Source organism: Tyto alba, unplaced genomic scaffold (genome assembly GCF_018691265.1).
Source record: "Tyto alba isolate M040663 unplaced genomic scaffold, T.alba_DEE_v4.0 Super-Scaffold_7, whole genome shotgun sequence".
NCBI classification, from domain to species: Eukaryota; Metazoa; Chordata; class Aves; order Strigiformes; family Tytonidae; genus Tyto; species Tyto alba.
This window is the reverse complement of record NW_024881328.1, coordinates 43195368-43256315: the sequence shown is the minus strand read 5'-3', so window position 1 is coordinate 43256315 and position 60948 is coordinate 43195368. Positions and strand designations below refer to the sequence as shown.

The following is a 60948-nucleotide window of genomic DNA, read 5'->3' as shown; positions in this document are numbered from 1 at the left end:
CCCCTTGTCCTGACGTTTGGGTCTCACCCCATAAATGCATCCTGGGGGGGCTGCTGCCAGGCTGTGCCGCGGGGAGAGGGGCTTTGACGATTTTGCTGAGCCTGGCAGGCAGCGGCACGTCCAGGACCCCCGGGGACGCGGCTGTAACAAATCCCCCCACTACCCCGCCGTAAAAAAAAAAAAAAAAAAAAAAAACGGAGGGCGCAGAAATAAATCCAAGCAGCCATGGGCAGTGGGGAGCGGGAAGGGGAGGCGTTCAATCACTGGAGGGGGGAGGAAGCCAAGGCGGTGGGCAGCGTCCCCCCTCGGGGGTGCTGCTGAACCAGAGCGGTGGGCTGCCCCGCAGCCCAGAGGCCACGGTAGATGGGCGGGACACAGACATCCCCCCCCCCCAACCCTCGCCGTGGAGGCTGCGCGGGGCGAGGGATTTCCCCCTCCCGTCTCGGACACGCAACCACGGGTTACCGGCAAGCGCCAGCCCCCGGAGGTGGCCGAGCTCCTCCTCCTTTTCTTCCTCTTCCTCTGTTTCCCCCTCCCTTTCCTCCTGCCCGCTGCACTGTGGGGCTTGTAGTCCCCCCGCCGCCCCGCACATGGGGCACGACTACATTTCCCGAGGGCCCCCTCCATCCTCCTCCTCCTCCTCCTCCTCCTCCTCCTGGGTTTGCTGCGGCTCCGGCTCCGGCGGCCGCGGGGCTGCGGGGAGCCCCGGGACACCCCACCCCACCCCCGAACCCGGGTGGGTACAGCCCGCCGCCCCCATGCGCGCCGCCCCCCAGGTACGGTCCGGGCTGTGGGGGTACCGGGTGCTGGGGGTCCCCCTCCGCCCCCATGGGGTACCGGCATGTGGGGTGTCCCTGGCTTGCCGGGGTACCCCCCCCGGGATGCTGGGGGTGTGGGGTGTCCCCAGGGTGCGCAGGGGCCCATGTCTTAGGGCGAGCTGGTGCCACCCCCCCTCCCCAGCACCCTCCTCTACCACCTGCACCCCAAACCACCCCGCAGCACCTGAAGGAGCCACCCATCCCTTGGGTGCTGGGTGCTGGGGGGAGGGAGGCAGATAGGAGCCCACACGGTGGGCAAGGGTCTGTTTTGGGGAGCTTCCCGCCCCCTGTTTTGGGGCAGGTGCCCCAGGGACTCGCGCACCCCCACCCCCTGCCCGCTCGCTGGCTCCCCACAAAACGCACCGCGCTTCGGCGGCGTCACTTCTGTGTCACCGACGTGTGGCTGTGGGGAGAGCATCCCCCCCCTGCCCCAGTCCCCCTCCCCGCTTCCCCAGAGCTGTCCCCTCGGGATGGCCGTGGCTCCCCCCCCGGAAAGCTGTGCCTGAGCTCGGCCACCCCTCATCACCCGTGGCCCCGGGGTTGACGGTGTAGCGTGACAGCCATCCCTTGTCAAGGTCACGGCACGATACGCCGGGGATAACCAGGTTCACACGGTGATAACCGCCGGGTTTGTACCAGGGCGCGGGGACAACCGCGCCGAGCCGGGAGCATCCCTCCGGACTGGCTCCCCCTCACCTCGAGCCCCAGCAGCTCCGTGGGTGCTCTGGGGAGGTGGTGCCGGGTCTGGCCCGGATGGCATCGGGGTTGGGGTCCCTGCGTGTGTGGGGACACGCGTGCCAGGAGGGAGGAGCCTGGTGCTCCTGGGTGGCACGGGGGCAGCTGCGCGGAGCTGCCTCCCGCGTTTAGTGCGGGTGGTTTCCTTCGGGCCGGGGGGACGAGCACGTGTATCCATCCTGGGTAGACATGAAGGGAAATGGGTGGGCGTCTGCTGCCCAGACAGGTTTGGAGCAGAGGGTGGAAAACAGCTGGGTGGGTGGGGGGGGTGTGTGCTGCTGGAGGTGACGATCGCTCGCACCCGCAGCCCGGCTCGGGGACGAGCGGGCGATGGGGCATAGTCCAGTCAGTCACAGCTGGAAGAGGCCCCGGGTGGGCATGGCACAGCACGGTGCTGGGGTGGCTCTTTGGTGGGGGTTTAGCCCCTGCTCCTTGCCCTTCCCGGCACAGCGAGGGGGCTGTGGAGCCCCACCCGGCGCCCAAGCTGGAACCAGCTCTGGGTAATAGCTGGCTGGCAGTGGGCGAGCCCCAAATCCCTGCCTTGCTCCCCAGGGACTTACTTAAGAGGCAGGGGCTGTTTGTCCAGCTGCAAGCTCCAGGATGTGTGCGTTTTAAACACTGAAATCCCATGGGATTTCCCCATTAACCGTATGTGTTATCAGGGGGGGGGGGGGCCGGGCTCTTTAGAGGTGAGCCACCCAGCCTCGCTGCACGGGGTGGCAGCGGTGGGGCGACACGGGCTGGGACCATGGACTCCCTTTTTAACGGCCGTGATTAGTCGTTCTGCAACTAGCAGGGTAATCAGGTTTCTAGACCTTGCTCCTGTGGCGTGGATTGGCACACGTGCATTTTTATGGCTCGAAAAGCGCCGTCGGTGACTTGTCGTGGGAGTGGGGAGCACTGGGAGGATGCCCGGGCCAGGCCTTCTCCTTTCCCACCTTCATCCCGTGACTGCTAATCGGGCCTGCCCGGTGCTGCCAGCTTCCCTGTGTCCAAACCTCAGGATTTGAGTATTTAATCCCCTCCAGAACATGAACCTCGTGGCATTTTGTGCTCTCCCTAGGCTGGGCGATGCCGCCCGAGCATCGTGTCCCGCCGGGGGGAGAGCCGAGGGGCAGCTGCTTGCCTGTGGCTCAGCTAAAGTCCTGCTGACCGCCCAGCTAATGTGTAACACAGGGTGGCCTCGTGCCTGGTGTGCACATTAACTGGCTTTCACAACCAGCACTGTCCCCGTGGCCGCTGCCATCTCCCTCCGGAGCATCCCTGGCACAGGGCGTCTGCATCCCTCTGCCTCCGGGTTTGCAGCGGAGGACTTGGCTCAGAGGGAAGCGTCGCTTCAGGGAGGGGTTAAAACCCCACTGACTCTTAAAAGGGAGAAAAAGGAGGTGGTGGGAGCAGAGGACGCTCTGCTGCAGGGCTGGGTGCTTTGTGCATCCAGGCTCATTTACACAGGATTTACAAACGCTGCCCAAAATGGGCCTCCCCCCTCCCTCCAGCTTTTGCACAGCGAGACGCGCGGCTGCTTTTCTCCTTGCAAGAACATCTCCTGGGGAGAAGGTAGTGGTATTTATTTGCCTTGCGATTATGGAGGAATTTGAGCCTGTGCCAAACGCTGCTTTCTCCCCAGAAACTGCAGCGACGTGGCTTTCAATGCGTCGGAGAGTGCCTGCGGCCAGAGAGGGGCTGCCTGGCCCGGCAAAGCCTGTCTAGCTGACAGTCCCCGGGATAACGCCGCCGTCCCGCTGCAGAGCCGGCGGAGCCATGCCTAAGAAGGATGACGACGCCAAAAAGCCAACGTCGGAGACGGTACCGGACCAACGCTGGAAACTACAAGTCTTCTACCTCTGCTTCTACGGCTTCATGACACAGATCCGGCCCGGGGAGAGCTTCATCACCCCGTATCTCCTGGGGGCCGACAAGAACTTCACACGGGCAGAGGTGAGCCGTAGGGCAGCCTGTCCCCACTGGTGTCCCGTTTTCTGGACACCGTCACCACCCTGGGGCTGGTCAGAGCATCCTCCTGTGGTCCTGGGGTGTGGAAGGCTGCAGGCATGCCACGTCCCGGGCAAGGCGCCGTGTAGAGATGGGCGGCGGTGCGTTTTCGGGGGGGAGAAGGTGGTGTGGTGTGGCTCCAACTGGCACTGGGCTGCGAGGTCACCCTGTCCCCAAGTCCTAGGCTCAACTTTCCCAGGCATAAGATCTCGTGCCCAGGCTGGCAACTGATTTTGGGGGATGAATCTTGACCCCTGCCTGCCTGGGCAGCCGGCGGGATGGCAGGGGGGGTGCTGAGCTGGGAGAAGCCTCGTCCCATCCTACCCGTACTGGTGCTGTGGGGCAGAGGGCTGGGCACCGCCAGGCTGCTGGCAGCGATGGGGTTAGACAAGGAGGGGCCACCCGTCGTCGTCCCACGACCAAGGGCCGCTGGCCCTGTTCCCAGCAGGCTGCTGTGTCCGTGGGAACGCCGTGTTCCCGGCACGGGAAGGGGCTGAGGCTCAGCCAGGCCCCCGGCCGAGCGCGCCGCGGGCCACATTCCTCCCCGAGGGTGTCCCGCGATGGGGGTCAGCAGCTGGTGCCCACCCAAACCGCCTTCCTCGGGGCTGGGGACATCCCGCAGGGACGTGGCCTGTGCTCAGCCCCTCCTTGCACGCACGGCAGGTGACCAATGTGATCACGCCAGTGCTGACCTACTCCTACATGGCCGTGCTGGTGCCCATCTTCCTGCTGACGGACTACCTGCGCTACAAGCCGGTGCTGGTGCTGCAGAGCCTGAGCCACATCTCCATCTGGCTGCTGCTGGTGTTGGGCACCTCGGTCCTGGCCATGCAGCTGATGGAGTTCTTCTACGGTGTCACCATGGCCGCCCGCATCGCCTACTCCTCCTACATCTTCTCCCTCGTCGCCCCGTCCCGCTACCAGCGTATGGCCAGCTACTCCCGCTCCGCCGTCCTCCTGGGTGTCTTCACCAGCTCGGTGCTGGGCCAGCTCTGCATCACCTCGGGTGATGTCTCCTTCCTCACCCTCAACTACATCTCGTTGGGCTTCGTCAGCTTCGGCCTCGTCCTCACCCTCTTCCTCGAGCGGCCCCGGCGCAGTCTCTTCTTCAACAGGGCCGAGGGGGCTGGCGACGGGGCTGCGCCCGCCGAGCTGGACAAGATGACCGGGGGGGACGGCGGTGGGGGGACGGGGGGCTGGCGGGAGGCGGCGCTGTGCCGTATGCTGGGGGAGGTGGGAGCGTTGGCCAGGCAGCCCCAGCTCCGGCTCTGGTCCCTGTGGTGGGTCTTCAACTCGGCCGGTTACTACCTGATGCTGTACTACGTGCAGATCCTCTGGAACGAGATCTACCCCGCCACGGACAACCGCCGGGTGTACAACGGAGGGGTGGACGCTGCCTCCACGCTGCTGGGTATGCTTGCCTGGGGTGGGGGTGCAGGGGGACACCCCCATCCCTCTGCACCCCCCGGGAATGGCTGGGGACACTGGGGAGGCAGGGGGACACCCCCATCCCTCTGCATCCCCCGGGAATGGCTGGGGATATTGGGGATGGCTGGGGACACCCCCATCTTGCTGCATCTCTGGGAACGGCTGGGGATATTGGGGATGCAGGGGGACACCCCCATCCTGCTGCATCCCTGGGAATGGCTGGGGATATTGGGGATGCAGGGGGACACCCCCATCCTGCTGCATCCCTGGGAACGGCTGGGGATATTGGGGATGCAGGGGGATACCCCCATCCTGCTGCATCCCCCGGGAATGGCTGGGGATATTGGGGATGGCTGGGGACACCCCCATCTTGCTGCATCCCTGGGAATGGCTGGGGATATTGGGGATGGCTGGGGACACCCCCATCTTGCTGCATCCCCGGGAATGGCTGGGGACACCCCCATCCTGCTGCATCCCTGGGAATGGCTGGGGATATTGGGTATGCAGGGGGACACCCCCATCCTGCTGCATCCCTGGGAATGGCTGGGGACACTGGGGATGCAGGGGGACACCCCCATCCCTCTGCACCCCCCGGGAATGGCTGAGGATACCCTTGTCCTGCTGCATCCGTGGGAATGGCTGGGGACATTGGGGATGCAGGGGGACACCCCCATCTTGCTGCATCCCTGGGAATGGCTGGGGATATTGGGGATGGCTGGGGACACCCCCATCCTGCTGCATCCCCCGGGAACGGCTGGGGACACCCCCATCCTGCTGCATCCCTGGGAATGGCTAGGGACACTGGGGATGCGGGGGGACACCCCCATCCCTCTGCATCCCCCGGGAATGGCTGGGGACGCAGGGGGGACACCCCCATCCTGCTGCATTCCCCGGGAACAGCGGCCCTTACGGCATTGCTGGGGCTGCAGGAGGTGGTCTGGCAGTGGTGATGAGATGAGCATCGCTAGGTTGGGGGACGCAGGGTGGTCCCACGCTGGTGAGGTGTTGACAGCATCCTTCCTCCCCTCCTCCCCAGGGGCTGGTGCCTCCTTCGCCGCCGGCTACGTGAAGATCCGCTGGACGCTGTGGTCGGAGCTGGTGATCGGGGCGGTGACGGCTTTCCAGGCAGGGCTGCTCCTGCTCATGAATACCACCAGCAACATCTGGCTGTGCTACACTGCCTACGTCCTCTTCCGTGGCTCCTACCAGTTCCTGGTGCCCATTGCCATGTGCGTGGTTACCCCTGGGCACCCGCTCCCTCCCCAGCAGCAGGGCTGGTTGGTAGCAGGGGTTCCACCGGTGCCCCTCTCTTTCCCAGTTTCCAGATCGCTACCTCCCTCTCCAAAGAGCTCTGCGCGCTGGTCTTCGGGGTCAACACCTTCTTCGCCACCGTGCTGAAGACCATCATCACCATCATCGTGGCCGACAAGAGGGGCTTGGGCTTGTCTGTGCATCCCCAGGTAGGAACGGGGCGGGGAGGGGGGGGCGCACCTCGGGTGGAGGTCATCCCCTAACGGTGTGGGATGAAGCGGAGGCGGCCAGTGTTGTCCTCTCCCCCGCCTCTCTTGCAGTTTTACGTGTATTTCGGCTACTTCACGCTGCTGGCTGTGATCTACTTGCTGGGGGCCGTCGGCGTGGGCATCCGGCACAGCCGCCGCCAGCAGCCGGTGGAGCTGCCCTTGGCCAAGGAGCCGTGCCAGCTCCCCGCCGAGGGGCCCGCGCAGGACAAGAGCCCGGAGGCAGGTGCTGAGCAGGCCTGAGCGCCGGCACCGTGCCCGCCGTGCCCGCGGCTCGGCTCCAGACGTGAGCGGCAACCATCACTCCATCACATCACCGGGGGCATAACCGTGTTTTATGCCCCACGGCGGGTAGGGTTATGTGTGTCCCCCCCGGCCCCTGCCCCATCCCCGGCCACAAATGCAGCCAGAAAAAGGGCGGGATGCCCACGGCTGCCACCGCCGGGTACCACGCAGGGATACGGATGGGGTCCGGGGTGTCTCCTGGCCGCCAGCTCCCCATCACGGCGCGGAGCCAGGCTACAAGAGGACAACGTTTCTTTATTCAGTGCCTTTAGAAAATGGTTTATGGGACACAACCGACAACAACAACAACAACAAAAAAAAAAACAACAACAACAAAAAAAAAGATCCACAGGCTTTAAATTGCATTAATTACACAAAATACAGTAGACTGTAAGAAATAGAGACTGTGTGACTCGCACAGCTTTTATGGTAATAATTTCCATACAATAATAAAAAGCTAGTTACAGATTTATCTTTTTTTTTTTCTTTCTTTTTTGTTTTTTTAGCACCTTGGATTTGTCCACACCTATTCAAACCAGCTTTGCTGCGCCTTGGCCCTTAAGAGCGCAGCAAAGGTGGCATGGGGGGGGGGGGTGGGGGGGGTGGCAGTGCTTGCCCTCGGTACCACACGTACTCAACACGCACACAAACACACGCCAAGGGCACGCCTGGCCCCGTGTCAGGGCCACCCCATCACCCCAGTCCCCACGCTGGCCTGGGTGTGGGTGCACGGCTGGGGGGTCCTGAGGATGTGCAGGGGGGATGGGGGGTCCAAACCCTCCCCCCCCCCCCCCCCCAGGGCTCGCGAGCTGCTGGCTGGGCGGCGGAGGTGAGGATGATGATGGGGGACTGGGTGGGATGGTCCTTACCTGGGGAGGACGGAGACCATCTTGGGGGTGGGGAGCCCTGGCACCACCACGGGACGGTCCCTTGTTTGGGTGGGATGCTGAGGTTTTGGCTGGGGAAGACCCCATGACCCCAGCAGCAGGGATTTGGGTCCAACCCCAAGCTCCTGGCGAGGACAGAGACACACCCCACCCCCCCCACTCGCCCCTCTGCCCCCCCCGCAGGCTTTCCAGGAGGGCATACCACCCACACGTCAGTGCCAAAATCTCCCTGCCGAGCATCCTCCTGCCCTGTAAAGATCCTCCGAGCTGGTGGGGGGACGCAAGCTGAAGTGGTTAAATATTAGGAGTTAGAAGAGAATTGGGAGCGAGAGGAGGAGGAGGAGGAAGGCAGCCAGCTCAGGCTGCCCTGCCCCGAGTGGGATGTGAGCCCCTGCCGACCCAGGGCAGGGGCGATGGTGATACTCTTTGGCTTCAGGTCTGCAGGAGAAGAAAACCCTGCGGGGCGAGGGCAGGTGCGTAGGAAGGGGGGGGGTGCTGAGGACCACGGGGGTGCCGGGGTGCAGGCTGGCCTGTCCCTCCCCGGGGAGATGTGGGGTGCCCAGGGCTGGGAGGGTGTCACTTTTTGGCGGCAGTCATGAAGCTGTTCTCGATGCAGAGGACGACGAAGGCGTGCTGGCAGCTGCTAGCCACCTGCTCCAGCAGCTTGCCCGAGCCCAGCGAGGAAGCCTGGCCGGTGGCGGCGTGCTCCTCCGTCCGCCACGTCTCACAGTAGCTCTCAGGCAAGCGCCGGCCCTTGGCATCTGAGCCGTGCCAGACACTCTTCTGTGGCCTGGAAAGGAGAAAGGGGGGTGTGGGGGGGAGAGGACCCGCCACGGTCCAGACCCCAAATCCCCTCTTTCCCCATCCCTCGATCCCGCACTCACCACCCCGCATCCCGCAGGACATCCCGACCGTCGAAGGAGAGGATGCGGGCGCCGGCTCGCAGCGGGGCCCCGCTGCCCGTGAAAAGGGCTTCCCAGTTACTGAAGAGCACTTCGTCCTGGTGGGGAGTGGGAAAAAAAAAAAAACAAGAAAAAACAAAAAAAACAAAGGGGAGGGGTGGGGGGGAGCAGTCAGCCTTGCCTGCACCCCAAGAATATCACAGGAGCTCGGAGCAGCCCCCCCGGGGAGGGGATGCTTCACGGTCCATGCAGATGGGCAGGGGGATGCGCTGCAGCCCTCGGCGCTCGCGGGGTGTCGGGAAGGGGGGGAATGGAGACACACACGTACCCGGAGGTTGACGATGGGCACGGCGGCGCGGTCGGCCCTGCGCACGATGCTGTAGAGGTCCTGCAGGCGGGAGGAGAGGAAGGCACGGAAGGTGCCAGCCAGCCCGACCTGCCGGGCTTGCTGGAAGCACTGGAAATCGGCGCCCCGGATGCCGCGCATGCCACCGCTTAGCGGGGCGTTCAGGGCCACCAGGTGAAGCTGCCAAGGAGAGGACAACGGGGCTTGAGGGACATGGCTTTGGCCACCATCGTCACCTCCCCTCGGCCGGCACGTGGTACTCACGGCGGGCTGGAAGTCCTGGTGCACGTGGGCAGCCACGGGGGCCGGATCCGGCCGGCGGTGGATGTAGTAGCTGTTGAGGAGCTCGTGCTGGTGGTGGAGCAAGGGTTGCTCGGGCAGGCGGTGCTGGTTGGCCACCACCTCGTCCCCGCGCCAGGGTCGGGCGGTGGGCGGGGGGCTGTGGTTGCGGAGGGGGTGCAGGGGTCCGCGAGGCTGGAGCGGGGGCTGGGGGCCGGCGTAGTGGACGCTGGGTGGCTTGTCGTACACCTCGTTGTCCTGAGGAGAGAGGGGGAGAGAGGATGAGGGTTGGTGCTGCTCCAGGTGGGGATGGGGATGGAGATGGGATTGGAGATGGTTGGGGATGGTTGAAGATGGGGATGGAGATAGAGGTGGTTGGGGATGGATGGAGGTGGTTGGAGATGGTTGGGGGTGGATGGAGATGGGGATGGAGACGGTTGGGGATGGTTGGAGATAGGGATGGAGATGGGGATGGAGATGTTTGGGGATGTATGGAGGTGTTTGGGGATGGCTGGAGATGGTTGGGGATGGCTGGAGATAGGGCTGGAGATGGGGATGGATGGAGATGGTTGGAGGTGGCTGGAGATGGGGATGGTTGAAGATGGGGATGGAGATGGAGATGGTTGGGGATGGATGGAGGTGGTTGGAGATGGATGGAGATAGGGATGGAGATGGGGATGGAGATGGTTGGGGATGGATGGAGATAGGGATGGAGATGGGGATGGAGATGTTTGGGGATGTATGGAGGTGGTTGGGGATGGCTGGAGATGGTTGGGGATGGCTGGAGATAGGGCTGGAGATGGGGATGGATGGAGATGGTTGGAGGTGGCTGGAGATGGGGATGGAGATGGTTGGGGATGGTTGAAGATGGGGATGGAGATGGAGATGGTTGGGGATGGATGGAGGTGGGGATGGAGATGTTTGGGGATGTATGGAGGTGGTTGGGGATCGTTGGAGATGGATGGGAATGGCTGGAGATAGGGCTGGAGATGGGGATGGATGGAGATGGTTGGAGGTGGTTGGAGATGGGGATGGAGATGGTTGGGGATGGATGGAGGTGGTTGGAGATGGTTGGGGGTGGATGGAGATGGGGATGGAGATGTTTGGGGATGTATGGAGGTGGTTGGGGATCGTTGGAGATGGTTGGGAATGGATGGAGATAGGGATGGAGATGGGGATGGATGGAGATGGTTGGAGGTGGTTGGAGATGGGGATGGAGATGGTTGGGGATGGATGGAGGTGGTTGGAGATGGTTGGGGTGGATGGAGATGGTTGGGGATGGATGGAGATGGGGGATGGAGATGGTTGGGATGGGGATGGTTGGGGGTGGGGTGAGGGTGTATGAGAATGGGCACGGGGGGCAGGGGACTCACCAGAGCTGAACTGGGGATCAGGTTGTGCTCCTCCAGCTGCAACGGCATGGCACATCAGATCCCAGCTGTCCCCCTCTCCTCTTCCTCACGCACGAGTGAGGGGACCCCCGAGCATCGCCAAAAGACATCACCGAAACCCCGGGGCGACGCAGTCTGCACTCCCCTTAGAGCCAGGTGGTGCGACCCAAGACAGGGAGCCCCTCCAGCCCCCTCCCACTCACCAGCACCCGTCGGAAGCCCCCGCGCAGGCGGACGTAGAGCTCTTGCCGGTCGGTGAGGAAGATGAGGCCGCCCTCGGGCAGCTCGTGCACAGCGCTCAGCATCGCCTGGTAGGTCGGCAGGGCACGCAGCTGCGGGCACAGCCCGGTGGGTGGCTCAGGGCTTGGCCGACCAGCCAGCGGGCAACCCCTTGCCCAGAGCCCTGACTCACCCCCAAGGACATCCCGCTGGTGCCTGGTGGTCCGGGGGGTCCCGGTGGTCCAGGGGGTCCAGGAATGCTGATAGCTGGGGGCGGGGAAGAAGGGTGAGACGGGGAGGGCTGCAGCATGAGGCGGGATGCAGGGAGGGATGCAATGGCGGCAGGTACTCACCTTGTCTGTGGGGACCTGGGAAGGAGGGGGGACCAGGGGGGCCGGGGGGGCCAGGGGGGCCCTGCCGCCCCTCGTATCCGATACCAGGGGGGCCCTGAGGTCCAGGAGGCCCTGGAGGCCCAACGATACTGTCCCCCTTGGGACCCTAGGCAGTGCGAGAGAGCGTTCGTGGAGCAAAGCATCTGGGGATGCGCCCCCCCCACCTCTACGCCGTGGGGTACTCACCGGCAGCCCAGGGTAGCCCTGGGGTCCCGGAGGCCCTGGCAGCCCAGAGGCGCTGGGACCGTAGAGTGGGGTGCTGCCCGGCTCACCCTTGTCACCCTTGGGACCTGCATCCCCCTTGTCACCCTGCGGGATGGCACAGATTTAGCGTGAGCGGCTGGGCTGGGGTGCACCCCGGTACCCCAAACAGTGCTGGGTGCCAGCCCTGGCGAGCCATTGCTGGTGGGCAAAGGGCTTACCCGCAGGTTGGCACCGAAGTGACTCGGGTCGTAGGGGAAGTGGCCTGTGGAGAGGGAGAGGAGGGGAGAGGAGAGCCAGGATGGGCACAAGCCACCCCCTGCCCACCTCTGCCTGCGGGGACCAGTCACCCACCTGGGGGTCCCGGGGCTCCAGCATCGCCTTTTTCTCCCTTTTGTCCTGGAAACTGGTGGAAACCTGTGGGAAACAGCAGAGAGGAGCCATCTCAGAGCTGCAGCATCCCAGTCCCAGCTCTAACAGAGGAGGTCTCCCCCCCCCGCCTCCCTCCCTTCTTGCTGGCTGTCCCTGAACTGCTCTGAGGGGGCTGGGGGAGGGACACCCCCTTACCGGGGAAGGCTGGCAGCGCGGGATGGCTGGAGTCGCTGAAGGCCTGTGGGGATGCAAAGGAAGGGGCTGCAGAGACAGCAGCATCCTCGGGGACCCCCCCCTTGATGTGATGCTGATGATGTCCCCGCGTGCCAGCCCTGGCCAGGGTGCCACCAGAGCATCCTTCATCCCCTCTAGCCAGCCAGGGGACACTGGGGGGGACCCGGTCACCAGCCCTCAGCATCCCCATCACGGTAACTGTGTTGTTACTCACATTGCTGCTGTCGTAGACTATGCTGCCAGGTGGCCCAGGGGGCCCTGGGGGCCCTGGGGGTCCTGGGGGACCCTGAAGCGGGGAGAGAAGATGTGTCAGGGTCCTGCAAAGTGGCCAGTTCCCATAGAGGACACACCAGGGCCATGCCGTGCCCCAGAGGGGCAACCAGTCCCCGAGAGAGGGAGGCACCTTTCCCTTTTCCAAAGGGATTGGGGTCTCCAGGGAGGCCCTCAGGGTGTGTCCCCTGCTCCCCTGGGCCAGCAGCAGGGGAGGGGGACACCGCAGCAGTGCTCACCCGCAAGCCCAGCACACTGCTGACATCCACGGGGTCACCCTTCTCGCCCTTCAGCCCGTTCATGCCGGGACGTCCCTGTGGATGAGCAGCACAGATGAGGCTCGTCCCCATCCCCCTGCCAACCCCGGGGTGAGCACCCCGGTGTCACCTCTGATGCCTTGGAGTCACCTCCGACACCCCGGCATTGCCTCCAACACATCGGCATCACCCCGCCCCTTGGGGACACAATAGGGCATTTGGGGTTCAGCGGGTGCAAGATGTGCAAATGGGGTGGGGGGACGCAGTGGAGGAGGCGACGGCCGAGGGGACAAACAAACCGGGAGCAGGTCTTACGGGTCTGCCCGGAAAGCCGATCTCGCCCTTCATCCCTGCTCGTCCCTGGGGACCCTAGAGGGGAGAGAAGAGGAGGATGATTGTGCTCAGAGCGGGGCGGGGGGCAGACCCCATCCCCCTCTGCCCTGGACCAGCCCTCCCCATGGGATATGAGGACGGTGATTGTGACTTACCGAGGGTCCCACTGGTCCCCGCAGCCCCGGTTCCCCCTGTGGACAGCAGAGAGGGAAAGGGCATCACCACCGGGACCACCCGGCACCCGGCGCACGGGGACGTGCCTCCCATCCCTGCAGCGCACCCACCTTTTCTCCTTTCACCTTCGCAGTCACCACGGTCCCGTCGGGGCTGATGATGACACCAGGCTCCCCCTTCTCCCCCTGCAAGAGAGGAGGAGGCGCAAAGGGACATGGAGGGACCAGGCTCCCTCCCAGGGTTGGGCTGGCGTCACCACCGGGACCCGGTGGCCAGGCAGGATGGGGGACCAGGAGCGTGACCACCCCGTGGGGCGGAGGTGGCCCAGAGCAGTTACCTTCAACCCTGGGGAGCCCTGGGGACCAGATGACCCCCGGTCTCCTTTTGGTCCCACGGGGCCCTGCAGGGAGGAGCACAGAGCCCGCGTCAGCCCCCACCCACCAGAGGCAGACCCCCAAACCTCCCCGCCGGCACCACCACCCCGGCACCGCCGTGGCAAAGCGTGGCAGGACCGGCAACCAGAGGTTTCACCAAAGGGTGCCCAGACCTTTCACCGGGGCCACCCCTGCGGTCCCCAGCCCTGCCACTGACTCACCGGGAAGCCGGCGTGACCCGGTCTGCCCTGCAGAGAGAAGCAGAGATGGTTGTAAGAGCAAAACCCCCTCTTTCCGAAAAAAAAATGGGTGCCCTCCCGGCACTGCTGAGGGGTGGGTGCTGCTAGCGGGGGGGGCACTTACTTCTGGACCAGGCAAAGCCACCAAAGACTTCTGAAAAAAGAGACAAGTGAGGTTTATCACCCTGATATTTGCTCTGAAGAGGTCAGAGCTCCTGGAGAGGTCTCCCTCAGTCCCCCACATGATGGGTGCTGGGCAGGTCCTTCCTCTTACCTTGCACACACACCCCCCCCCCCCCCCAGTTTTAGCTTCCCCCAGCTGCAGTGAAGCCAGGTGCCATCACTTACATCTTCACTTGAGACAGTGATGACCTGTCCAGGGGGACCAGGTGGACCAGGCGGGCCGGGCTGTCCCACACCATCTTGGCCTCGCTCACCCTGGAAGACACAAGCCATCAACTCCAGGGCCACGGCCACCCGGTCCCTGTCCCCAGCCTGGTGGCACTTACCTTCTCACCGGGACTGCCTCTGTCACCTTTGGGTCCCTGGAAGGAGGAGCAGGCAGGGGTGAGCTTCCCGCTTGGCACCACACTCAACCGGACCCCGGCTCAGAAGCGGAGGTCTGCCCGCAAGGTCCAGGCAGCGAGCCAGGTTGGGATACTTTTGGGTGGAGGTGGTGGCGAGCAGGGTGGCAAGCTGATGGGGACGGGGTCCCAAGCAGCGTGGGCCCCCCTGGCAGGCAGTGAGCCCAGTCTAAGAGCAGGGAAACAGCTGAAGGCACTGGGGGCGGGGGTGCGTGGGAATTTTGGTTGCTGCGGATGGAGCTGCTGGATCAAGGATTCCCTGTCTAAAGTGAGGGGGATGCTGGAAAAGAGGGGCTGATGCTCTTACCTGTGGTCCAGGGAAGCCCTCCAGGCCAGGGCGGCCGTCCACACCGGGCACGCCAGCATCTCCCTGCAGAGAGGTGCAGGAAAGGGCAAGATGCAGTATGGAGCATCCTCCTGACAACCCCGGCTGGGGTCCTGCCCAGTGCCCTGCAAACCCAGGTGCTCACACACAGCCCATCCCAACCTCCCAGAGCTCCTACCTTCAGTCCCGGCAAGCCAGGCTGCCCGGGGCTGCCGACCTCTCCCTGCAAGGAAAGAGGTGTCAGAGCAGGAGCATCCCCACAGGCTGCCCGTGGGCATCCTGCGAGGGTGGAGCCAGGCTCCAGCAAAGGGCGAGGAAGGTGGTCGAAGGGCTCCTTACCTTCACCCCCGGCAGTCCTGGCACCCCCTGCAAGCAACACGAAGTGGGCTGTGAGCATTGGGTGAGGGCAGGGGGACACGATGGCAGGGGATGCCCCAGGGAGCACAGGATGGAGGGGAGGGAAGTGGCAGGAGCAGAGTCACCTGTGGTCCTTCAGGTCCGGGTGGTCCAGGGGAGCCAGTGGCGATCGGCAGCCCCGAGCCCTCCATGTCACCCTAGGTGGAGATTGGGGAGAAGGGGCTGAGCCACATCTGCCGCCCACCCCAGTTCATCCCACTCCCCCATCACAGGGGTGATCACTTACAAATCCAGCCTCGTAGCCTGGCCCCGGTGGTCCCGGGGGGCCGGGGGGCCCTGGCTGCCCTCGGGGCCCGATGGGCCCGGGAAGACCAGCTAAGCCCATTTCTCCCGGGGTTCCTGCTGGTCCCATTTCCCCCTTGCTGCCCTGCAAAGGAGACAAAACAAAGGGACAGATGAGATAAGGTGACATGGGTCCCTTCCTGGAGCCTTCGCATGAGAGGCAGCGCATCCCCTCCTGCATCCCCGAACCTCCCCTTGGGACGGGGCACGGATGCTCTGGGACAGAGGGGCTTTGCGGGCAGGGGCATTGCCCAGCTCGGGCATCCTTCATCGCAGCTGTCCTTGGACGGCCTCGGCTCCCCATGCAATGTGCACGGTGGCCACCAGAGGCTCGTCTAAAATCATAAATGTGATTTTTTTTTTTTTTTTTTTTGGCACGCGTTGCCGGCTCCAATGCTGCAGCAGAGCTCAGCGCCAGGCGGGGATGCTCGCAGGCACCCTTGAGCATGGTTACAGCTCTCCCGAGCGGCACGATCCGTCCTCATGCCCGCTGCCGCCCCACCTGCCCTCTTGCTGATGGCAGCATTAAGAAACTTTCATTTTTGAGGCTCTTGCCCCCAGCTCAGGCTGCAGTGGATGTGTCATCCCGAGGGGCACCCTGGCCCCCGAGGGAGGGAAGGGCAAGCGTGAGCATCCCAGCAAGCCTTTATCTCCACCCTTAGGGGTGCAGGGCGGAGAGAAGCTCCAGCAGGCAGACAGGAGAGTGATGGGGTATTTTCCAGCGGGGTGTGGACACGCAAAAATCCCCCAAGCAAACCCTCTTCTGTGCCTCAAAACACCCTGCTCAGCTTTCCTGCCCGTTTCCCAAGGTGGCAACACCCGGAGCAAAGCCAGGCGAGGGTGGCAGGAGCCCGGTGAGCATCCTGGGGATGTTTAGTGGCTCCAAGCGACCTCGAGCTGAGGCACCACTCTGTTCTGAGAGGAATCCAAATATCAGTACCCCCCCCGCCCCTTCCCGGTGCAAAGTGGCCCCCCCAGGCAGCATTCCTGCCTCCAGTCTCCAATGCATGTGGGACACCCCAAGAAACCCATCCCAGGCACAGTACCTTGGGTCCCGGTGCACCAGGGAGGCCAAGGTCGCCCATGTCGCCCTGGGGAGGAGGAGGAGGAAGAAGAAGGTCTGAAGAAGCTGCCCAGCTCCAGGCAGGAGCAGGTTGGTGCTCTGCAGCCCGTGGAGGGATCTGGGACCTCCCGGAGATGTGCCAGGGGTGGCGGCTGCCCTGTGGCCTTGCCCTGATGTGCCCCCAGGGGACATGGGACAGGGGACACTCACCTGCTCTCCTTTGGGCCCTGGATGCCCAGCTGCGCCATCTCTTCCAGGAGGACCTTGAGGACCCTGCAAGATGCCCAGAAGTTCGCACCAGCCCAAGGAAACCCCGTGAGGCTGGTGGGAACCGAGCCCCCCCACCACCACCACCACAGGGAGCAGTTAGAACCCCACCGCTACAGGGTGGCCCTGGCATGGGTCCACTTGGCCACCCCCTACACTCACCGCTGGCCCCGGGGGTCCGGGGATCCCGGCCTTGCCCGGCAGCCCTGGCGGTCCCGGCACGTCCGTGCGGTTCATCCCAAACCGTCCCGGCTCCCCCGGCAAACCGGGCACCCCGGGTGGCCCTGGGGGACCGGGCGGCCCTCGTGGACCCTAGAAGAGAAGGAGGGGACGATGGCTGTGGGGGTCTGCCCCCTCTCCCTGCCGGCAGGACGGGCGCCCACCCATGCTCACCCGCAGGCTCTCCAGGTCGCCGCCGAAGCCAGAGCCCTCCATGTCGATGAAGGTCTGGGGGAGAAGCAGGAGGGGGGATGTCAGGCAGCGACGGCAAGGGTCAGGGCACCCAGCGGCACACGGATGCTGCCTGGGGGCTGGTGGCAGCGTCCAGCACCTCGGTGGCTTGATGGATCCGCCCCCTCCTCCACCCCTCCAGCCAAAACCCTGTGTCCCAAGGGGCACCCACCAGCTTGTCATGTTTGGAGGAGGGTCCTGGAGGTCCTGGGGGGCCAGGCGGTCCGGGGGGTCCCCTCGGCCCCACGCCTGGGTCACCCTGGCACAGAGGAGAGAGCGCGGTTTGCAAGAGCAGCCAAGTGAGAAGAAGGTGGGGGGGTGGGGGGTGGGGGGTGGGCAGCGGTGTGTGCTGTCCCCCCCATACTGGCACCAGCACTCACCTTCTCCCCCTTCAGCCCAGGTTCCCCCGGTGTCCCAGGGAACCCCTGGGGCCCCATATTGCCCTGCGAAGGGGAGCGGTGGGGGGTCAGAGGGTGGCAAGGCACAGGGGTGGTCTCGCCCCGCCACCCCCCCGCCCCACACACACACACTTACGGGTTTGCCGTCCTCGCCAGGATCGCCCTAGGGATGGCAGAGAGGGGAGAGGTCAGTGCAAGCAGGCAGGGCTGGGGGGAGAGGGGGGGTCCCCGAGGGGTGGGGGGCTCGACTCACGGGCTCGCCGTCCCTGCCGGGGGCTCCGTCCTTCCCCGGCGGCCCCGGGGGACCGGTGACCTGCTCCACCACCGAGCCATCTGCGTGCCGTGAGAGGCTCCCGGGGGTGCCGGGTTCACCTGGTTCCCCTTTCTGGCCCTTGGAGCCGGGGTAGCCAAATCCAGCGCTGCCCTGGGGAGGGGAGGGAACCGGGATGGGTGGCACGTCCCCAGGGATGACAGCCCAGGCAGGCCTGGCTTTTCCCCAGCTCCCCCAGTGATGCTCACCTTAACGCCCAGTTCTCCTTTCTGCCCCTGGGGGACAGAAACAAAGGAGCAAGGATGTAAAATGTAGACACATCGCTGGCACGCTTGAGCCTTCAGGGTCCACCCTCTCACCCACCTTTTCGCCCTTGACACTGCCCGTCCCCACGATGCTGCCGGCCCCAGCGTCCCCTTTCAGGCCACGTTCGCCCTTCTCCCCCTTTTCACCTTTGGGTCCAGTGCCTGCGGAAAGGGAAAAGGGACCCGGTCATGCTTGGGGATGTCCACCCCACCATGTTCCCGCTGGTGGCAGGGAAGGGGGAAGCTGCTGGCACTACCTCCCGTGGAGATCTGCTGTGTCTCCTCCACTCTGGTCCTCTCGGCTTGCTGCGGGGACCCCCCGCCGCTCCTCTGCCCGCTGCCCGCTGCCACGGGGGGAGAGGTGACAGGGACGGCATCCACTAGCCCCGGGACACCCTGTGCCAACAAGAAGGGGACACTACGGAGCCATTCACCTCCTGGTGCCCTCCCAAAAGAGACAGGAGCCGGGACCCCATCAGGCATCCCAGGACCTCAACCACGGAGGGCGCTCAGCCCCCCTCATCCTCAAAATCTTGATGTCCCGCCGCTGTATGCAAGACCTGCGGGCACCAACTCACCTTGACTTTCCCAGAGGGTTGGTATCCACCTTCTGCCCCACTGCCAAAATCGCCAGAGACCTGCGTTTGCCCAGGGAGAAGGGGCAAGGGGTGAGCTGGGAGCACGGGGTGGCAGCCCCCCGGCCTGCCCCAGCCGGGCTGCCGGCGCTCACCTCCTCAGTGTCATCCTCATCTTCCTCGCACTGGCGCTCGGCCGCCCGCGGGTCCCCTTGCAGCTTCAAATCAGCGATCACCCCCTGGAAGGAAACCATGCACGCACGGCTGCCACGGACCGACGCGTGCCACGAGCCACCCCACGGCACAACGTGACCTGCCGTGCCACCCAGCAGCCACCACGGGCTCCAGTGCCCCCCGTACATCAGGCTTTTTCGCCGGCTGCAGAGAGCGCTCTCCGCTCAAGCATCCATCCATCACCCAGCACAGAGAGGTTTCAACCTTGCAGCCCCCCGTGCCCAGCACTGCCAGCGTGGCTTGACAAGCCATGGGAAAAAGCCACGTGCCAGGCAGGCTGAGTGAAGGCAGCGGCCAGGAGACGGCCAGCCAGCCAGCAAAATGCTTTTACAGGGACTTTTTCGGCCATGCTCCTCATATTTCCCCTCTCCGGAGGGCTCCCCAGCTTCAGACAGCATCTCTGCCCCAAGCAAGGGCCACTGGGACATCCCAGTCCACTGCAGCCCTGGCTTTGTAGTTCTTAGGCTAATCCATACGTCGTTACCATTTATTCGGGTTTTGCGAGCACTGTGTGCCCCCAAGCCGCTCGTTTATACAAGAAACCACCACAAATTCCTTCCCGCCCTCCAGACAACCCCCGTAGCTGAGCTACCTGTGCTGCCTCAGGAGGGCAGCATCCCCATCTCGGCTGGGAGGTTGTGTGGGTACCAGCCTGAACCCCACAGCTCCCACAGCCAGCGGGGTCACCCAGCACATCTCGAAGCCCAGCCCAGTTCCTCGCTACTGGGATGGGACACGGGGATGCTGTCGGGACGGGACGCTGCCGGGATGGGATGCTGCCCATCCCTCTGATCCCGGCGGGGAAGTGCCGGGGACCATGCTGGGAAGTGAGCTCAGAGAGGACAAATACCTCCCGCTCGGTGTCTCTTCTCTGGGCAGGACACCTAAAATAATATTTGGGCTTGCTTGAAAGCACAGCACACCATGTCCGGGAAAGAGAGATGCGCTCAGGAAACATGATGGGTTTAAGAAAGCAAGAATCAGGGGCAGCTGCACTTCAGCCAGGCTGGCTATAAACATTATATTGTGCATAAATTATAAATAGACTATATTATAGATACAGTATAAATATAAACATATTTTTTAATATATAAAATTTAAAAGTATATAAATCCCTCCCACAAGCAAATGCCCCCCAGGTGGGTTGTGACCTCCTCCAGCTGCTCGCCCTGGTGTCAGCCAGCTCCAACCCATCCCTCTCCCCCCCACTGAGCACCAGCAGCAAGCCGAGGCTTTGATAAATGCAACACTCCAGCCTGGCCTCCCTGGCTCTGGGGGGCTGGCCAGAGGCATCAGAAATAATCCGGTTCCAGCCCTGGACTGAGGCATTTGCATGTGGGAGGGTTGTAAGGGCCCTTTGCAGCTTGTTTGCCCCAGTAAAGGAGGCAGAAGCACCGTGGTTCTAACCATGCATCCAGCTGCAAACAAACCCTCCAGCCAGACCCCAGCTGACACCCCATTTGCAGTAACTCCCTTGGTATCTGCTGTCCCAGGGGCTTCTGCGTTACCTGCAGGCTTTGCCCCTCCAAGTTTTGTGCCCTCGACACAAGGACAACTGGGGAAGAAGCACGGATGCCACCAGCAGCCCTCCAGCTGCCCGCGAGCAGCTCCTCTCGCGGCTTGACCGAGGGCCAGGTTTTAATCAGCTTGATGCCCAGTTAGTTCCAGATACCACGAGTCAGGGCCGGTCAGCGATGGAAATACCACGAGGCAGTCAGATGCCACGGAGACGGCCAAGCCCGCGCCCCCCGCTCCCCTCTCGGCGGGCCGAGGCGGTCAGCCCCCTTCCCTCGAGCTTCAGCTATTCCCTGCGGGAAAGCCGGGGGCGGACGGTGGGATCGGGCGCTGGGGAAACTGGGGAACATCACCTGCTCAGAAAAGCAGGAGCGCTTCGCTCAGCGCTGGGCTGTTGCTTTGCCTTCCAAATGGTGCCAAACCCTCTCCAGCTGGGGAGAGGAGCTCTGCCACGGCCATGACCCGGCCCTCCCAGCACATTCAAGAGCGAAAAATTGCTCTTCGAGAACAAAAAGTTGCTCTTGAGACCTCACAGGACCAACCCGAATCCCAGTGCAAACTGGTTTCTAGCCCATCAATCATTAACCCCTTCTTGGGGGAGCTTTCCCTGCCCGAAGCCATTTAACTGGGACCACGCCAGCACTGCTCGTTAGTCAAGATGATGTTGAAGTTCAGAAACGTGCTTTGCAAAGCTCCCCGGGAAAAGCATCGCTCCGCTTGGCAGAGCCTCTGTTGCTGGGCAAGCCATGCTCAACCCAGGAGAAACCCAGCGGTCCAACCCCTCCTCAAGCACGGCGGGGGATTTCCATGTCAGCTGGGCATTTTCCCCACGCTTCCCATAAACCTTATCTAGAACATAAGTCATGCTCAAATCACAGGCTGTGCTATCACCTCCTCTCCTTGGTTTCCAGAGTCTTCCTACAGATACCGCCCCACGTCAGCTAACAAAGATATGCTCCAGCCTAAGCATTTTTCCAGCTAAGAGAGACATTTTATCAGCCAAACCAGGTCCTCCACCAAAGGAGTTGGGTATTTTTAGCAATAGGGAGATTCAAAGAGGCTCCATGTGTTTGCTGGAAAGGATATGGGGTAATAGTGGCTGCTGTAGCACAAGCCCATCTCCTCCTGCCAGCCCACCTTGCGAGCTTTGCTTTGGTGAGACCCAAGACAATAAAGCTGATGGCATCTCAAGCCACCTTGCCCCGCCCCCCCCCCCCATCTCAAGTGTCTCCTTCCCCAGGGACACACGTGGAGCACGGCTGCTGGTTTGACTTCTGGGCAAAGAGGTTGGTTCAACAGGCACAGGCTGATGTCATGTCCCTCTCGCCTCACCCAGGCTTCTTGGAGATGCTCCTTGGGGTGACCTGAGGCCTTACCTGGTATTTATCTGGGTCGGCTCCTCCAGCCTGAGCAACGAAGAGCCCAGAGCCATCTTCCAGCTCCATCTCATCCGGGGAGCGCTCGAAGCGGACCCGCTCATGCTCCTCACAGTCCAGGTAGAGGATGACTTCATCCTCCTCCACGCTGATGGCAAAGCGTGTCCACTGGTTGAGCAAGGTGGGCACGGTGAAGGTGGCTGCCGCGTACGAGCTCGGCGAGCCTGGCTCCGTGTAGTAGAAGATGATTTGCTGCTTGCCCGCCCGCAGCTCCGAGAGCTTGACGCCCACGTAGATGATGCTCTGTGAGGAGTCCGTGATGGCAAAGAGCACGCCGGCCCGGGGAGTGGTGGGCTGGATGTGGAACAGGAGGGAAAAGTCCCGGTAAAAAGGGCTTGGCAGGTGGTACCGGGCCACCTGGCCCGTGTTGGCGTTGGGGCCGAAGACATAGCCGGGGTTGTTGTCGGGGCCGTAAATTTTGAGGATCTCCTCTGGCGGGGGGTCTCCGATCAGCTCCAGGAGGCTGACCTCGGAGCTCAGGCTCTCTGCAAGAGGAAGGGAAAGGGGACAGTCACAACCGGCCTGGCGAGGATGGTCATTCTCAGCAAGGCACCGTGGGGGGACACCTCTGGTCACATCTCCCCCAAACGCTGCTCTTCAGCAGCTCCCTCCCTCGGCTTGCCCTTCCCCAGGGCCTGGGATTTTCCTTCAGGTTGCGGGTTGGCCAAGGCAGCAACGCGCCTTGAGCTGTTCCCACCACGCCGTTCGGATGCAACTCCCAAAACGCCACCCATTCCCTGCTGCCGGCCCTCCAGCCGCAGCTGGGACATCCCTGAGAGGGGTTAAAAGCAAAAGAGATCTTGCCCGGGGTAGCGACATGCCCGTGCAGGCAGCGGGGATGCTGTCGGAGCACCGGGATGGTGAGCAACCACGGAGACGCGAGGAAGCGCGTTGCATCCGTACCCGTGCCGGGGTCATGGTGACCCCCTACGTCATCCCGGGACAAGCTCACGGGGTCACCCCAGCCGGGAATAAATCAGAGCCATCCCCCCTCGCAACACCCTGGGAACGGGGCTCGAGCCGGCGCGGCCCCTGAGCTTCCCAGATGATCTCAATTTGGAGCTCTCCTCCTTTCCCGACTCCTTTTTCTCAAGGCGCTCGGGGAAGTTCTGCTCGGGACGGTCTCTCCTACCCGACGCAGCTGAACATCTGGCCGGGGCGAGCCGGCCCTCTGTACGCCAGCTCCCGTTGTTTTGGCAGCAGGCACATCCTCATCGCCCACACACCGGGCGCTGGATTCCTCCTCTCCTATGTCAACCGCTCGGGCGGGTGCCAACTCGATGGGAGCGAGCGCGTCGGGTGCTTTTTAACTCCGTGTTTCCCGGGAGCGAGGAAACCCAACCACCCTGCCTCCAAAACAGCGGAGGGCTCTGCACCGGGAACGGGTGCTCGGTGCTGATTTCAGCCCCATTCCGAGTCAGGAGCAGGAGCTGAGACAATTCAATGTCCCCAGTGCCATCCCTGGTATTTCACGTGAGTAATGGGGGGGCGTTATGAGAGGTGTCTTGAGCCCAGGAGCACCAGCCAGGAACCTCCACCCTGCTCTGGAGCCAAGCATTGTCCTCCAAAGCTCTTAAGAAAAAAAAAAAAATAAAAAGAAGAAGAAAAAAAAAAAAACAAACAAACAAAAACAGAAAGAAGAAATCAGCCCAGCCTTGCCCAGCCTGGAAGGAAAACACGTCTCTTGGGATGGTGGGAGGAGATGAAAACCTGGGTGCCTCTTCCAAAGCCTGGAGGTACCTGAGCGTGTAGAGCATCCCCAGCTCCCCAGCTGCCAAGCTCTGATGCCAGCGCCAGCCCCATGACAGGGACCCCGGCAGTGGGGATGTTAGAAGTGCCACCGAATAGAGGTGGAGGCAAGTTTTCTCTCTGCCAGAACCCCAGACCCACTGATCCTCTCCTGAGCCTGCTGCACTGAAACCGCTCCGTGCCCACCCTGCTTCCCCAAGACCCCAGTCCCTCCCAAGCGTGGCACCCCAAAACTGAGCACCCAGCCAGGAGGAAAGCTCCCTCCTGGTCTCATGCCCGTCCTGACCCCCTCACCCACCCTGCACGGGGACCAGGCTATCCTGTGGGGCATCTCCAGCCCACTCGGAGGGGAAGGGCTCAGTGCAGCCCCTCTGCCTCACCGTCTGCGGGGATTTCTGGATCCTGGAGCCCAGCATCCTTTCGAGCCTAGCATCCTTTTGCACCCAGATGTGTGCAGCCCTACACCAAAAATGATGGGGTGAGTGAGCGGGGCTCCCCTGGACTCACAGCGAGCCCCAGCTTGGCACCCACCCTTGGGACACCCCACAAGCTCACTCCCATTGCCCCCTCCCCAGTCAGGATGCAGGGATGGAGCTTATCTCGGGCTGGAGGAAGCCAAATTCACAACAGCTTTAAGGGAAGAGGAAACCAGAGCTTCCTCCCAGGGGTCCGCACGAGTGTAAGAGCCAGCGATGCAATTTCTGCAACCAGACAAGCCATCATCTGCCCCCGGGGCTCGGGATGACGGGGGGGGGGGGGGGGGGGGGGGGGGGGGGGGGGGGGGGACGGGCTGAAAGAGGCTATTGTTAGCGACGCAATTTTCAACCACGCTCCCCTTGGCGTTTCAGCGGGCTCTGAGATCTCCTCTCCTCTCCAAACATGCCACTCGCCCCCGAGCCCGGGGTGGGAGCTGGGTGCCAGTGCTTCCCCGAGCAAACAGGGACACATCTTTCCCTTGCACAGCATGCAAAGCAGGCAGAGGCCAGGGCTGCGAGGCTGGATGGGGTGTGGGGAGCAAGCCCCTTCAAATAGCTGCTCCCCTGCAAAATCCAAGTGCCCCTTCTCAACCCCAAACCTTTCAGGCCAATGCCTGCTTTTTCCAGAGGGCACCCAGAGCCCACACATCGCACCCTTCCCCCCTGCAGCAAACCAGCAGCACCCACTCTGGAGCAGGGAGAGCCGGAGGCGGCTGACACCGCAGCGGTTTTGGCTGGCACAGGGTGGCTGCGGGGAGGCCTCTGGCCATTGGAAAAGGCCCCAGGGGATGTTCCAAGCCACCTTCCCGATGGGCCACCACCTTCCCGGCTGTCCCCAGCCAGGGCTGCCAGCGTGGCCCCGCGCATCCCATCCCAGCCGGGATGCAGGGGACCACCAGCACATCCCAGCTTACTCCATGGGGTGCACAGGAGTCCCCCCACCCCCCTCCCATTCCTGACGCTGCCCATCCTGCCGCCGAGCATCCCCCCCCCCCCCCCCGGGGTCGGCCGGCGAACAGAGCTGCTTTGATGCCATGTGTGCGACCCTTGTCGGCTGGCCCCCTGCTAAATCGCCCCTCTGACGGCAGCGGGTGTCTCGCTGCTCCTGGTCGGCAGCCCCAGGCCATCACCCCAGGGCACGGCGGGGCTGGCGCGGGAACACAGCCTCATTCAGAGGGCTCAGCGGGGGGGGGGGAGCGGCGAGCTCCCGCTCCTGCTTTCATCCCAAACTGCGTTCTTGCTCTTATACCCCAATGTGCATTTTTCCGAGCGACAGTCCCGCTCCCCCTACTCCCTTCCTTTCACTCCCTCACCCGCCAAAAAGGCACGTCTCGGTCCCCAGCTGACATACAGAAGGGTCACAACCACCAAATGGCAAAGTTGGAGGAGAATTAACCTCTCCCAGATGCCAAACATGGGGGGGGGGGGATCAAACATTAGCTGTCGGGTAAATCATTAACCCCAAGGCAAAGGGCCGCTGTGGGAGGGGGGGAAGCGTGCGGGCACGGCCGCGGGTCACCTTGAAGCCTCCTCACCACCGTGGCTCCAGAGTCCTGGTCCTTCCCCTGTCCCCCTGGGGAGCTGCCAGCTCCGCTCCCGGCACGGACACCCCAAAGCTCTTTGCTGTGCACCGCGGCACCTGCCAACCAGCACAATGAGAGCTCGGGGAGCATCTCTTGTCCTGGCCAGCGGGACGTCTTCTTTTAACCTGGCCACTGTGTGAAACAGCCCGAGGAGGGGATGGTGACGCTCAGCCTTGCGGAGGGAACCAAACCCCGCTGGCGGGCCCTGTTTGAAGAAGCCGAGGCTGGATGGAAAGCAATTTTGGGACTCAGCAGCATCCCACGGGCACAAGGCAGAAGCACCCCTCAGCGCCTAAAAACCTGGTGGAGTTTAGGGAGGGGAGACACACACAAACACACGGACGTCACCCAGCCACATTACCTGCAGAAGCATTAATAAAGACACAAGAATACCCTTCGTCCTCCTTGGGGAGAGCATCACAAGGCAGAGGCAGGCGCCCGCCGGCCAAGTGCATCCAACACAGGTCTCTGACGGCCTCGCAGAAGCCTTGGCATGGCGGGGGGGTTACAGGGACTGAGGGGCTACACCCGGGGAGCAGGAGCAAGCAGAGAAACCACTCCAGGTAGCGATGGCACCGCGATTCAAGCAGCCCCTCCCACTCATGCAAAGCCGCCCGAATTTCCCCCTCACTGCTGTGGCGGAGGTAATTCGGTAATCTGAAACGGTCGGTGCCCAGCACGCTGCAGGAAGGCAGGCGGGTTGGGACAGGCAGGCAACGGCCAGCTGGCAGCATCAGTCCAGGTAAGAAGGACGCGAGCCCCGTGCCGCTACTACCGTAGAGTTGCATAGCAGCGGTTAGTAAATCGAACTCGAGAGGACCGGAGTTATCGGCGAGAGGAGAATCCACGCCGTTAGCCGCCCTCCTGGGAAGCAAAGGAGGGCTCTGGCTCCCGTTCGTGCCGGCCAGCTCCAGCCGCCGGCGGCCGGTGCCGTGCCGTGGGTTCAGTGGGGCGGGCGATGCTCCGGGGCGGTGTCGGGACGGTTGTGCCGTGGGGTCCCGGGGAGGCACCGCCTGCTCGTGGGTGCTGTCACCTGGTGAGAAAAGAAAAGGGGCAGTACCTGGCCGGGGACCTGCCGGTCTCTGCAAGGACACCCATGTCCCCGTCGTGGCGGGGGTCCCCGTCCCCAGGAGCTGCGGGTCCTCGGTGGTCCCTGTCCCCCAGAGCTGCAGGTCCTCGGTGGTCCCTGTCCCCCGGAGCTGCAGGTCCTCGGTGGTCCCTGTCCTCAGGAACTGTGGGTCCTCAGTGGTCCCTGTCCTCAGGAGCTGCGGGTCCTCAGTGGTCCCTGTCCTCAGGAGCTGCGGGTCCTCAGTGGTCCCTGTCCTCAGGAGCTGTGGATCCTCAGTGGTCCCTGTCCCCCAGAGCTGCAGGTCCTCAGTGGTCCCTGTCCTCAGGAGCTGTGGGTCCTCAGTGGTCCCTGTCCTCAGGAGCTGCGGGTCCTCAGTGGTCCCTGTCCTCAGGAGCTGTGGGTCCTTGGTGGTCCCTGTCTCCAGGAGCTGCAGGTCCTTGGTGGTCCCCATCTCCAGGAGCTGTGAGTCTTCAGTGGTCCCTGTCTCCAGGAGCTGCAGGTCCTTGGTGGTCCCCGTCCCCAGGAGCTGTGGGTCCTCAGAGGTCCCCGTCCCCAGGAGCTGTGGGTCCTCAGAGGTCCCCGTCTCCAGGAGCTGTGGGTCCTCAGAGGTCCCCGTCCCCAGGAGCTGTGGGTCCTCAGTGGTCCCCGTCTCCAGGAGCTGTGGGTCCTCAGTGGTCCCCGTCTCCAGGAGCTGTGGGTCCTCAGTGGTCCCCGTCCCCAGGAGCTGTGGGTCCTCAGTGAGGCTACTGGCCGCATCCTGGCCCGGGAAAGGTGACGTGCTGCGGGGAGGAGCAACGCTTGGCTGTGCCGTGCTCTCCACCAGCCCCGTGGCATTCCTGTCCCACTGCTCAGCGTTTTCGGCCACGGTCCCCTCGCCCGCAGGTGCCGCCGTGCCGGGATCCAGCTCCTGGGGGTGTGGGGTGGTGAGGTCCCCCACCACCTGGCCACCCCACGTCCCCGGGGACGTGCTGGGGCTGGGAGCTGCCGCAGAGGCGAGCTGCTCCGGTACTGCGGTTCCCTCGCCGAGTGCCGCCGGGCTTCCCGTGGTCTTCGTGCTGCCCCAAACCCAGTCCAGGAGCTGCGTTTCAGAGGAGGGGAAGCAGCAAGCCAGGAGGAGCAGAAACCCCAAGCGAGGTGGGGCCATTAGGAAGGGAAAAACAGCCCCGTTGCTTCAGAGAGTGAAACGGAGAGGCCAGAGGAAGGAAAGGAGGGAAGAGGCAGGAGTTTTGCCCCGGCCAGACTCCCAGAGCACTCACATCGCTTTCTCCTCCCCGGCCCCAGCACACCACCCTTCAAACCAGAGCGGAGCAGCGGGAGGAGTGGCCGCGCCTCCGGCCCTGCCAAGCCCTCCTCTCCCCAGCGCCAGCCCCCCCGCACCCAGCACAGCCTCCCGGGGACCCCGCTGCCCGCCTGGGAGCCCACCCGAGCCCCCCAAAACCTCTGGGAGCTGAGCCAGCCCTTAGACGCACCCTCTTCCCTGTCCCAGCTGCTGCTGCCAGCTTTTTAACTCCCTCCTGCCCAGAAAATCCTAAATCCTCTCTCCCTGCTCCGTGGCTCTGGTTAAATTACCGGTGTCCAGAGCTGTACATGGGGTGGAGGGTGAGGGGGTCACGCATGGATACTGTCCCTACGGATGCCCAGCTTCGGTGGGACACACATATATATAATCTCAGAGCAAAACAGGATGAGGAGGGAAAAAAAATCCCAGAAAACATTTCCAAGATTTACACCGGCTGGAAAAACAAGTCCCAAAAGTCAAGTGCTTTGAAGCCGCATTCCTGGCTCAGTTGCAGGGCCAGGACCCCCCAGATTTTGTCACAGGACGGTGAGGGGAGCGCTTGTGATCCCCCCCACCGTGAGCATCATGCACCAGCGAGATCTCAAAGCCAGGAGGTCTGAGCAATCACAACGCTGAGCACTCAATCCTGAAGCCTGGGATGAAAATCTCCTCCCTGCAGCACTGGTGCTCTCCCGTGTGCCAAAAAATTCAGATGACCTTCACCTCAGCTTAAAAAATCCCCCCCCAATCCACCTATTTCTCCTCATTTCCCACATCAGCGCTGCCCTGCTCTGGAAGCGATGGCCCCTGCTCCTGGGGACCGCCGAGTCCCCGGTCCCCTGAGGGATGGAGCACACCCATGCTGCTCTTGCTGTGACCCCGGGCGAGTCACCTTCGTGGCTCAAAAAGTCTTCCCAAGAAGGGACATTGATGGGGAGGTGACGATTCCAGTTCCCCATAGCCAGGATGCTGCGTGACTGGGAAAGCCGTGGTCTGTGCTAACGCGGTCCCACAATGCAGGGTGGGAAGGGATGCAACTCTCCTGATGCTCCAGTTTAAAAATATTCCAGAAAAGCACTGAAACGAATGCTCAGATGTCTATATTTTGCTTCACACACCATTTCCCACACTGCTTTTTAAGCGAAACGGGTGAGTTTTCCCCTTAAAGTGGTAGCTGGCACAGCAAGGCTGCTGTTGCTAATAGGCTTGCCCCATGACCGATGCTGTTAGGGGCACATGTTGTGGAACAACCCACGACTAATCGAATACGGGACGGGTTTTTGTCCGTATGTCAGAGTTTCCATACAACACACCACCACCACCCCCCCCGAAAGCTCATGTGCTCCCATGAACCTGATGAAAGGAGCCAGCCTGCCAACCCGCCCTGGCGTGTTTGGACGGGACCCTGCTGCGCCCAGCTCTGCTCCCCTGGGGCAAGGGTGCAGCATCCTGGTAGGGTGTGGGGACACCCCCCCCAACACCACCCTCCTGCCGTGTCCTCGGGAAGTCCAAGAGAGATGCCAGTGACTGCTGGCTCCTCCTCTACTGGTGGGAAGGACAGATGGAAAAGCTGGGTGTTCCCACAGCCTCGCCCCTAAACTGGGGGGAGATAAGTGGGGTGACAGCCCTCGGCGGGGATGTGATCCAAGCCACCCCAGGGCAGCTCCCGGAGCCAGGGGGGAGCATCACGAGCCCCCATGAGCTGCCCCATCTCAGCCAGGAGGGTTTCGGCAGCAGCACCATGCTGGGGTGCCCCAAGCGTGTGCAGACATGATGCCCAGCTGGCAAAAAAATTAAAAAAAAAAAAAAATCCCCGTTTCTCCCTTCTGCTGGGATTAGGCAGCTCACGATAGCAGAGCAAAGCAAAACAGCAAATCCCGTGGGACCTCCCTGCGCGCGGGGCTGCCGCCGCCAGCCCTCGTTAAAGCAATGATCTTCATTTCACTGCACACCTCCACGCCGGCGGCTCCCGGGGAACAACCCGGGGCTGGGGCGTCCCCGTGAGCTACAGCATCCGTGTCCCCCGGCCACACTGCTTGACCCCCTCCCGGCAGTGGGATTTCCAAAATAAAGGCTCAGAGGGTGGCCCGGTGGCATGGGTGGCACTCGAGCATCCCAACCCCGTGTGCCCAGCTCTGCCACCAACCAGGCAGCAAGGCAGGGGCAGGGAAAGTACTAGCCAGTGAAATATTTCAGAGAAATATTTCCCCAAAGTGAAGCCACGGCAGTTGGCTTGCTGGCGGAGCAGGGGAAACCCCTTGTTTTAACATCCTCTAGCCTAAAGGCTCCCCAAAAGCACTTTGTACACGCCACGGGGTGCTGCTGGAAGCTCATCATGACGTTGCACCACTCTAAAAGCAGCATTGGACCCTCAATGTGGTTGTAATTCCCTCACGAACAGGCTGGCTCTGCCTTCCCACCACCCTCGGCAACTGCTGGTGCAATCTGGTCCATCTGGAAAAAGGGGATGAGGCTGCCCTGCTCACTGTGGGATCAGTCCTGTCCCAGGAAAAAAGAAAAGAGACCGGGAAAGGGAGAAGAGAAAGAGAGGGGAAAAGTGAGAAAGGGGCAGGGAGAAGTGAGAAGGAGAGGAAGTGGGGGGGGCGGGGAAGAGAAAAAAAAAGCAAAAAAAAAGCCTGTCACATTGGTTTCAGACCTGCAGCATGCCATCGATGGTTAAAGAATAATGATATTATTCTTCAGGGGCCAAAGTGGGGCCGAGCGAGTGGGTTTCAAGTGATGGGTCCATGCGTGTCCCCGGGCCACGGGAGCAGCCCGTGGCGGTGACCGGGGACGGCAAACCTGGCCATGAACGTACCGGGCTTTGCAGCTGCATCCCCGGCCCACGTCCAGAGCTCTCGCTGGGGGCAGCTGGGGGTTGGTGCCCCCACAGCGCTTTGGGAGGGGGACCCCAGTTCAGCAACCCCCCCTCCCTCCACGGCCCAAGGGGGAGAGCTGGGCAGGGAGAGGAGGACAGACGGACAGGCAGATGGACAGCAGAGGGAGCCTCAGGCCGAGCAGAGCGCGGAAGCATCCTCAGAACACCCATTTTGCTGCAGCCCATCGGGAGTGACGATCCATCCCGGGGGCCTCTCCCGGCCACCAGCCCAGAGGTCCGGGCAGGGACGGGCAGCAGTTTTTGCAGGGTGCAGCCGGACAGAGCGCAGGCAGGGAGTTGTGACCTGTGACTTCCCTCCTCCCCCTGCTCACACCCCAAGGGAAGGTCTCCCAGCCCGCAGGCAGGATGGCTGCAAATCACCTTTTGCTTTCGGCCACCACTAAAAGTGGCCCCGGTCCCTTCGGAGCAGCCACGCCAGCCCACACGCAGCATCACGTCGGGGGGGGGGGTACGCTCCATGAAACAGCCCCCTGGGATCAGCAGGAAGGATGTCTGGGGTCAGCCGTGGGATGCAAACACACCGCAGCCCCACAACCTTTCCAGAGCTCACGGGCACTTCAGCAGCTTGCCGGCAGTTTGCCAGGTCGCCACCAGTGATGGCAACGATGCCACAGGGTGCTCGAGAAAGCATCCACCTCCAGAGGGGACAAAACAGCAGCAGAGCAAGCGCTTGGGACTGCCACGGATGCCCCATCCATACTTCTTCCCTTCCATGGATGCTGCTGGGGAAGGAAGGAGGGAAGGAAACCTTGACACTGGCACAGCCAAAATGCCGGAGGCGGGAGCACTCATGCACCGAGCAGAAAAATTCAGCAACTGTCAGTGGCAGATGGTATCTATAAATCCTATCGATGTTTGGGATTTTAATCCGTTCTTCATCTAAAAGCCCAAACAACAGTTAAAAGGCCCTCATCATCGAGTCGCATGCCGAGGATATTGCCACATCCCGAGCTGCTGACCTCCCATGTGGAGACAGCCCCCGGGGAGAGATGGTGGGACCCGGCCCACGCATGGGTGCTCAGCCAGGGAGACGGGAAGGCAGGGGCTGGGGACAAGGATGCATGGGGGGCCGAGCTGGCATGAGTGGCAGCACCCATCGTGGCCCCCAAAATGATGCAGGTGCCAGTTTGCTGGGACCTGCCTCCGGGCCAGCGTTTCCCCCCCCCCCCCGCCTCTCTCTGCGCAACACCGCCGAGCCCCCGGGGACCGCAGCGTTCCTAAACATTTACTCACGGTTAGAGCCAGAAACATCCTCCCAGAAAATTCCTCGATAAGATAAACCGTGAAAATGTCACGACTGCCTCGGGGAGCCATCAAATAACCCCCAGGGGGGAAAGAAGGGCAGCCGTGCTCAGACCCCCCCCACCGTTACCTGCATCCTGAACTGAGCAGAGGCACTCGGTGCGCCGTGACGTCCATCCTACCCATCTAAGGAGTATTATTGTCAGCCAGCATGGGAAATTATGCAGGCAATGGCAACGGGCAGGGCAAGCAAAGCGCAAAGCAAACAGCCCTCCTTCCAAGTGTGGCTAAAAATACCCATGGGGGTCGAGCCCCCGGGGAACGGCGTGCCAAGGGGCAGGTCTCACCAAAGGCATCTTGGATTTGCCTTGTAAGTTGTTACCCTCCAGTGAAGACCGGGAGCCCCGAACTGGAGAAGGCAACAGCCAAGAGATGCTTTGATCCCCCTTTTCCCCATCCGCATGGGCAGGAGGACGAGGCAGCGGTGGCAGGGAACTGGGGCTGGGGTGACTTTAGCCACCTCGCCAGGTCCCCTGGCCACTCCAGGGGATGGATGGTGGATAGGGGCCATCAACCTCCGGAGCAAGCCGAACACAAGGGAGGTCTTTAAGAGTGCAAGGAGGTCTTTAAAATGCAAGGTGAGCTTGGTGTGACCTGTAGCCCCCCAGCCCCACCACTGGTGTTCCCCCCCCACCCCACCCTGCCTCCACAGGGGCCACCGGTTCTGCTTCCCATCACTCGCCTCCCTCCTCGCCGACCGACAGCCTGGAGATAAGGTGAGGGGAGGCGAGCGAAGGAATGTGACCCCCTCACTCACTCTCCGCCGCGTTAATAAATCACCTTGCAGACTAATTGCTCCTTGGAGGGGGAAGACTCGCCCCCTTCTTCACCACCCCCCCCCCCCCAAGGCTCCGGCTCAGCCTGGGAGCCACACTCCCAGGAAGCCCCGAATTTCAATCGCGTTCCTGGCATTCCTGTCCCAGCACGCAGCCAAAGGGGCTCTGGCAGCGCCCGGGAGCACCAATCCTGGGGGGGGGGGGGGGGAGAGGGGGGGGCTATCCCGGTTATCGGAGATGGGGGTCGGTTCCCAGCACTGCGAGGGACTGAGCGGGTCTGCGGCTGGGGAGCGCGTCCCTATTCCCAGGCACCTATTTATCTAGAAATACAAGGGAGGCCAACGCACCCGGTTGGGATGGAGGGTTTATGAGCCGACTCGATGCCATCACAAACTGCTCATCTGCACAAAGCAAAGCCGGGAAGAGAACAAGCTACCCAGGCGGGGTGTGCCTCCTCAGAGCTCAAAGTCTTCCAGCATCGCGCAGCTGAGAAACCAACAAAGTCCAAAACATCAGGACATGACTCCCACGAGCATATTCCCAGCCGCAGAGAGGGCTGGGCAAAGTCCCGGGGGACACCCTGCCCGCCCCTCAACCGTGCTTGCATGCTGCACCGTGCTAGGATGTTGAGCTGCTGATGGCAAAGAAGCGCTGCCGGAGGGTAACCCCGCACCAGCTTTGAAGGCTGCATGAAAAAACCTCGGACTTGCCCACTCCTAGATGTTTTTGAGGACTTCAGTGCAGAGGAAAACACCTGCACAGCTTAAAAACAAGAAAAAACAAAACCAAAAAAAACCAACCAAACAACAACAACAAAAAAAAATTCACCATACAAAACACAGAAGAGCTGCCAATCAAAGTAGTACCTGAAGCTACGATGGAGCGGTACAGCATCCATCCTGCATCCGCCACAAGCTGGGGATGCCGGGTGCAAGCTGGTCCGTGCTGCTGCAAGAGGCAACTGCCGCAGCTTGTGGATGCTTTTACGGAGCCTCTCCGCAGCTTTACAGCAAGGAAAACCCACCCGGCAGTTCATTAACCTCATCCTCAGCATGGCTCGCAGCAAACAAAGTCCAAGCTCGTGCGGTCACTGCGGGACCAGGTGGCGAGAAACAGTATTTTGCTAGGGAATGGAAAAGAAGGGCCTGGGAGGGGTTTTTGGTTTTGGACTTCAGCTACAATCTCCAGCTCATCCAACCAGCCTCGGACTTGTCAGCGCTGCCCTCCTGCGGCGCAGGGGACTTTGTTTAGCTTGGATCCTCTCGAAGCCCCCGGCTGCGCTCGTAATAAGATGCCTCGTTCGCTCCGTGGTCCTTCCACCTCTCTGCACTCCTCAGACAATAGTTCGCCTGTGCTGCTAACTTTGGCATCATTTCCCTGCTCTTTCCAAAGTTTCCTCTGCACCAGGCAGCCGACCTTGGCCGTCCTGCTTTGGCATTGCATCCCATTGTACCCCATCCCAGGGTTGTCTGACGGGGACCGTGCCAGACCTCGCCACAGCTTTTGGTCCCCCAAAGTGGGGATACAAGGGGGTGAGTCGCCCAGCAGACCCTTTGGGGGTGAACGCTAGGGTCAAAACTATTTAATGCCTTCGTTAGCAGCCTGGATGAGGGGCCACTTAAAGAGGGAAAGTGTCGTCTGGCCCTTGAATCTACCCGGCTGCACATGTCCCAGTGCTAAAGAAAAAAACAAATCAGTTGAATGCCTTGACATTAAGTTGGGCGATGACAACCTGATGTCAGCCAAGGCCGAAATCCCCCACTCCCTGCCAGGATGATAGCCTGTGTCTCCACTGGCACAGAAAGTATTTAAGCAGCAAAATTTAGATCTTTTGAAAAAGTCCAAGCACTGCTGGAGACAGACATTAAAGGGGTCAAACAGATCGATGTTGTCGGTGGCTACTTTGCTGCTCCATGCAAGTGGAGAGAAGGTATCTTAGTTTCATTCAGCACTGGGGAAAGCCAACGGGTCCTGGATGAGGCCAGAAAAAACGTCATCCCTTTCCAACTAACAACCAAACAAGCCAGGCGAGAGATCTTGTTGCCAGCACAAGCAGGAGATGGGGACCAAAAGCCATCAGTTGACCAATTATTCCCTTTTTCAACAAATCTCTTGGTTTTAAAGCAAAATACAACATCAATAAAACAGTGCACCAGAGCTTATCATCTATAACGCGACAGGTGTCAAGAACAAGGATGGGTGTAAATTGGGTTCCTGCTTGCATTCAGGAGCGGATTTGCCCCCTCCTGAGCACGGGGACAATGCCATGTCCCCAGCATCGGCATCCCAAAGAAGAGCTGGCCAGCCCACGGGCGTGCTGCCACCAGCCCACGGGCACGCTGCCACCAGCCGATGCGGCCCAGCGCCATGGAGATGAGTCCCCTCAAGCTGTTTTCTGGGATGATAAGGGTTAAAAAAAACACACAAAAACCCCAGCAGGCATGCCTGAAGAGGAGGATTAGAGAGAATAGGGCCATTTCTCAGCAAAGACTATGGCAACCTAAATAGAAAAGTAACATTATGCTCAAGACGGGGCCCTTTCCCTTTGCTCCTGCCCTACAATGCCACTATTGTTTTGCTGACAACTGGTAATTATCCCAAGCTGCACACACTGGTATTCCCACCCTTTAACCAGAGGGATTTTGCTGCCACCAACCCTCTGACACCAGCAAAAATTCACATACCACAGGGTTCAAAGGGGGGGCGGGCTAAAAAGGCTGGGCGAGCCTCACGGGGTACGTCATTCGGGGACCTCCTTTTAGTCATCCCCCCCAAAAAAAAGCTGTTTGGGATGGTTTTGCTCCCGATGGCCACACTTGGGGTTCAAGGTGCCCCGAATAGCAGGGGGTCTTTCCCCACATGCCAAGTGAGCAGTATCCGTCGCCAATCCAGATGAAAATGTATTCACCTCCCAAATATCCAAGCCTACGCGGTGCATCCTTTCTCAGCCTGGCAGCAGAGAGGGAACTGCAAAAAATTAAAGAATCCCACAGAGGCATGGTTTTCCTTCCCTCCTAAAAGCTCAGGCATTCCCGAGGACCCTGGACCCCCGGGGTGAGCCCCTGCTGCCTTCTGCAAGGGGGTTGAAATGGGGCTGAGTCCGACCCATCGCTTCTCATTTTACGGGATGGGGGAGTCACGGTCCCAATCTCCCCAGCCTACCAGGAGTCCAGCCCAGTGCCAGCACCAGCTCAGATAAGGTGATAAAAAAACTGGAAACTGCCTCAAAATGGATTAAAACACTCCTATGGTCAAAATGTAGATATTTTTTTTTTTTTTTTGGCTTTTGCAGGCTGGTGCACGAGCCAGAAAGACCAGAAAAAGGGGAAAAAAAATGCACTTTTTTTTTTCTGCCATGGGCTGCAGGCAGCACAGCCAAGGACAGAGCAAATCAGAGGACACACGCAGCCGCCAAAGGACCCAGCTATGAGCACCACAACCAGCTGCTCTGGGATTTTTTTTTTTTTTTTTTCTTCTGCATTTCAATTACACGATCACAGAAGTTTCTTCCTAACGGGAAAGCTGGAAACCAGTTTTTCCTGCAGCAAGGCCAATTCCACAAATGCTAGCAGTGACCTGTAAAGATAAAAAAAGCCCCATAAATCAGCAAAGAGCAACATCTTTCCTTCCTTGCAGCGTCACGGCTGTGTTTCGCTGGGTTGGGTTTTTAGTTGTTGTTGTTTTAAGCACCCAAGAGAAAAGAAACTGCTTTTAAAACCCCACTTAAACCCTTCCCAGCTGCAGAAAAAAAAAATAAAAATAAAAAATGTAGTCAGGAGGAGCTACACTGCAGGACTCCGGGCAAGTTCCAGCCTGTCCCCTCAGCGCTTGGCCGGGCTTTGTGGGGAACAAACCCCCCCTTCTCACAACCCTGGAGCCCCGCCAGCCCCTCTCCTAATTAAAGCGTGTGGCCACTTGCAGAAAGGGAAGCCGGCAGCCGGAGCATGGAGGCTCCAGCACCTCGGGGTGGGGGTGAGCCCCGCCGCTGGACCAGCACCCCGCTTTTGAGGATGCTGAAGCCTGGAGGAGCTACCAGGGTCGTGTCGGTACCTGGCTCCATCACTTTACTTGGCCAGAGCGGTGACAAAGCTGCAGAGTGAAGATGAAAGCCAGATTTTGTTCTTTAAACCGCTTTTGGTTGCTTTGGACCCCCCCCTTTTTGGGAATATCGGGGCACAACGGGGAATAGCAAGGAAGGGACGAAGGCTTGCGTGGTTCGCGGGGGAAATGCTCGCTGGCCCCTCTGCAAGGAAAAGAGGGCAGGAGAAAGCCCGGAAGGGGCCGCGGGGAAGGCAGAGGAAAGGCTTAAAAGATTAAAATGGGACAATGTTATCAGCGGGCAGCTGCCCTGTCCCCTGTGGGGGGGTCCCATGGCTGGCTCTGGCTGCGCGGCGCCCACCAGCACCTTGCGGTACCCACGGGGGGTACCAGCCATCGGGTGTTCGGGTGCCAAATGCTGCAGCCCTGAACCCAGGCACAGGGTGAAGCATCGCCAGCAACACTCAGGAGCAAACCGGTGTCGTCCAGAGATCGAACAGCAACAGGATTAAACAGGAAAATGAAAGAAATGGGAAACATTTTTCCTCCCTACCGGAGCAAATGGAATTTTACTGGTGTTTGTGCGACTGAGGTTCATCGGGCCACCCCACATCAGTGGCACCCCACGGCCAGAGGGGTGCCGGCAGCTTCACAGCAACCCCTGCACAGCGACTTAGCACAGCCAGAGCACTGGGAGAACCAAGTACCGGGATGCAGGGGATGCGCTGGGAGACCTGTTTCCACGGCGAGGATCAGATTTACACGGGCTGTCCTGAGGTCCCAGCGCGGTCGTGGTGAAGCTGGTACAACTGGGTGCGCTGCACCCAGCCACGGAGCACCCCAGTGTGCTCCCCAAACCAGGCTTGGTGTCAGTCCGGGGGGCAGAGATGCTTCACCACCCCCCCACCCATCCCCGGCTGGATGCGGGCAAGCCAAAATACCCGTAAGGTGTTTTATCACCCGTTTTATCACCCGTCTCCTGAATTTTCCTGCTGCTGGACAGAAGCTAAGCAGCGGGAGCTGCCGGCAGAGCCTGGGGTGGGCGCAGGGAGCGCAGCCCACCTCTCCCCCCCTGCCCAGCCAGGCGGAGCAGCACGCATCCGGACACCGGCCCGGGACGGAGCGGGACCCAGCCAACGTCCGCCTCACCCCGCTGCATTAATCCTGTTGCTAGGGCACCCGTGGGCAAAGAAATACAACTTGACGGATTAGCGTCTAGACTGGCTGACCTTTCCCTCCGCTCGCAAGGTGGAAGCAGGGCAAAAATCAGGCGCCGTTGGCTAAAAGAAGGGGGTTTTGTAGGTTTTGGGTTTGGTTTGTTTTTTTGTTTTTTTTTTTTTTTTAGGTGGAAGCCAGGGAGGGAGGGACATCACTGTCGCTGAAAGAGCCATTTCACTACCTGCTGTCGGAGAGGGATGTGCAGGAGACGGACCCGGGTCTTGCAACCTGCTGCCAAGCCTGGGCTTTGCCCAGAAACTCAGCGGACAAAAGAGCCTTTCATGAGAGGGGACGATGTCAACTCCGCAATTAGCAGGGGAAAAGAAAAAAGAGCCGAAAGAAGATTATTACCTCCAGCAGTTGCCTCTGGGGGCCCCTCTCAAATGGTTTCGTTAACTCTTTCGGCTGAGCCCAAGGAGAAGGGAGGGAAGGAGCCGCCAATGGCAGCCGAAGCCGGTGGCCGGCTGGACCCAGGGTGGCATCCCAGCCCCGCAGGGTGCCACGAGGAGCCCCGTCGTCCCCTTGGTTGCGAGCAGCATCTCTGCCCCTCAGCCCCAACGCTGGATTGAACCCAGCACCCTCCTGCATCCCAGCTGGGAGGGGGACCACACTACAGCTACCACAACCTCCCGCCCGGCCCTGAGAAGTCCCTTTGAGATCAAACATTGACCTCAGCGAGTGGCATCCCTTGCTCAAGCTACCAAGTGGCTGCAGGGTATGCCCCACGCCGAACATTTTCTGCCTCCTGTGCTGAGTAACGTTGACGGAGAGCCCACCCCAACCCACTGGGTACCGTGCGCAATGCCAGGACTCCTCCACATCCTCCACCTTCATGGCCTGACATCTCCACCTCCCCACCAAGTAGATATAATAGCTTGGTGAAATGAAAAAGCCCCATGTTTTTATCAGCTGGTGCCCTGGTTAACTGGTGGGGAGAGGTGAGAAACCTCCCTCCGGGCATCTTTTCTCTTCCTGATGTCAACACCCCCCCCCCCCCCCCCCCCCCCCCCAGCTTTCCCCTTTGCCACCCACCCCGAGGAAATCTGGGACAGGTCACCCAGAGGACAGCGGCTCACCCTGACGTGTCCCCTACCCCAGGGGCATCGCAGGATGCGAGAGTCGTCCCTGCAAAAAGCCATTCAGAGAGCAAATGCCTAACCTGGCCTCCGGTGGCTTTGGCAGGCAAGATGCCATCCCGAGTGCAGTCACAGGATGGGGACGCGCAGGGACAGCTCGCCCTTCTGCCAGGAGTGGGCCCTGTGACTGCCGCGCTCCCGGCTCACCGTGGGGCTGTGGCACTCGCTCCTGAAGGTCCAGCCACGGGCTTCCCCACGCCCCCAGGGATGCCCCCGGGGCCTGGAGGGCTGGAGATGTCCCCAAGCAAGCCCCAGGCACAGAGGTTCCTGAAGCAGCTGCAAAAGTAACAACCGGTTAATCGAGTCCTGCATTAAAAGCCAAAAACCCACACGTGCTGCTGCCACACATCTTCCCCCATCCGCAGAGCTGTGGGGACTTTCTCCTGCTCTGTGATATTCAAGGGGACTCAGTACCAGTCAAAATCATTGCAGATCTCTTCTATGCCATCTCCCACCCATCAGTGCCTCCTGCGAGCGCTGGCTCTCAGCAAGATGATGTACATCTTCCTGGAGGGCAGCTGCAACGCTGCCCCACGCACGTTGGTACCCAGGGGCTGGGGAGTGTGGGTGGAGGACAGGAGGGCTGGTGAGAGCACCCCATAGATGGCAGAGAAGAGATGGAGCCATGGGGTGAGGCAGAGCCCGGCGCCAGCCCCCCCCTGTTCATCACAGAAGACACTGACTGACAGGAGGGAGCAGGGAGATGAGCCCATGCTGGGGTTTGGCAAGGAGCCTCGGGAGTGACCACCACCCCCAGGCCACGTGAGTGCTCGCCACCGAGGCTGAGCCCAGGGTCTCCATCCACACCCAGCGGGGGGCTGAGGTTTCCCCAAAATGAGGGTCCCAGCCCCTCTGGAGAGCATTCTGGGGCCAGAGGGGAAGGACCAAGCCGAAAAGATGCCTTCCCACCCTGGGGATCTGGTTTAGAGTAAGACAAGATGATGATGTTTCAACTTCACCTTAACACATTGCTGGGTGCCTTGCTACTCTGACTCGCGTTCATCTCCCCTCCAGCCCCGACCAGAGGCGCTTGGGAGGGGGCTCCACGTCACCCCTCCCCTGGGGACCCTGCTAATCCCGCTGCTGGCAGGCACGGCAGAACACAAAACACCCCAGCACCACCCATCTCACCAGAGGTGCAGGTCCCGCATCAGCACTGGGAAGAGAAGCCCCTGGGCTTTCAGCAACCCCTTGCCTTCCCCCCCCCCATCCCACATCGCCGCCCGTTTAATAAACTAGAGCCTGTTGTAACCAGAACAAACACGAAACCCTTGATCTGCGCCCCCCCCCCCCGGCCGCAGTGGTGGCCTGGGACCTGGCACCAGGAGCGATGGCCAAAGCCTCGCGCACCCATCAGAGGTTGGACCTCCTTGACCCACCTCCCCGGGAGACGCACCCCAGCGCGGCGCTGCCTCGGCCGGGAACGCCGCTGGGCCGGAGGGAAAGCGGACGGGACCCAGGACACCACCCACGGCGTGCAGCCAGCGAGCACCACCAGCTTATCTGGGGTTATCAGAAAGGTGCCGTTTATCCAAAAGTCAACAATCCCCAACTCAATTTTAAGTTACGGACTAACGAGGAGGGTGGAAAAGACTAAATTTGTTTGACTACAGTGTTTACTGGAGGGAAGGCAGGCGGCTTGCTTATTAATTATAAAATCAGAGATAGCTTCAAGGGCTGTTGGGCTGACAGGCATTTACACCAGTGGTGATGGTGGGAAGAGCACGGGGATGGTGATGCTGGGCTGACGAGCTGCAGATTCCAGGTGCCCTGGATGCTATTCCCACCCCAAGCTGGGGACAGGGTCAGAGGAACAGCCAGATCTTCCAGTCCCCTGGGAGGAGGAAACCAGCAGATCAAGCTTGGGAATAAAATAAAAATACAATAAAATCCACTAATGACCAATTCCCGTCTTAGAAAAGGGTTGGGAGGCGATGCCAAAAAAAGCAATAAAAATTCCACAAAAGCAACCTTTTCAACTGAAAACCAGCAGACACGGGGTGTTCCGAACCAGATGTTGCTTGCTGAGAAAGCCCCCGGTGCCGGGGATGCTCCTGCCAAACTGCGCTGCCGGTCAGAGCTGCGAGCACAGCAAGGCTCTGGAGCCTTGTCCCTGGAGCAGCCCCATCCCACAGCCCCAGGGAGGGGAAGCCTGCTCCCCTCCCAAGCCCCCAGCACTTGCTGGGAGGCAAAAGTCACCCCACCTTTAGCTTGCAGGAACCATCCCCTCACCCCCAAATGGTTTATTGAGGCTCATGCCTCAAGGCCGTTGAGATTTTTTGGCCCGTGGTCCGCTCTCGCACAGGCTAGAAAGGAAGGAAATTGAGACAAGGAATAGAAAACACACCCAACGACGCCGAGACGTGCAATCACACAGGCAGAGCTGGCAAACATGCCCAGCACCACTGAGGCAACCCACCAGCTGTGCCACCAAGCTGCCACCCACCCCACAGGCAACCCTGCTCCCGGTGACCGGGAGGGATGCGGGACATCAAGGCTGCAACATCACAACAAGATACCCCATGGCTTTCTCTTTAACGAAGGCTTCTCGCTCATTAATTGCGGAGCTGAGCTTTCTGAGCACAGGAGACAGCCTCACGAGCGTCTGAGAAACTCTGCATTAACCCAAATCTGGATGAACAGCACCCGGAGTGTATCAGCCACGAGTTTCCCAGGTTCCACTGGTTTTCCCCCCACCGCACCCTTCCCTCTCTGCTCTTTGCTCGCTCCCACCCAACATGACCCATCTTTGCCCTCGAGCTCGCTCCAGCTCTCCCCATGCCTCCGCTCCCACACCTCTCCCAGTGGCTCCAAACCCACATTAAGGCAATCCCGGAAGCCCCCGCTAGCTGTACAAATGTCCAAACCATTTTCTAATCCCGTTCAGCTCCTTGCTTCAATTATATCCTTGGCAACGAGCTCTCTACGCTAATCGAGTCCCGCATTAAAAGCCAAAAAACACACATGTGCTGCTACCACATACCTTCTTCCATCCACAAAGTCAGGGACTTTCTCCCACTCCCTCATATTCGAGGGGATTTAGTACCAGCCAACACCGTTGCAGGTTTCTTCACCACCTCCCACCCATCAGTGCCTCCTATGAGCACCAGCTCTCAGCACAACAGGGCACATCTTCCCGGAGGGCAGCAGAGCCGCTGCTCCACACATTGGTACCCAACGGATGAGGAGGCTGGCTGGAGGACAGGAGGGCTGGTGAGATCACCCCACAGACGGCAGAGATGGAGCGATGAGGTGGAGCCCAGCACTTGTCCCCCCCGATTTGTTGCAGAAGATGCTGCCTCCAGGCTGCATACACAGCCAGGGATGTGTGCAGGGCGCTCTTGGAAAGGATTCATCTCCAGTGCTTTCTCAAATGTCATCAGATACGCTAGAAGATCATTAAAATGCTTTATTAATCCCATACCTCTGGGCTGCTGATACACATCCGATCCTTAATCCCAGATGTCTCCTTCAGCGCTTTGAACTCTCTCCTGAAACGCCAGAATTAATTCTTTTCTTGGTAAACTATCAGAGTTTGGAAGAGACACAGCGTACTCGCTGGGATTGTTATTTCAGGGCTTAGACCATCATCCCCAACAGTTGCCACAGAGCAGACTGGTGCAGGAGAGAAGCTGGCACTGCACACATCCGACAACAGCAGGAGCAGCAAGGTGTAGGCAAGACTCCCACGCAGGGAGGACGCACCGTTGAGTCGCACCCCAGCACGGTCCATGGCGTTTCCCACACGGTGGGGCAACAGGAACCCCAGATCCTCACCCTCTAGGCAGTGCTTGGAAGGAAGAGGATATGTCCATGGCAGGGTAGCCCAAACCAGGACCACAAACCAGAGCAGGAGCAAGGCAGAAAGCATGGCCAGCAGGTCAAGGAAGGGGATTTTCCCCTTCTGCTCCACTCTTATAAGACCTCCCTGAAGCACCGTGTCCAGCTCGGGGGCCCCCAACAGCAGAAGGACACGGAGCTGCTCGAGCGGGGCCAGAGGAGGCCACGGAGATGCTGGGGGGGCTGGAGCAGCTCCCCTGGGGGGCCGGGCTGAGAGAGTTGGGGGGGGTCAGCCTGGAGAAGAGAAGGCTCCGGGGAGACCTTTGAGCGGCCTTTCAGTATATAAGGGGACTTATAAGAAAGATAGACCAGGGCCTGTAGTCAGAGGACAAGGGGCAGTGGTTTTAAACAAAGATGGTAGGTTTAAATTGGACATAAAAAATAATTTTTTTTTTACAATGAGGGTGGTGAGACACAGGGACAGGGTGCTCAGAGAAGCTGTGGCTGCCCCCTCCCTGGAAGGGTTCAAGGCCAGGTTGGACGGGGCTGGGAGCCCCCTGGGCTGGGGGAAGGGGGCCCTGCCCGGGGCAGGGGGGGTGGGACTGGATCATCTTTAAGGTCCCTTCCAACCCAAACCGTTCTGTTATTTACCCCCCAAAGAGCAGGTAAATTAGTAAGACTGCAGACACATGAGGGTGAGATACTTTGGGCTTGTGTAGAAGAGTAGGTTGCCCCACGTGCCTGGGAGCTTCCTCCCAGAGCTGCTGCAACAAGCCCCAGGTGTGCTGGAGGACACAACAGTGGCATCCCATGGCACAAGCTGGGGTGAGAACAGCCCTCCCTCACTATCCCAAAGGATGGAGGACAGACCCCAGCTCCGCCAAACAACACCCCGCAGGCTGCCCAGGAGGCTGATTTGCAAACCGTGGTGGCCAAGTCACCTGTACACCCGCATCCTCAGCATCCTCTGCAGGCTCCGCGCTCACTGGAGAATGCAGCTTCAGATCAGCCCTCACGCCCCACGCTCTGTCCCTGCCTCACAAGCTCCTGCCTCCTTAAAAAGGAGCAGTGACACCCCCACACTACAGAAAAGACTCGAAAAGACTCTTTCCCAGCAGCACAGTTGTCTGCTTTGCTTTTTTTCCTTTTTTTCTTTTTTTTTTTTTTTTAAGCCTTGTGACAACGCTTGAAACGGGATTGCAAAACGTGTTCATCTGTTCTTCTCTTAAGTGTTCAAGGTTAGCTATTTAACAGCACCCAAATTGCATCGACATAAACACTGCAAGACGAGGTTATTCCAGCTGCAGGCCAAAATAAATAAGAAGCAATGTCACAAAGAGGCTGCTATTGGGAGCAAAACCCCCACTTCTCCAGGATCTGGTAGTGTGTGTGCAGGATCTTCCAGCAGCCACAGGGAAAAGCAGCTCGGCTCTCCGTCCTCCCGGGGACATGTGCCAGCAGGGAGGGAGCTCCCAGGCACCCACAGCCACACAGGGCCTGGAGAAAACTGAGCGGCTCCCTTTCCCCACATGGAAACTTAAAATCACGTCAGAGCTCTGGGAGAAGGATGCTGTAAATGGACTGAGTCCAGGCACAGAGCTGAAAAGGCTGCAGGCTTGGCTCCTTCCAGCTGCCGGCAGCCTGGGGCAGCTCTCCCTCCTCACCAGCTCCCATGGCAGAGAGCGGCAGCCCTGATAAAGTTTTGCAAACAGAAGTCCCGCCAGCTGATAAGGAGTTGAAAAGCCCACAGAGCCTCCCAAGCACAGCATCCTCACCAGTTGCTCCAGCCTATTCCAGTGGCTTCAGCAGCCAAACGATGCTGGCGGAGCTGAGAGGTGCCAACTCTCCCCAAACCAAACCCACACCGGGGAGCGTTGCCGGTAGCCGATTCCCCATAGCCCTTCTCCTAGTCTTTAGAAGAAATTCTTAAAATAATGTTTGTGAAAGCTCCCACCCACCTGTCAAAAATCCCCAGGTGCCAATGCCAAAGCAGTTATGTCACAGGCTGTAAATCGCTTTGCATGGCACCTGTTTCATCTTTGAAGGCACGTGCTTGCAAGGAATCCCAGCCATTGAGACCAACGAGCCACTGAAGATTGAAATAAAATCAAGCACAAACCTCTACGCCGGCAGCAAGGTGCTCGGGCACCTGCTATATTTAACAGCAGGAGGAGGCAGCTTGACTTCCCAGGTGCTGCCTGCATCCTTATCAGCAGCAGCCAAGACCTTGATGTACCAGCCCACTCCAGCCCCGAATCAATGCAGGGAAACTCAGTGCAAGAGAAGATGAATAAAGCCAGGCTGTCTCACGTAGCCATCCCCACCACCAGACTGGGGTGACCCTGGCCAGCTTTGTAAAGCCCTACTTGTGGGGATCCCCCATCTCCGGGGTCCTGTCCCAGGGCAGCCTCCCCTCCTGGGAACAGGGATTTCCCCGGTGTCTGACCCCGCCTGGGCTGCTGCCCCTGGCATGAGCCCTACATGTGCCTCTGGACTGGACCCACAGCAGCATCCCTGCAGCATCCCCATCCCCTCTGTGGCTACGTGCCCTTGCTGAGGAATCCCAGAGATCCATTGATAAGAGGTAAGACCAGCTTCAGGCAGCTAAGCCCCCAAATTTGCAAGGCAGGCAGATAAACAGAAAGGTTATCTCCATGCCAGGACAGCCTTCAGAGCAAACATTCCCCAGGAGCCATCACAAAGGAGGGCTGGCAGAACAGGCCCTGCAGTCCTTGGACATTGTACCAAGGGAAGGAAAAAAAAAAAAAAAAAAGAAAAAAAAAAAGAAAAAAAGCCACACCAACCCCCTTGTAAATTCTTTTAAAACCCGATTTGCAGCCTGCCTTTGGGAGACGGCCAAGTCAGCTGGGTGAAACGGGCACCTCCCTGCCAGCGGTGACCGGCGCCGGGCGCCGGCGTGCTCCCCTGACGTTTAACCCCTCTGCACGCCATGTGAAACCTCTTTGGGGGCCTCCAGTGCGGCTGCTCAAAGGTGGGGGGACGCAGCTTCAGCACGTCAAAGGGTCCTGGCCAGCCCTGAGTGCCAAGTGCCGTGCCAGAAGCCCGGACACCGGTGACGAGGCGGGTGGAAAGGGCTTGAATAGCTCTGAGTAACCGCTGTTAAACCAGCTCCCGGCCCTCCAGCTCAGTCTGACTGTGCTGGACCATCTCCAGGGCCCTAAAATAGTCAATTCAGGATTTCACATCATAATGATGTTCCCATTGCTGATAACCTTCAAGGGGAGCTTTGTTCCCACGGTCCCCGGGGAGGCACCCACACCATAAACCCATCATAAACCCAGCCGGGGGGGCACTCCGAGAGCTTCTCCGAGTGTTCCCAGACACGCTCTGGGAGCGCTGGGCATCCCCGCTGCCCAGGCCACTCTCTTCTCCACCGCGACGTGACCCAGCCGCCAGCGAAGCCAGCCTCCGCGCAGCCCTGCCCGAGCTGTTCCTAGATGACACGAAGCCTTCCTCCAGTAAATAATCCACCGATTTCACGGCCCGCTGCCTGTCTGACTTCCAGCTTGCCCGTACCTGGGGCAGCCACTTACCAACACGTCTCACCCAGCCTGCGATGACGGAGAGGGGCGCGAGCCGTGCCTTGTAACGTGCTGGCAACGCTCAGCGCAAGCAGAAGACAACCAGAACGTCACCCCGGAGGAGAACCACCCTCGCCCGGTTTTGGATCGTCGCTTGCAGCTCAGGCGCTTTCGCAAACGGGGTTCAGGGGCTGCAAGCGGGGTGGGGGGCTCCCCGTGTCTCTCTGCTGCCTCGCGCTGGGCACGCATCCAGAGACCGGCTGCAAGGGGAGGAGGACTTTCAACCGGCCTGGCAGCCGGGAGGAAACTTCCCCGGCGGGGAGGTAAAGTTCACCAGGAAAATAGGCAGCTCGTGCAGCCAGGCAGCGGGAGAACCGGCTCGCGTGCCCCGTTGGGGAAAGAAGGGCTGGAAAGCTGAGTCAGCGCCAAATTCCCCTCTTCCCCGGGAGATGAGCGGGTTGTTTCGCCGAGCCCCGAAGGCAGGGGAAAGCTGCTCCGTGTGGGAGGTGTTGCATCCCCAGGGCACACGCTCAAGGCTTCCTACCGCTCCCAACAGCTTCCAAGGACATGCAGTCACGGGGAGGGCTTCTGCAGGCACGGCAGAAACCGCTAACACATGGAGCACGGCCGCTTTGGGGCGATGCCACCTCGTCTGTCCCACAACCAGAATGGACCAGACAAACCACTCTCACCCCAGTAAAGCCTCCGAGCACGCTGCGGCCAGGCATCTCTCTCAGGTGTTGCCCGGCAGAGCATTTCCCCAGCATCTTCCCACGGTGCCCCGTTGATGAGACGGGGCACATGGGACCCCAACCCCGTCACCTCCAGCAGCCGTGAGGGATGTGGCGGGTGAAGGGGAGCATGGGGGGGGGGGGGAAACTTCCCCCATCCCTCCTCTCTTTGGGACCACGGACGGGGCGCAGCCGTTGGCCTGAGGGGAGATGTAACCCCATGGCTGCTGGGGAGCAGGGCTGCATTCGCACAGGGGACAGGAAGGGGGTCCGGGACCCCAGGCACGGCGGCAGGGACCCCCAACACACACACACACACACTTTCCCCAGCATCCCGCGCACGTTACCCGGTTCCTGGGAAGCGGCGGGGACCAGCAGGACAAAGAGCCCGAGCAGCAGCCGCCGCGGGGGGCACCTGCAAGAAGGGAAGGAGGGAGCAAAAGGTTACCCCCTCTCCCGCCGGCTGCGGGCAGCCCCCGGCCGCGAGTGGGCCCCCCACTCCCGCAGCTCCAAAGCGCCCCGACGGCTCGGGGCGGGGGGTTGCCGCGGGACCGGTGCCCCCCAGCCTCGGCGGCACCGGTGCACCGGAGTCTCGGTGACCCCCAGAAGTCCCGCTGCCCCCGGGGTCCCCGCAGTGTCTCCCAGCTCCGGTGTCCCCACGGTACCGGTGCCCTCGGGGTTCCCCCCCACAGTGTACCGGTGCCCCCCAGCTTCGGCGACACCGGAATCCCGGTGCCTCCCGGCCCCGCCAGCTCCGGGGTCCTGGGACACCGCGGGGTCCCGATGAGCCCCAGCCCCGGCTGCTCCGGGGTCCCCGCGCTACCGGTGCCCCCCAAACTCCGGCGGTTGCGGGGTCCCGGAACCCGGCAGCCCCCCGACCCCGTCGCTCACCCTGGGCGCATGGTGCCCGCTCGGTGCCGGCGGCTCGGCGCGGCTCGGCGCGGCTCGGCTCGGCTCGGCGCGGCTCGGCGCGGCTCGGCTCGGCTCGGCGCGGTTCGGCGCGGCTCGGCTCGGCTCGGCGCGGCGGGGCGGGGCTGGGGAGGGACGGGGCGGGAAGGGGGCGGCCCGCCCCGGGCTGGCGGAGGAGCGGGCGAGCCGGGGCCGGGGCTCTGCCCGCCCCCAGCCCCCGGTCCCGGGGCTTGCACGGCCGCTGGGCTCCGACCGGGAGCAGGAGGGGGGGCGGGGGCGGGTAGAGGGGTCGGGGACACCCCTTCCCCCCCACACACCCGCAAGGGATGTCCGGGCTCTGCGCCAGCCCCCGGTGCAACCCAGTGTGCTGGGGAGGGGGGAGTGGGGGGCGTGGGGAGCACGGCCCCGGCTCCCCGAGAAGCATCCTCACCCCCAAAGGGCACCGGCAGCCCGGACCTGCCCTGGCATCTCCTGCTCCACCAAGCCCGGGGGTTTGGGCTCGCCAGCCAGGCCCGGTCTTGAAGGAGGGGGGGGGGGAGGGTGAATCAGCGAGCTGAACTCATTCCCTCTCCTCTCCCCTACCCGAGCCGCGGGGGGCACCAAGCAGGGAAGGGTGCTCCCATTTGGGCACCCCATGCCCTCCTCTCCCAGCAGCCCCTTGCTCCTCCCCACCGCGTGTGTGTGTGGGGGGGGGGGGGCTTGGGAACCCCACGAAGTTGCTCATGCGATGAACCTAGCCCAGCCCAGCAGGACGGGGGGGGGTCTGGGGGTCCCTGGGCGCCCTCCCGGGACAGCCCTCGCTGCGGGGCTGGGATGCCAGAGCCCGGGTGGGACCTCACCTCGCCTCCCCTCACCTCTCCCGCGCAGGGAAAAGAGGTAAAGCTGGCGCTGCTGCCCACTTTCACCTCCTCCCCTTACCCCGGCTTTCATCTCCCTCCAGCCCCAGCCCCGTGGAGGGCAGGATAATCCCCACGAAACCTGCCACACCTTGCTTTGTCTTCCGCAGCATTTTAGTGCCCCGCGGCAGCAAGCTTCTGAAATCCAAGCCCTGGAAACTTCCAGGGGATATAGAAGTGATTCACTGACGATGGCAGAGGCGGTGTTTAGTCTAAGCCACGGTTTGGATGTAGCAGAATAAACCATGACATCCAGCTGCTCGGCTCTGCGCTCGCAGAGGTGCATGCTATCGCTAGCTGTCTTTGAGCTGTAAATCTTTTAACCGTGCCTTGCACCATGGAGCCAAAGGCAGGCAGCCCCTCAGCATGACCCCAGTCTGGGGGCGATGAATAGACACTGAGGCTGCCTTTTGTTTGGGTGCAGAATGATTTCACGCAGTCGGGACTGTTAAATTTATGCTTTCCCAGCTGGATGCTGAGTGATTTACTGCCCCTTTCTTCTGCCGCAGCTGGATTCCTTTCCTCCAGGTAGACGATGCGCCTTGCCCAAGTACCTGAGCTGAACAAAAGGCAACACGTGGCAGCCCTGAGTCACCGGGCTGCCATTTCATGCAGGGTTTTCGGAGGGGTGGATGGGCTGCAGGAGGGATCGCGGTGGCGCTGGGCCTCGGAGAGCGTGGAGCAAGTGGGAGGAGAGTCCTGGGGCAAGGATGGCGCTCGGAAAAATCTCACTGAAAACAGAAAACGATCCTCCCCGACAGCGGCGGTCCCTTCAGAGTGAGCCGGTTTTTAATGGGCGTGATGGGAGCGGGCGGGTAAACGCTCCAGCGGAGCGGGAGAGGCCGTGGGCTGCTCCGGGCATTGCTCTAACTCAGCGGGGAAACGCGGCGCTGGCCCTTCCTACCGTTATCGGCGCCGCGTGGGTCAGGAGGTGCAAACCTGGTCAGGGCTACCCTGACCGCCTGCCTGGGCATTCCCACACGCTGACGCAGCCGGCGCTTCACCCAGAGCAGAGATGTTATCGCTGGGTGCTTGCGAGCGCCGAGGTGCAGGTGAACAGGGAGCTGCAAACTTCCTCCCCGCTGCACCTCCGCGTTCTGCCCGGCCTGGCCGTGCTGCCCCAGCTCCTGCTGTCTTTGTTCGCCGGGGAGAGATGCGGGGCAGGTTCAAGTGCATCACCTTTTCGCCAGCCCCCCCGCTGCCAGCTGGGTCCCTGCCCCGGTGCTGGCCCCACTGCCGCGGGGCCGTCTCCCCCCAGCAGACCTCCATGCAAAGCGCTTGGCTGACACCGGGGCAGTTTCCCATCGTAAAACTTCCTCCCGCTGTGCTTTAAAGTTCGAGAGCCACGAAGGACAGATAATGAGGCTCATCTTTTCCCAAGCAAACAAACACTGCCTGCTGCGGGGCGGGGGACACGCTGCCAGGGAGGCAGCTCTTTCGAAAGCCGACTAAATGGAAACCAGCGGTGCTCCGATGGTGGCTCAGCCGCTCGCACCCACAGCTTCCCAAACCCCAGCCAAAAAAGGCCCTCCTGCCCTACAGGCTTCAAGCTCCAGCAAAGCTTTGGCATTTTTCATCTCTGCAGGGCTCCTCCAGCATCCCGCTGTCCTCCTGCCCCTGCTCCCTCCCAGCTGCATCCCGCAGCTGGTGGTCCCATGCTGCTGGGTGGCCCTGGGCAGGGGCACGCTGGTGCGGGGACAGAGGGGCTGCCCCCGGCTCCCAGCCGCACAGCCCCTGCCAGCTCAGCGGCTGGGACAGCACGGCGGCCAAAAAAATGTCACCCTGGCAACCAAGTGGGATGACTGGCCTGTTTTTCCCTCCTTTGGGCAGAGGGGAGGGGTTGGAAATTCTGGCCATCGCAGCCCAGGCGCGTCCCTGGCAGTGGTGCTGGGGCTGGCACACACGGCCTGTGTCCACATCCCCCTCCCGAAGTAGCTTTGAAGTGGCGGCTGCCCCTGCTCTGTGAAGGGCAGCGTGTCCCCAAGCAGCCGGGTGGCCCGAGGAGCCGTCACCCGGGTGCTGTGGGAGCGGTGGGGCTGCTAGTGGACACGGCGAGCCGCTGCCGAAAACCGTTGCTGGCGCACGGTTGCTTTGAGATGCTCCTCTGGCTTGCAGCTGGGGTGCGGGCAGGGGTTTCAGTCCCACCGCCCCGCCGTGCTTTTCCATGGGGCGCTCAGTGAGGAGACTGGGCAGCAGCAGGAGCCGCGGGATTAGAGCCGCGGGGGCAATAAGGGACAAGAAAGCAAAGTACGATATTTGGCAAGTGTCCATGCAGAAAAACAAAGGCTGCAGCAAGTGGAGGGAGCAGAAAACCACCGACGGGCAGGGCTGTCCCGTCTGCGGTGGCCGTGGCCTGTCCTACCACTTTGATGTGCCATTTGTTGGTGTTAAAGCCACCTTCTCGCGGCTGCAGCCCCAGGGTGTGAGCACTCCGGACCACTGACACCGGCCAGTTTTTACATCTCTCTGTCACATCCATTGCTGTGGCTCAGAAGCCGGTGGCCACTGATGGCCCAGACCTGCCAGGACAGAGGTGGAGGAGCTGGCCGAGGAGGGACATCCGCTGCAAAGGGCATCACCATCCCCTCCCTTCAGCCGACACCTTCGGCGAGGATCTGGCGAGGGATGACGCGACAGCATCCTGTCTGCGAAAGGCATCCCTCCTTTCCGGAGGTGAAGCACACACAGCCACGAAGGTGGGCGTTTGGGAGGGACCCAAGGAGCTCAGGCAGGGAGTGGGAATAATTGGAAATCCAGATATTCCCCCAACAAGGAAAGCTGGCAGGCACAAGAGCTTGGCTGAGTGGGGAGCACGTTACCCGCCCATGTAGGCGGGGGATGAGCTAAGCCAGGTTGGGGCACTGGGAGGGTGGGAGCGTAGCAGCACCACGCCTGGCCCCAGCAGCCAGGTCTGGTGGACGTGTTAGCAAGGGGCTGCAGAAGGCAGAAGAAGGTGTTTAGAGGCCTGGCCGGCAGCAGAAATGCACCAGGATCTGAAGCCCACCCGCATCCTTCCCACAGATGCGAGGAGGCCAGGACCGATAGCGTGGAATTCTGCGGCACAGCAGGGAGGTGAGCTGGGGCCAAGGGACCACTGTGCCATCAGTCCTACCTCAGCAGGGACTGAGTCCTGTCTGTAGCCCCCCACGTCGCGTGGCACAGCCCCCCCACCCCCAGCAGAGCTCCGAGCCCCACACATAGAGCTGGGTGGGCAGGGGACCTCTCACCCTGGGCTGCATGCTGTGGAGACCTCCTGTCTGGCAGAGCTGCAACGTGATGGAGGTGGCCCGGACCACTCCCAGGCTGGATATCGGCAATAAAAGAACCGAGCGACGCATGAGAGAGAAGGGCAAGCGAGAGCATTTTCTCTGGAGCCAACAGATACACAGTCGCTAATTCAGCAGAGGCATGGCTGAGAGCTCCCCCCTCTCCCCCCCTCAGTAACCTCCTCTCCGGGAAGGAGGAGGGGGGACCAGAGGAGGGATCCCCCTTCCTATCCCAGGGCTGGGGAGCCCTGTGCAGTGTCAGCAGGGAGAGAGCCAGCCCCAGCCCCCCGGACCGCGTGCATCCTTCTTGTTTCTCTGCCTGCACCCATGGGCAGTGCCTGCTCCCTCCCACGCAGCCCCCCCACCGGACACAGGCACCTGGGGTGTCCCAGCAGCCCTCGCTCCCTCCCGGTTTCTCTGTGACTCATCCACTCCAGGGGAAAATCAATACTTCAGCACACATCAGACGAAGGAACCGAGAGAAGCATTTCATGGGAAAGGGGACGAGGCAGATGCTTCTCACATGCCTCATCCCAGCGGCTCGCCTTTGGGTCTCTGCCTCTTGGCTGGCTGTGGGAAATGGCACTTACTTCCCTTCCCGTGGCGCAATCGTGCTTGTACACCATCAGTGGGAGATGATAAGAGTAGATTTCTGCGGCCACGTGGAGCCTTGGTGCATCTGCATACCAAAGACAAGGTGCAGGTCTGGTCCCCTTTCTTGGTTTGAGCCCAGAGAGCAACTGAGCACCATGCAGCCGTTCACTCACTCCTTCCCTCCCAGCTCTGAAAAGGAGAAAATGAAGCAAAAAGGCTTGGGAAATAAGATAAGGGCAGGGAGGGATGGCTTACCCATTATGGTCAAGGAAAAAGACAGACTTGTTAGGGGAAGAAAAAGGACATCGCTTTAATTCAAACACTAACAAAACCAATGCTTGACAAGGTGGGGACAATGAGAGGCGTCACCACATCCAGACACACCTCTGCCCACCCCTCCCTACTTCCCGGGCTCAGCTCTGCTCCCCATCTCTCTGCCTCCTCCCCCAGGGGCACAGGGGGCAGGAGATGGGGGTTACAGCCAGCTCCCCGCTCCTTCCTTCTCGAGAGGGGGGGTGAACGCCGCACATCCCTCCCCTGCTCCACGGGGTTCCCCTCTCACTGCACAGTCCTCCATGAACCCTCTCTGGCCTGAGTCCTCCCCACGGGCTGCAGCCGTTCCCGAGCTGCTCCGGCGTGGGTCACCCCTGCGTGTTGCAGTCCCCCCAGCACTGAACCACGACAGCGGGGGGCTGCTTCTCCCCTCAGAGTCCCAACCTCCTTTAAGTGCAGCTGCCTGTCCTGGTGTGGGCTCCTCCACAGATTTCAGGTCGGCCTCTGCTCCACCGGTGACCTCCATGGGTGGTGGGGGAGATACAGGATGGTGGTGGAAAAGATACAGGAGTCTCTGCTCTGGCACACCTCCCCTCCTTCCTTCTCCTTCCTTGTACTGACCTCGGTGTTCACATAGGCATCCTTCTCATAACTCCTCCTTACAAGTCCCAGTCATATGCCAGGTTCCCCTTCTTAAATACGTTATCAGAGAGGCGCAGCCACCATCGCTAACTGGCTCAGCCCTGGCCAGAGGTGGAGCTGACAAGGAGCCAGGGGAGCTTCGTGAAGCTTCTCATAGGGGCCACCGCTGTAGCCCCCTCCCCTGCTACCAAAATCCCCACCACAGAAACCCAGCACATCCCTCAGAGTTTCAGAGAGACCGGCTGGAGCTGGGGTGAGGAGCATCTGTAGCAATGGAGGGGATGGAGCAGCTGCCCGAGGGGCGAGACCACCCTGGGAGGGGAGGAGGGGGCGGAAGGGGGGGATGCCGGAGGGCTACGTGTTCACAGAACTGGTGGGTGAGGTGGCTGTGGAGCTGTTACTCACTGCAGCCTGCCACACCAGCATCAGGGCCGCTGGCTGAGGCTCGGTGGAGAGAAGCTGAGAGCAGATCCCAGCAGGCTTTTCTGTCCTCAGCCACAGGGTAGGATGGGGAGGAGGAAAGAACCAGCAAGAAAGGGAGGACAGAAATTCATGGTCGTGAACAGGTCCTGAAGAGCCTAGGCAGGCACATCCCCACCGATATCCCTGATGCGATGACTGCAGACACTGCAGGAGTATGAGGGGACCAGCTCACGGAGAGTGGCCAGGCTTACAGCATCCCCCAGCAGCATCTCTCGTCGCTGCCCGTGGAGATGTGTGTCAGCCATCACCCACCCAGGGGAGGAGACTGGGACCCCCTTTGCCTCGTCCCACCGCACGCCCTGCTCAAAACCCCCATCCCTCTATGGGGCTGGGGCTTGCCAGCAGCACCAGCCGTCCCCCAGCTCTGCCAAACCCAGCAAGGCCGGGAGAGCTCCCGAAGCCTTGCCCCAAACGTCCCTGCTGGCTGTGATGCCTGAATTGCTCATGCAAGGGAGGAGTCCTCCCACACTGGGACACCCTGCCTGCCAGTTCCAGCCCCTCCATGTCCCTCCTACGGCTGGTGGGGGCCACCCGCAGCCTCCAGCTCCCGGCTGCGATGGGTCCCCTGGGCTCTGCCTCCCCTCGCATGGCCTGCCTGCCCCAGCAAGCTCTGCTCACACACCCACCTAACCATTTTCCCCCAGAAAGTGCAGTTCAATTCAAATCAACATCTGCCCTCCCTGCTTGGTGTGAGCCCAGGCCAGCAGCCACAGAGCAAGCAAAGTCATCTGGATTCCTGCTTCCCTTCCCCAGCCCTTTTTGGAAGACCTCTTGAAAAGCGGTTTATTTTTAACATGAGAAAAAGAGCACGTTCCTCCTCCTTCCCACATTGACAGACAGGTGCTTGCTCAAGGGAGAGCCTTGAAATCGGGCCAGGCAAGACAAGGTCTCCAGGAGAGAGCCAGGTCTGGCACGGTGATGGGGCTGAGCCCAGACTGCCATTTGAGGGACAGCCCTGTAAGCATCACCATCAGCTTGCCAGGCACAGCACTGATGGGCTCTAAGTCTTGGCCATCACTGGCTCAGGCACAGGGAGCAGGGATGTCGGTGGTTGAGGCATGCCTGCTGTTTTCCCTGGGTGGAGGTAACGCCGGGAGCAAACAGCCCCCAAACTGAGGTTTCTGGCATGTGGCAGTGCTGCTTCCTTGGGGAGTCTCCCAGCAGCCCTCCTCTCTCCCAGACTGCACTCGGCGTCGCCCCTAGAGAGGAATGGTCAACTTTGACTCACATGGGGAAAAAAAAAAATTAAAAAATTGAAGTCCTTTGCTCCACCAAAGACTGAAAATAGGAGCTGTTTCCTCCCTGGGAAGAGGAAATTCCCAGCTCCCCACAGAGGAGTTTGTGCTGGCTGGCTCTGCGGGACCGGCCTGCCCCGGGGCTGGATGCCCTGAGGTTCTGCCCCAGTTCCCCACAGAACTCACTGAGCTGCCGGGCTTCCCGCAGCCTGCGAGAGGGTCTGGCCGCCAGGAAGGATCACCCCTTTGGGGATCCCCACTCTCAAGGATCTTTGTACCCCATCCCCACTCTCAAGGATCCCTGTACCCCCCCGGCCCCCCTCACATAGGATAACCACAAACCCGCTGACAGTTGATGTGCCCTTTCTGGCCCAGCCAGTGCTGGCCACCTCCAAGCTGTCCAGGACCAACAAACATTTAGCTCATCTTTCTAGGATAACCCCACCAAGATTTCTATTCCAATTTATGAGCCCTTCCCACCTGTCTGGGAAAAAAAATGAGCTGGGATGGGTGGGGGGTGGGAATGCCCCCAGGGCAAAAACCTGTTTGCTGTGGCCATCCCATCCCTGTGCACCCTGCTCACCTCCCGGTCCCTGCAGTAGATTTGCTGAGCTATTCACCAGTGCTTTGAGCACATCTGGCAGGACAGTCTTCAAGCTTGCTCCTAGCCCTCTTGCTTCCCCATTTGTATACGACTTGCTGCGCTTTTTCAGCTTCCCAGTTTTTCTGCCAGACCTTCTGCTCTTCAGCGTCAAACTTTTTCCTGTGCTCCCCATTCTTTCCCATCAGCTGTGCGGGGGCTTTATGGGATTGCCCGATTTGATCTTTGCTCCATGTTTTACTGAGGCTCCTAATAAGGCATTTTTCTACAGCCTCCAGACAGCTTGAATTCCTCTGGCTTTCTGGACCACACCACTGAGACATTTGGGGTTGGACTGTTTTTTTTCTTTTTTGACACATTTCCTCATTTTTACACGGTCTCCTGTCTTGAAATCGAATAACCACATGATGGATTTATTCAGCCTGCTCTTCCTTACCGTAAAATTAAAACCAAGTGGTATCACAGCTGGCCTAGACCCTCCCAAACTAAGCCCCATGTGCTTGAGCAAGAGCAGATCCAGAAAAGCATCTTCTCCTGGGGGGTTCTCAGACTGCTTCTGAAGGGATGGCACCATGTACTGGATTCAGAGGTTTTATCCTTACATCTTATCCCCTGACACTTCAATCCAGTCTGCAGGTGGGTAGCTGATGTGTCCCCTTATTCAGCCTCCCCTAAAATCCCCAAGAACCTGGCTTTAGGTGCCTGGCATTGGTATGGGAGCACTCGTAGGTTTTCCCCTTGCTCTACTGCCCCGACATGCACTGGTTGCTCTCCTGGCACTGCAGGGGATCTGATTTGCCTTCCTTCTTTATTGCAGTTACGCCGTTTATTTTGCTGCTGGCATATTCAGAAGCGTACTGAACATTAGCTGCGTTCCCCACGTCAGTCCCAGCAGGCCAAACCAGGTGCTCTCCCCCAGCTGCCTGCTTCTGCTTTAAATAATCTCTGGCACTGCAGTTCTCAGCGCCAGCAGCCTGCTTCTATTACGATGAAGGAATAGCAAGCACCTCTGTCCTGTGCACAGCCCTAGCATCCCAAGAGGTGCTCCAAGCGCTACCACAGCTAATCGCCTCTTCTCTGACCCACCGCCTCATCCCCACCCTGGGAGTCCAGCTCTTCGTGTTTCCTGGGTCTCACCCCTGGGACTGGTTTCAGAGAATATCACAGGCAGGTCCTGGGCACCAGTGTCTGGCCAAGCCACCAGCTCCAATACTCCCTACCACGCGGCGTAGCACCACCAGTTTCCCTGCTGTCGCTGGAGCATCTCCCCAGCAGTGTGCGAAGGCAGTGAGGGTCAGGCCATCCCGGCAGAGTTGCACATGCCATACAAAGTAACTGCCGCCAGGTACTAATTTCCCCAGAGATCCTGACCTGCTGCCTAACCCCAGTGATGAGAAAAAGGGCCATTTTCTCCCAGCACTTAACGAGCTGCCTTTGGCTCGTCTTCACTTGCTCAGCAAACGCCCCCGAACAGGTCAGCACTTTCTTCACAGCAAAGCTATGTGAGGAATTTCTCCTAAGGCAGCTGAACCCTTTCCAAAGAGGATGAGCTGCCAAATTCCCACCTCCCCAGCCCCCGGCAGAGAAACAAGGTGCAAATTTGCCCCCCTCCCCTCCAAGGCTTTCTGTGTGCTTCCACTTCTGCCCTTGTGTCCGTTGGAGCTGGGGAAGTAGAGTTGTTCTGCACTCCCCTCCCATGCCTGGGTTGACTGCACCAGGGGAAGGTCCTACCCCATCTTTCCCAGAGAGACTTTTAGGTGTCACAGCTCTCCCCCAGTGCAGCAGCTAGAAGATGGAGGTGTGGGTTTGCAGCTCTTGGTGCTCCCCTCTCTGCTCTCAAGCAGTGCCTGGCATGGGTGAGCGGTGGGTAGCGGGCAAGAGGAGGCTCCTGATGTGCAGGCTGCATGGGGCTGGGGATACTTGGGCACTTGTTGGTATCGTTTCCTCCTCTGACTTTTTTTTTGTTTTGTTTTAAATCTCAAATTGTTTCCCAACACTCCAGCTGTTGGGCTCGTGTGCTCAGGCAAGACACTAGGCTTTCCCATAAAATCCCACCCCCAGCATGGAGAGGTACTTGCAGATGTGTCCCCACGGGCATGCTTTCCACCTGCTCCAGCTCCCCGGATCCTGCAGAGTTTTTGCCAGCAAGGCACAGAGCCCTGTGGAGCATGGTGAGCGCCCTGGCCCCGCGGAGGACAGACACGCTTGGCAAGCTGCAGATGCAGCACACCCTCCAGGCATGGATACCAAACCACCCCCTGCGTGGGGCAACACCACCTGCAGTTCCTGCAGTTGAAGTTGCTTATCTGGGTATCTGAAACTTCCTGCTATTTATGAGCATGGCTGCAGAAGGAAGGTGGCTTATCTGTGTTGTGCTGTGGGTTCATGATCCCAGTGGCACGCTGGACGCTCATCTGCTTCAATTCATGGGTAGGAAAGTTGGCTTTTTTCTCCTGCCCATTTGCTGGGAAGGCGAAAGATCATCTCCAGGGGATGCGACTTCTCTGTGCATTCACTAAGGGAATGCCAAGGGCCCTTGAAAGACGAGCACCTAGGAGAGCAAACGAGCAAGTCAGCCTTGACCACCCAGTGACGTTTTTCCAAAGCTTGGTGACGCAGATGCGCCTGGGATTTCACAGAAACAAGGATACCAAGTGTCAGACCTACTCTGAGCTCTGATGGAGCACCTCTACAAACATGGCACCTGGCTCTTCCTCCCTCCCTGAACCAGCAAATCACCCCCAGAAAACATCCACAAACTCCACTTTTGGAAGGGAGGTGTAGGGAAACATGTTACAGGTAGGTGGCCATGACCACACATGGTGATGGGCACCATCACGATGCAGCTTCCCTCAAACCTCACCTGGAGGATTAGCCTTAGCCAGACCTGAACCCTCGAGGCACTGGGTGGCCCATGCCTCATGCTCAAACCTTGGGTTGCTGTTGGGCCCCTGAGGGCACTAATGGGTCTTGGTGACCCTAAACAGCCTCACCTGGGACCCCCACCCACATATCCTCCAGCCCTGGGCCCTCTGCTCACCTCAGCTCAGCCCTGAGCACCTAGTCCTGCCCTGAGCTCTGTGAGGGTGTGTATATTGATGCCTCTGCCTCCAGATGGACCTTGGACCTGTGTAACAGGTAGCTTATCTCAGGTTTTGTTTCCTGTGTGGACCTCATAATTTGTGGCAGACCACTTGTGTTCAGCCCATCTGCTGGACAGCCCTTGGACAGACATTGTAGGTGGCCAGTCCTTGAGTCTGGCCCCATCTCCTGGATGAAGCCCTCAGGTCCACACTTCAGCCTGGTTCCTGATGTTGCCTCCAGCCCCCTCTCTTGCTGCAACTGTCTGGACCTTGACCCCAGTCCATCCTCTTGCTGTGGCTGCTGACAGACCCTGTTACGTGCACACAGCACAGCTGGAAGTGAGCTCCTGCACAGCAGGTCAGGGCTGGAGCATGAGAGTCATTGGCTCTCCTGCACTCGCTTTGGGGACCTTCCACCCAGGCCATACCGACTGTGCTGCCTGCTTCTTATTCAGGGTGAGCTTGTTCCCTGTTCCCCAAAGGATGCAGGCTTTAAGCTGGGAAAAGGATCTCCAGCACCTTGAAGATCAATTTCTTTGGCACTTTATTTTCTGGCAGTGACCCTGTCCAGCTGGCTGGGCACCCTGGCCTCCTCTTCAACAGCAACTGACATCTATGGTGGCAGTTCCCACTGATCCCACTGTGGTGGGGTGCCCTGGCTCCTGGGAATTGTCCTTGGTCACCCTTTGGTGGGATTGCCCTGCCCTCTGCTGATATTTGCAGCAGCAAGCCCAGAGCTGAGGAATGGGCCAGAAGCCAGCAGCCTAGTTGGGCTTCCAGGCAATTAATGAAGGGGAGAAAATCTCTATGGATGACTGGGGTGGGGGTAAATATTCTGGAAGAAAGCAAGCAAGATGCACTCTCAGTTGCTCACCTGTCTTGTGCACGCTCTGCAGGGCTGTTGTGTGTAAAATCAGGCCTCTGCAGCTAGGGATGTCTTTTCCCTGAGCGCTTGCTGCCTTGCTGGAAAATCAGATGGGTTTGATCTCCAGAAGGCAAACAGCAACAGACCCTGACCAGCAAAAGAGATTCTTATCCTTCTACTGCAACGAGATGGGTTGCTGCTGTCATAGCTGGGCTGGGAATGACTGCCCCAGGGGTGCACCCTGCCTCACAGGAGGTGCAGGAGGCTTTGGGGGTGGCCTGGATGGGAGCCCTTACCTTTCCCAGCAGCACCATGTGGGCTGCAGGGCAACAATGCCAGGTCCTGCCAGCTTCCAGGCATTTTCTCAACACCTCCTGGGGCCAAATGGCTCCACAGGGCAATTACCCAGTGGGTGAGCAGTGAGGCTGCGGGGTCCTGCAGTGCGCCTACCCGGTGAGGGCTGAGCTCCTCCACCTGCCCTGGCACAGGGGTCCAGGATGGATGGACAAGGAGCCCTGCTCCTCTGTCCAGCATCACCTTCCCCTTCCAGCACCAACTGCTCCAGTCCTGCTGCTGGGGATGTTTTACTACCCCAGCCTGCCGTCCGTGTGTGGGCAAGGCCCACGGATGCCCTTTCTCTGTGGAAAGCAGTCCCGTGGGGAGTGTATCAGCCACGGATGGACAGGGCAAGCGATAGCCTGAGGAGCTCAGAGGAGCTTTGATCCTGCGGGGTGCTGGGGCTCACGGTGCTGGCAC

General features: G+C 60.6%; 2 protein-coding genes across 7 annotated transcripts; one reads left to right on the top strand and one right to left on the bottom strand.

Annotated features, from left to right (window-relative positions):
* The first annotated feature begins 629 nt into the window (after window positions 1–629).
* On the top strand, window positions 630–7247 carry SLC19A1 (solute carrier family 19 member 1). Its single transcript, XM_042784025.1, has 6 exons — window positions 630–776; window positions 3181–3491; window positions 4209–4956; window positions 6010–6202; window positions 6292–6433; window positions 6545–7247. Exons 2-6 carry the CDS (start codon window positions 3315–3317, stop codon window positions 6731–6733), a joined length of 1449 nt encoding a protein of 482 aa, XP_042639959.1. The 5' UTR covers window positions 630–776; window positions 3181–3314; the 3' UTR covers window positions 6734–7247.
* COL18A1 (collagen type XVIII alpha 1 chain) lies at window positions 7011–48352 on the bottom strand. Of its 6 annotated transcripts, XM_042784021.1 has the most exons (43): window positions 48237–48352; window positions 47693–47760; window positions 21708–22252; window positions 18738–18821; window positions 18586–18645; window positions 18265–18403; window positions 18066–18169; window positions 17951–17977; window positions 17685–17855; window positions 17568–17594; window positions 17414–17476; window positions 17206–17292; window positions 16977–17030; window positions 16746–16895; window positions 16527–16589; window positions 16300–16344; window positions 15198–15338; window positions 15037–15108; window positions 14894–14920; window positions 14733–14777; window positions 14537–14599; window positions 14155–14190; window positions 13994–14083; window positions 13770–13799; window positions 13628–13654; window positions 13370–13432; window positions 13143–13217; window positions 13014–13049; window positions 12841–12894; window positions 12508–12582; window positions 12213–12284; window positions 11960–12002; window positions 11747–11809; window positions 11614–11657; window positions 11378–11500; window positions 11153–11297; window positions 10993–11066; window positions 10784–10912; window positions 10563–10598; window positions 9175–9447; window positions 8893–9090; window positions 8547–8662; window positions 7011–8452 (listed from the first exon to the last, which is right to left on the bottom strand). In XM_042784021.1, the coding sequence occupies exons 1-43, from the start codon at window positions 48245–48247 to the stop codon at window positions 8239–8241; spliced, it is 4062 nt and encodes a 1353-aa protein (XP_042639955.1). In that variant the 5' UTR covers window positions 48248–48352; the 3' UTR covers window positions 7011–8238. The 6 variants fall into 6 exon arrangements, with proteins under 6 accessions (XP_042639955.1, XP_042639958.1, XP_042639957.1 ...); XM_042784024.1 differs by lacking the exons at window positions 47693–47760; window positions 48237–48352 and adding an exon at window positions 42276–42300; XM_042784023.1 differs by lacking the exons at window positions 47693–47760; window positions 48237–48352 and adding an exon at window positions 33767–33809.
* Between the last annotated feature and the right edge of the window lie 12596 nt (window positions 48353–60948).

Coding starts and splice junctions, on each gene's coding strand:
- SLC19A1 (XM_042784025.1), top strand. CDS start 3,315: ATGCCTAAGAAGGATGACGACGCCAAAAAGCCAACGTCGGAGACGGTA. Junction 6,203..6,291: donor TTCCTGGTGCCCATTGCCAT/GTGCGTGGTTAC, acceptor TCTCTTTCCCAG/TTTCCAGATCGCTACCTCCC. Junction 6,434..6,544: donor GCTTGTCTGTGCATCCCCAG/GTAGGAACGGGG, acceptor CCTCTCTTGCAG/TTTTACGTGTATTTCGGCTA.
- COL18A1 (XM_042784019.1), bottom strand. CDS start 27,788: ATGGCCCCACCTCGCTTGGGGTTTCTGCTCCTCCTGGCTTGCTGCTTC. Junction 17,978..18,065: donor GCAGTGTCAAGGGCGAAAAG/GTGGGTGAGAGG, acceptor TCTGTCCCCCAG/GGGCAGAAAGGAGAACTGGG. Junction 16,896..16,976: donor GCGACCTGGAGAGCCTGCGG/GTGAGCATGGGT, acceptor CTTCTCTTCTAG/GGTCCACGAGGGCCGCCCGG.